Below are 72,089 nucleotides of genomic sequence, written 5' to 3' on the forward strand. Positions count from 1 at the left end.
GCCCGAAGGAGAAGCAGAGAAAGGGTCGGGACCCCGCTGCGTCTAGCAGGCCCCCGACCGACAATCGGGTCTCACCCCCACGACGGGACCAGAGGTCACCCCGCCGGTGGAGCCCAAGGCCGACATGCCCCAGGTACGATTCCTACACTCCCCTCTCTGCTCCTCGTGCGCAGATTTTGATGAAAATCGAAGGGGAAGAGTACCTGCGACGGCCTCCGCCTCTGAAGGCAAAGGACCTCGACCGACGGAAGTATTGCCGATTCCACCGGGGCCATGCCACAATACCGAGCAATGCATCTAGCTTAAGGATGAGATTGAAGCTCTCATCCGTCGAGGGTATCTCGATAAATTTCAGAGGAACCCACCGACTCAATCAGTTGCCGATCGACGACCCCAGCTTACTGAGGAAGCGACGACTAATCAGCCAACGGTCGGAGTCATCAATATGATTTCCAAACGACTTGGCCCGGGGACGTCTGCTGGAGGGGAGCCGACGAAGAGGCCGTGCCCGGATGACGTAATTACCTTCACGGAAGAAGATGTTCGGGGCATCCAAACTCCCCACGACGACGCTGTTGTTGTCTCGGCAACAATAGCGAACTATGATGTAAAAAGAATTTTTGTAGATAATGGAAGTTCAACGAATGTTTTGTTTTACTCGACCTTCTCCCGGATGCGACTATCGACAGACCGACTCAAGAGGGTCTCTACGCCCCTGATAGGCTTCGCTGGAGACGCAGTCACAACGGAAGGAGAAGTCACTCTGCCCGTGACGGTCGGTACCGAATCACGACAAAGCACAGTCCATTTGACTTTTACGGCCGTCCAGGTGCCTTCGGCCTACAACGCCATACTTGGAAGACCCAGACTAAACGTCCTCAAGGCGATTGTCTTGACGTACCATCTCTTGGTCTGGTTTTCCGATCAAAAATGGAGTCGGGGAGATGCGCGGAGACCAACACTCGCTCGCCGATGCTTTCAAATCTCCGCTCAAAGCGACGAGTTGAAGGGCTCCCTGACGATCGACAAATTAGACCAACGGAAGGAGGAAGAACGGGGCTCGCCGGCTGAACAGCTCATGTTAATCCCGATAGCGGAGAGCCCCGACTGAAAGGTATGGGTCGGGTCTCAACTGCCCGACCCAGAACGACGACGGTTGACGGAGCTGCTGAAGGCCAACACCGACATATTTGCTTGGTCGGCAGCAGATATGTCGGGCATCCCTCCGGAGACAATAACGCACCGACTCAACATCGACCCGACGGTGAGGCTGGTGAAACAGAAGAAAAGGTCTTTTGCTCCTGAAAGGCAGAAGGCCATCGACGAAGAAGTGGACAAGCTATTCAAGGCGGGCTTCATCAGAGAAACTACGTACCCCGATTGGCTCGCCAATGTTGTCATGGTCAAAAAAGCCAACGGAAAGTGGAGGATTTGCATCGACTACACCGACCTGAATCGGGCCTGTCCGAAGGACAGCTTTTCACTTCCAAAGATCGACCAGCTGGTGGATGCGACGTCCGGTTATCGGCTGCTCAGCTTCATGAACGCCTTCGCCGAGTACAACCAGATCCGGATGGCGCCCGAGGATGAGGAGCACACTGCCTTCGTGACCCCCAAGGGCCTCTACTGCTACCGAGTAATGCCCTTCGGGCTGAAGAATGCCGGCGCCACCTATCAACGACTTGTCAACAGGGTCTTTAAAAACCAGATCGGACACAACATGGAAGTATATGTCGACGACATGCTGGTAAAAAGTGCGCAGATTTCGGATCATGTCCGGGATCTCGAAGAAGCCTTCCGCACTCTACGACGACACCGGATGAAGCTGAACCCGACTAAGTGTGCCTTCGGAGTAACCTCGGGGAAGTTCCTCAGGTTCCTCATCTCGCAACGGAGAATCGAGGCCAACCCCGAGAAAATCAAGGCCATTATCGACGTGCGCCACCCGAACACCAAGAAGGAAGTCCAGCAGTTGAATGGAAAAATCATCGCTCTCAGCCGGTTCATCTCTCGATCGGCTGAAAGGTGCCTCCCGTTCTTTAAAACTCTGAGGCAGGCGAAGGGCTTCTCTTGGTCGGATGAGTGCCGACGGGCCTTCGAGGATCTGAAGAGTTACTTGGCTTCCTCATCGTTGCTTGTGAAGCCGGAGGTCGGGGAGACATTATGTCTCTATTTGGCCACTTCCCCCGAGGCGGTCAGTTCGGTGCTCATCAGAGAAAATGAGAGCCGGACCCATCAACCTATCTACTATACCAGCAAAGTGCTCCACGGCGCTGAAGCCCGGTATTCGGAGACAGAAAAGATGATCTTTGCCTTGACCGTCTCCGCACAGCGACTCCGCCCATACTTCCAGGCGCACGCTATTGTGGTTCTCACCAACCAGCCCTGAGGGCGATACTGCGCCGACCTGATACATCGGGATGACTAGCAAAGTAGGCGATGAAGCTCAGCGAGTTCGACATACAGTACCGACCGTGACCTGCCTTAAAGGCCCAGGTCCTGGCCGACTTCATCGCAGAATGCCCGACGACCGACCAAGGGTTGGAAGACGTGGACCCCGGACGAGACGCGGTCTCCGAGCCTGACCCGGTCTCCACCTAGTACTGCACATCGACGGAGCTTCAAACGCTCAAGGGAGCGGGGCTGGGTTCCTGCTCACCAACTCGGATGGGGTGGTCACCGAGTACGCCCTACGATTCGACTTCAAAGCCTCCAATAACCAAGCCGAGTATGAAGCGCTCCTCGCCAGCTTGAGGATGGCAAGGGAACTTGGGATCGATAGCCTCAGGGCATTCTTCGATTCTCAGCTGATCGTGGGGCAGGTCAAAGGTGAATTCGAGGTGCGAGATCCAGCCATGGCAAAATATCTCCAGAAAGTGAAGGATCTTGTGACGCACCTCGGATATTTTGAAATCTCCCACATCCCCAGGTCGGAGAACGCCCGGGCCGACGCACTCTCCAGGCTGGCGACCTCGCTTTCGACTCTTTGGGCCGGACGTTCATGGAGAATCTCGAGCAGTCGAGTATCGACAAGGTAGAAGAGGTGCTACAACTGACGACGAACCAAGCTGGATGGATCCGATCGTTCGGTACCTGACCGACGGGATCAGCCCTGAAGATCCCGCGGAGGCCAGGCGGCTCCGATGGTCGGCCTCCCAATATGTGATCATGGATGGCCGACTCTACAAAAGATCGTTCTCCCTTCCCTTGCTCAGGTGCTTGGGACCGACCGACGCAGATTACGCGCTCAGAGAAGTGCATGAAGGAATCTGCAGGAGTCACTTGGGGGGCAAATCCTTAGCCTACAAGGTCCTGCGGTAGGTTACTATTGGCCCACCATGAGAAGGACGGGCTGAGTTGGTCCGAAAGTGCGAGCCATGCCAGAAGTATGCCAATGTTCAACACCGACCGGCTAGCCAAATCACTCCTATTGTCGCCCCATGGCCCTTTGCTCAGTGGGGGGTCGATATCCTCGTCCCTTCCCTCTGGCATCGGGCCAAAGGAAGTTCATAGTCATCGCCATCGACTACTTCACCAAGTGGGTGGAGGCCGAGCCCCTGGCGTAGATTACCGAACGGAAGATGGAGGACTTCGTCCAAAAGTCCATCATCTTCAGGGTCGGATTGCCGCATCCATTATCACCGACAACGGGCGACAGTTCGACAACCAGGACTTCAGAGACTTCTGTGCGAGGTTTCACATCGCGCACCGACTGACTTCGGTCGGGCACCCACAGTCCAATGGCGAAGTCGAGGTGACCAACCGGACCATATTACACGGGCTTAAAACCCGACTGAATGAAGCCAAAGGCCTCTAGGTCGACGAGCTGGGCTCCGTTCTGTGGGCTTACCGAACATCCCCGCATCCCGACCGGGGAGTCGCCTTTCAGTTTGGCCTATGGGACGGAGGCGATGATACCACTCGAGATTGGGCTGCCATCTACCAGGGTCGAGCGGTATCAAGAGCCGGACAACTCTGATTGCCGGAGAGCCAACCTAGACCTCCTCTCCGAACTACGGAACGAGGCTCAACTTCGCATGGCTTCATACCGACAGAGGGTAGCTCGATATTGTAACGTCAAGGTCAAACCAAAGCTCTTCAGGCCCGGGACCTAGTCCTAAGAAAGGCAGAGGTCTCGAAGCCTCTGGACCAAGGAAAGCTAGCTTCGAACTGGGAAGGGCCCTATATGGTAGCAGATACCTATGGGCGAGGGCTTACCGACTGGAAACTCTGGAAGAAAATCCATTCCCCGGACCTGGAATGTTGACAACCTGAAGTTGTATCACCAATGAATACAAATCCAGTTTCAAAATTCAGAGTTTTAACTCTTCGACTGATGATCGGCGCTCGCCAAGAGGGACGAGTCCCGACGCCCCGACTCGGACTTAGTGTCCACATGGGACTATCGGCTCGGCCGCCGACGGTATATCGGACGTTCACAAGGGCCGAACCGTCCCCGGCAAGGGAGTTAACACTCCTTCTACGGTCGAACTTTCGAGCCAAACGATCGGCTAACTTGCCGAATGAGCCTCGACCAAAGAAAGGCTTGACGCCTGCGCGACCACCGTCGCGACTCACCGACCGAGCTACAGCCGGCCGGAAGATATTCGGCTTACCACCGTCTATCACACGAAGCGACCACTGTCGCGTTCATGACTCACCGACCGAGCTACAGCCAGCCGGGAGATATTCGGCTTACCACCATCTATCACACGAAGCGACCACTGTCGCGTTCATGACTCACCGACCAAGCTACAGCCGACCGGAAGATATTCGACTTACCACCGTATATCACGCCGCGCAGTGTAAGTACCCGACACAAGGGTATCGAGATCTGACTTATCATCGTTTCCCCACTAAATGCGCCAGACGACATCTGACTGAATGTGTCGAAAGAGATCCGACTGCCAATCTTACCCGGCGGTCGGTCAGCTTTTGACTCGATAAGTACGCCCGACTCACAACCGGGCGAAGGACGCCCGACTTAAGCCCTCGACCATCGGAAGGCCGATCCAAAGTCGGAACTTGCTCTGCCTTCATAACGGCACGCATTACCAAACGTCCTAACTGATCTATTGGGCTAGCAACTTATGCGTTCAAATGCATTCCACAACACACGAAAAGAGAAAGACATGCGGAGGAAAAAAGTTCAAGTCCAAAACTTCGATTTCATTAAAGATCAAGACAAGTTTACAAACTCGACCGAAGCCCGACTTCAAGTATGACCGGCCGAAGCAAAAGCAAAAATAAAAAACCGACTAATCCTCAGAGTCGGCCTCCTCCACTAGATGACGGCCGGGGACGGTCAGCGAACCCGCTCTGGCTTCGGCAGTCGGGGCCGCTTGATCTTCGGTGGCTTGCTCTGCATCTTCTTCGGCTTCCGCCCTGGTGGTGAGGCCTTCCGATGTTGGGTCGGCCGTCTCCTCCGCAGCTAGGGCCTCCGACTCCGGCAGAACAATGCTGCTGAGATCAAGCTCCGGGTACAGGCTTCGAACGACCTCCAGAGCATCCTCGTACCCGACCCGGTATGAAACGAAGTCGCTCTCCAGAAGCTCTTCTCGGTACTCTTCCAAGTCACGGAAGTCTTCGACGACCCGACCCATGGCCTCCTTCGCCGACTCTGCTTCTGCCCTCGCGATGTCTGCATCGGCCTGGGCAACGGATAGACCTTCCTCGGCCTTAGCGAGATTTCGAGGCTTACTCAGAGCTGCTCGCGGTCGGCCTCCAGCTCCTTGGCGAAGTTGTCCTGCTCGTGCCGAAGCCGACGGACAGTCCGGGACTTCTTCTTCGCGTCGTCCCGGGTCGACTGCAGCTCCGACTCCGATGTCGCCAAGGTGCCCTTGAGTCGGGAGACCTCCTCCGTAAGTCGGGAGACCTCCCCCTCAAGTCGGCCCTCCCGATCGACCGACTGTTGCAGCTGGTCGATTAGGATGACCTTGTCGACTTCAGCGGCCGCGACCTTATCTCTCCAAGCCACGCGCATGTCGCCGAACTTCCGGTATCCGGCTTCTAGCTCGGATATGTTGTAAACCAGCTGCACAAAACAAAACCGACCGTCAGGAGACCGAGCTTACGAAACTACGTTGAAAGCAAAGGAGAGAGGAACTTACCCGGATTATCATCGGATAGAACGAAGACAGCATGTCGGAGACACGCTGGTTCTTCATCGCATCGATGTCAGCGGGAAGGAGGAGCGCCTGGCACAGCCTCCTGGCCAAGTCATGATTGGCCAGGCCCGATGCACCTTCGAGGAGTGGGAAGTCGGTCGATCCTCCACCGTCGGCCGACCACCTTCATCGCTTGACGCCATGGGGGCCTTCCCTCGGCCGGACACCCAGGCCCTGATGTTGGAGATGGACGGCAAACTCGAGCCCGACCGAGTCTCGACCATCGACGCGGCAGCAGCTGGCGTGGGTCGCTCGGGCTCATGCACCTCCTCCCGATCCTCCTCTGTCGGCTGAGCAGCCGGTGCGCCATCGACCGACTCATCGGCCGCCCTTCTTTCGGACGAAGCAGCGCCCTCGCCCGACGGTCCCTCGAACGGGACTTCGACGAGCACTGTCGGCGCCGACAGTGTGATGACGGGCTCCACCCCCGATCTAGTCGGTTCGCTCGGCGGAGCTAGTGGGGCCTCTTGGGAGGCCGCGACGGCCCGGCCCCTTGTGCCGGCCTCTTTCGAACGGCGTACTGACGTACGTCGGCTGCCGTCAGTCTTGATCTCGGCGGAATATCTGCAAACAATGACAAACGGTCAGCACCATAAAGGAAAAACAAAAAGAAGAAGAAGGGGAAGAAAAACGAAAGACCGACCTAAGCGAGGGACCGGACTGAGGCCGGCGTCGTACAAGGCCTGCTCGGTGACGAGCTCCCTCTGCTTCGGCACCGAGATGTCCTTCAGCGGTGGAAGTCTTCCCGATCCTCAGCTTCCACCCGACTGTTCTCGTTCGGCTCGATTCGGGGATTCCCCCAATGGACAGGGAACCCCCAAGGAGTGGAAGAGGATGCGAAGAAGAACTGGTTCTTCCATCCGTGAATAGACGACGGAAGACCAGTAATGAAAGAAAGCCCCTTCCAAAGATTGAAGTACCACCACCCTCGGGCTTTAGGGTGGGGTCGGAGGATGAAGAAAGCTCGAAGAGGGAGATTCGAGGGTCAGTCGGCAAAAGCCGACACAGAAGAGCAAAACTGACTATTAACCGAACTGAGTTCGGCGCGAGTTGCGTCGGGCACAGCCCGTAATAGTCTAGCACATTTCGAACGAACTCGAGACCGAGAATCGAAGGCCGGCCCGGAGGTCCTCAACGTAGAAGGCCACCTGCCCTCAGGCGGGCTGTTAACCCGACCATTGGCACCAGGGTGGATAGCCGAAACTGCTCCGGGATGCAATATTGCTCCCGGAGCCGATCGACGTTCGGCCCCGATAGTGAAGAGATCTCCACCTCCGGGGTCGATCGAGGGTCGTCAGTCGGCTCTCCCGACCGACTGCCTCATGGAGATGTTCTAGCCATGGACTGGAACAAAAGACGAGGAAATGAAGAAGAAGGCAGGGAGGGAGACGGTCGAGATGCAGGCCCTTAGAAGAAAACTGAAAGGAAGGAAGGCAGAGTACCTGGGACTACGCGCGCAGAGTTTCGACAGCAAAGTGGGGGGGAGGTAAAAACTGAATATGGGCGACCCTGTATATATAGTACCCCCGACGGTCGAGATGAAGGCGCAACCAACGAGGAATCCTCAGATCTCACCACGTGGCATCATCGGGCCGTCCGTCGGCCCGACGGTTCGACGCACCCATCCTCAGATCGAGCCACGTTACCTCAATTCGCTCCAACGGACCCGTCCCAATGGCCACATGCCACGTGGCGCAGAGGCCGTGAGTTTCATATCCCCGAAGGGGCGGGGAACGACGGTTTCCCTTCTCGATGGGACGAAATGTCTGACACTGACAGGACATCCGACACCGACGGGACACCTGACACCACAGGACGTCCGACACCGATGGGACACCTGACACCGACAGGACGTCTGACACCGACGAGACGTCTGACACCGACGGACATCTGGCACCGGCAAATGTCCGGCATTCATGAGACGCCTGACATCATATCAACCCACGGTACGGTCGGAACTTGGCACACAGAGGATCCACTCCTTCTCGCCCGACGCTACTGCCCCAAACGAAGACATCGGCCAGCGCGCCGTCTGACTCAGGAGTGGAGGGGGGCAACTGTTGGGGAATACCGACCGACCCCGCTCATGCCGACTTATAATCGGGCATGCACGACCGACCGATCGACCGACCGACCGATCGATCGATGGCTGTCGACCGACCAAGGATATGTCGGTCGGGCAGGCCCTTTCTGCCCTCCCGATCGATTGCACCGGGGGGTCCGATGCCCGACTCCCGCGACGTGCCCGACTGACCGTCAGAGGGGTCCGAATCTCTACCCGACGCCCCTCAGCTGGCCACCGACCTAAGGTCGGTCGACTCCTCCAAATGCCGTACTACTGTCAGGGACTGTCGGTCCTGACAACAGCATGCGGCACTGCCCCCTAGGGGCATTATTCCGCCTATGGCATTGTCAACCCTAGTGATTTGACGGTCCCACGGCGATTTGACATCTTTTGGCGACTCTGACAGTCTACAGTGAATTGACAATTCTTCAATTGTCCGTGCCATTAATGACGGCGCCATACCACGCTCCACTATATATATCGGGGAAGGCAACAGTGCTAGAGGCCTTTCCGAAAACTCTCAGGCTTGCTCTCTCTCTCTCCCTCTCTCGCTGAGCTCTTGTTTTCTTCTCACTGTTGTCTAGTCTCCTCTCTGACTTGACCGTCGGAGGGTCCCCGCCGGAGCCCCCTCCGGTCAGTGTGGACTTTCTTTCGCAGGCGCTCATTCCCGACGACCAGGCGACGAGGGGATTGGCCGCAACAGTCATATATTATCTATATATATTATATATATATATATATATATATATATATATATATATATATATATATATATATATATATATATATATATTATACTATCTGAAGGGTTGTAATGTTTTGTGATTTAACTAAAACCATCTGAAATGGTGCATATCAATTATTGAATGCCGGTAACGTCTCGTCTTCCTGCAATTGATAGCCATCCTTAGACTCATATGCAATTCCAAATGCTAGTAAAAATAAAATTACAAGGGTACATGTCCCTCATCTCCTTTTTCATAAAATTCATGATAGAAATTGTATGTTATAGATCCTTCTCCGCCCAAAAGAGCAATGCCGAAAGTTGAAAGCTTACAAGAAGGAAATACAACTAAAATGATGACCATAGAAACTATTGATAGAACAAAACATGGTGAAAAAGGATTCCTCCATGGATGAGCTCAAACTAAATATATCACATCACCACATCGATAAAATTGGTTAGGAACCATCCAATTCTCGAGCAGCCATAGAGCAATGTTTATTTGTTCGGAAGCACCAATAGAGGTCCATTCGTTATATGGGAAGAAAGGATCAGCACGAATCTTGGTAGCTGATAAAAGTTCGTTTTCATGGTCGGTTGATAGCTCCAGTGAAGAAATTAAGCTCCCAACGTTTGGACCACAATCCTACACAGGTGGTGGAGAAAGGCTTTGCTGACCTTTGCTTTGTGATTGTTGTTTTGAGTAGCTCAGCTGCTCTTATATCGGTAGCATTTCGACCAGGAAAAGTCCAACGGTAGGACCATGCTTAAAGTCCAAGGTAAAGAGATGTGGATAAGAGATCAACTTTAGATGCAAGATAATATGTGGAGTTGAATTAAAGGAAGGCTTTTCAGCACTCTTAGGAGAACATTTTTGTGGTACTTCTGATATGTGGAGACAATTTCCTCACATCAAGGAGAATAACATCCTTTTCCATCTCCCGAGTACAAGACAATTTGTATATTTCTATTTGCTACAAAAAAACTTGGCCATTTGTTAGCATCACATTTAGAAGAAATGGATTCGAACTTTTTATCCAACTTTTTAGCCTACACAGCATGCATCTATGAGTGTGCTTATGAAGTGGTGCAGCAAGGAAATAAAAAGAGGGAAATGCCTACACAACAAAGATCAAGATTAGTCTAGTGGGAATGAAATATTGGTGTAGTTGGAAGAATCAATAGAGAGTATGGTTAGGGTTTTAAGGATTCAAAAGATTTCTCCACTTTCTTAAGCATGCATAGAAAATCAGATAATAATATTGATTTTACCAAATTGACTCCTATGCTAAGAGAATTTCTAATGGCAACATTCTCTAAACATAAACATGAACACATTCCACTATTAGCTTTGCATTAGCATGTCCGCCAACATTAATGATTGGTTGTGAAATAGAGATCTAGATTCAAATCCTTGCACCAGTTAAGGGGGTCAGGATTGTTTGAAGGAGGGCTATCCTTATTGTGTTGCTCTTATACTTACCAAGTTGATATTAAAAAGAATAGATATGAAGGATTCTTTTGTCAAATTTTATAGATGGAAATAGCTCACATCAAGTTAGAAAAATAGCATATAATTCCAATATTTATCTAATTTGCTAGCTTGACACTGGATTGAGTCTGTTGGTCTCATATTTTTCTAGGGATAACCTATTTGATCCAACTAATAAACTTGATTGACCAATAATGTACACATCTTTCAACCTTTAAGTTACTGGACCTAATTGACTCTTAATGAATATCACCTAGCATGACCCAATCATAGAATAACCTGACCCAACACAATCCTTATCACTTTTAATAATTGGGCTTAGCATAACTCTTACCTATAGCCAACATCTGGCTACTCTTAACACGATCCTATATAGGTAAAATAACATTATCTATAACCAACATTTTTGAAGTGTAGGTCAAAAAAATTGAGTCAAATCTAATCAAAATGTGATAAAAAAACCTAACCCATTCCTGACCAAAGTAGGGACAAGTTTACCACCCCCATGGGGGCTATTTTTAGCGAGGATACATGGATGCCATGACTTTGTTATGGTGTAGTATCAGTAGACCCCTTTCTTTTCTCCAAGAAGGACAATGCTACTGGCACTCTCATATTTTTTGCTAAAAAGAAAAAAAATCCCTGTTGTATTTATCAGTTCTGGTCCTGAGAAAATAAGGAGCAACCGATCCAAACATTTTGTGCCAATGCACTTGAAATTACAATGACTCATAAATTAAATATTATCAATATTTTGCTTTTTTTTTTTTTTGAACTCCTTCACATGGTGCAACAAGTGCTTATGCTTTAGGAATCTTCAACACTAATTCCACTACTTGTCTAAGACATTAATTTTGCTTGAAGTTGCCATAGATACATTTTCTTAGATCTTCCTTCGGTTTGAATAGCTATAGGTTTTAAGATTGCAAGAAAACATCCCTCCTCCCCTATGTGCATCTCTTGTTTCAAACGCGCGCGCACACAAAAAAAAAAGGACCAAGTGTTGTGTATGACTTGGGAAGTGGACATGATTTTTTTGCCACACTTGGTTAATTAAGTGGCATGAGCTCATCATAAAAAATATAAGCAAGGCTATGGTAACTCTCAGGTATCTTCCTTGTTCATTTTGCTTGCTTAAATGGAACATTTTGTTGATAAATAAATTTAATTATATTATTATTATTTTTGAAAGTCTAAGAGTTTTGGGAGTTTAAAAGTCATATAGAAACTCCCATTATCTAGAAGATGCATGAGTAATTATGTATTAATCTCGGAATATATTTGTGACCCTTAGGATGAAGCATTATAAATACTTATTTAGTGATGTATTGTGTCCAGTAAGTTCTCCTAGTAGCTATAAATATTCATGGGGTCATTTTACAATGGAATAATGAGCATTTTGAGCCTGAGTACCTTCAAAAAATATAATATTATTTTATTTTGAGCTCATCATTCTTTCATTGACAACTTCAAAGTGGTATCAGAGCCAACAATATCCATCAATAGTCTCCTACAACCCTCCTTTCCTCATCTCATCAAAATAAATTATGAAAATTGATGCTTGCAAATGAAGGCTCTACTTGGGTCTCAAGATCTTTGAGATCTAGTAGAAGAAGACTATCAAAAGCCAAGAGAAGGAGAGGCTCTCACCAATCAACAAAAGGAGTCTCGAAAGAAAGATAAAAAAGTCTTATATTTCAACTATCAATCTATAGATGAATTAGCTTTTAAAAAAATTGCGATAGCAACTACCTCAAAGCAAGCATGGGAGATTCTCTAAAATTTTTATAAAGGAGTCGAGAAGGTGAAGAAAGTTCACCTTTAAACTCTTCAAGGTGAATTTTAAGCCCTACAAATGAAGAAATCTGAATATGTTTCAGATTATTTCACAAGAGTCTTAGCCATTGTCAATCAATTAAGAAAGAATGGTGAAACTATGGATGACACCAGAGTAGTAGAGAAAATTCTATGTTCATTAGATGTTAAATTCGACTATATCGTGGTTGCTATCGAGGAGTCAAAGAATTTGAAAAAGATGACTATGGACGAGCTTATGGGTTCCTTACAAACTCATGAAGAAAGATTCAATAAGAGGAAGCAAGAGTTTTTGGAGCAAATTCTTCAATCCAAGATTTTTTTGAAGGAGAACAAAGAAGACTCAAGGAGCGAGTCAAGACAAGGCCAAAGAGAACAAGACTGTGGCTCTTGGAGAGGCCATGGTCGTGGACGAAGAAGGCCCAATAGATATGAAAAGAGAAGTTGAAGCCCAAAAAGAGGAAGACAAGGAGACTCATTAAGAAGCCAAAGGTATGGCAAATCTAAAGTTCGGTGTTACATGCGCAAGAAGATTGGACATTATGCTTCAGAATGTTGGTATAATGATTCTAATCAAGTACAAGAGAAGACCTACATTGCAAAGAAACAAGAGGAGGAAGGAGATTTGGTTCTTCTATTGGCACACAAGAGAGATGACATCAACAAGTAAAGTTTATGGTATATAGACACTAGAGCAAGCAATCATATATGTGGATACAAAGACATGTTTGAAGGAAAAAATGGATAGTTCAAAGCATATATTTTTAAAATTTTATAGTAGAATAATAAAAGATTAAATATTTTAATCTTCTACATATATCTTAGATCATATCTAAACTATCATTATGGATCTATGACATAAAAAAATTATATATAAAATCTGAAATAAAATAGAAAACTGCATCGATCACATCGATGCCTTGAATTTGATCTAACCTTTAGATTATGTCGGTAGAGTTCAGAACTCATCATCTTTTTGCGAGTTGATGATCTCCGCTGCTGATAAGCATGGTATGAAGCTCTCGCTGATGTCGAGCAACCGCACAAGTATCCGACCTCTACGGATGGTCCACACGAAACTCCTCGGACCGATCAGCCCTCAGCGGGAGTGCTAGCTCGTGCAATCGGCTTCTGATGGCAGATCTGATTTGATCTCTTTCTTCGATCATTTCGAATCTTTTCAATATCGAAGATGGATCAAAGAACGATACTGGATGGTGGAAAAAATTTAGATGAAGACTCTCTTCTCTTTGGTCTTTCTCTCACCCAAAAATTTAGAACAGTTCTAGGTCTTTTACCCAAGAGGAGAACAGTCTCCTCTTTTGTTCATGCCAAGGAAGAAGGAAACCCACCCAATCCTCACATCTCAAAGAAGTATTTTTGACCATATTTCTCTCTGATATCTCATGGTAAAAAGCTCTCTTTTTTTGACACACAAAATTATGATCTTTTTATGGTTGTCGTACAAACCAGATAAAATAGGATAAGGACTGGAGTTTGTTACAATTCAAACTCTTTTGAATTTTAATTTGACTCCAACTTTTTCTCACCCTTATCTAACTTAAAGAGAAACTTATCAGAGAAAATTGAGGATAAAAATCAGTTAGAAAGACCTCCTTTTCTCATACACAATAGACCCTTTCAAAAGTAGCTAACGTGTGGAAGGATATGGATAAGGTTTTAAGTTAAAATTCCAACTAATTTGAATTCAAATCACAACCAATCAATTTCTATCCTTAATGAGCAACAAAATAAAAATTATTTTCTGATTTTCTTACATACAAACTGATTTTGTGTGGTGAGAAAAGACGTGAGACAATTTAGGTGGCGCAAGGGATAAAATCCTACTCATTTGGGACTTTGGGTTTAACCAATTAGATTTCTTTCAAATCCAATCCAATTAGACCCAAATAAAATATGATGAACCTAATCTAATTAGGCTCTTATAATTTTAATTAAATTTGATCAAATCAATAAATTAATTGAACCATAGATCCGATCAAATCAGGATCATTTCTCCTTTACCGATTAGGTCATCCATAACCTAATCAGACTTGACCTGATTGAATCAAATTCAATCAGACGATCCAGACTTTAATGCTCAATCAAATTGAGATAATTAGTAATTAATCACTAATTAATCCTTCATTAATGATAGAGTCCAAGTCTAGTGGGACTCTTCTCTAGAGTCTCCGTCCAGTGGGACTCTTCAGTAGAGTCTCCGTCAAGTGGGACTCTTCACCAGAGTCTCCATTGACTGGGACTCTTCAAATTAGCCAAGTGACTGGAGAGGAACTTCTAATATGTGTGACCCCATAGGTTCGAACTTAAGTCGGTAGTATAGGAACTGATTTCTGTACCAATCGGAGTAACCATCTAGCAATGGTACTCGACGTCCGGATAGGCCGAATGTATGCTAAGCAACACTCAAGAACCTATTTGAATATAGTAACCGTATAATTCATCTCTTTGATCCAAATGCTCAAGGTGATCTAGGGTTTAACTGCCAACCCTGATATGTTCATCTACATTGTATTTCAATTTTCAAAATCCATCACATGGATTACCCCGATCAAGATTTTACTAAATTGAAACACACTGATACATTGACTCCTACTTATTCGAAAGGGTCAACTCCATTTTGACTCACACACTGACTTCATAAGTACTTGACTATGTCCAGAAATTTTTCATCGCTGAATTAAAAATTCAGATAGTCCGGCACCAAAACATAGTGAGTTGCTTGCAAGTCACTGTGGTGATCTCAGATCAAAGGGACACTTATACCTATATCCCTTCGGAGTGACTCTTGACAGCATAGTGCTCCGAAGTTAGTCACATTTAGTGAAATGTACTCCTATATTTCACCTGCATGCCATACCAGCATCTCCACGCTCCTTAGTTAAGAGAACAACCAACCTATATGACACACAATGATCTACACTTGATATGTCTATCGTCCTATTAATAGCATATCATTTGGTCGCGAACTCATTTAAGGACTAAACGATATATCCTCCTATATCGAATCAAATAGTCTTAAAGACTTCATCACATAACAGGAGTTCAAAATGAGATGTACACAGTGATGAAAAATTAAATAATATTTATTAATTCAATAATTCATATACAATTACAATGATAAGCACAACCATCAACAGGCTGACGATTGATTTTGGGATACAATTTTTAACAACTTTCACTTGAACAAAAGTCAATTGGTGTAGTATCGTATACCCATCTTTGATTTGTAGTCTTTGAACTTCTTGATGCCGAGGGCTTTAGTAAATGGGTCAGTCAGGTTCTCCTTTCCGTCGATCTTCTAAAATTTGACGTCACCTTGATCTACGATCTCTCGGACTAGGTGGTAGCGGTGCAGAATGTGCTTGGTCTGCTAATGTGACTTCGGTTACTTCGCTTGAGCAATGGCACCAGTACTGTCGTAGTACAACAAGATGGGGTCATCAAGGGAGGGTGCCACTCCGAGCTCGTTGATGAACTTTCATAGCCACACAATTTTTTTCGCAGCACCGGATGCCGCGATATATTCTACTTCACAAGTAGAGTCGGCCACAGTGTATTGCTTGAAACTTTTTCAACAGATTGCTCCACCGTTCAGGATATAAATATATCCTGACACGCTTTTACTGTCGTCATGATCCGACTGAAAATTAGAGTCTATAAACTCCACATGTTTTAAGTCAGATTCTCCATAGATAAGCCACTGATCCTTAGTATTTCTCAAATACTTAAAGATGACCTTTACAACCTTCCAGTGATTCTCATCTGGATTGGACTGGTATCTGCTCACTACTCCTAATGAGTATGCCACATCCAGTCGCGTATATGTCATGGCGTATATAATAGATCTCACTATCGAAGCATATGAAATTCTACTCATACGCTCTCTCTCTTGAGGAGTTGTCGGACAATCACTCTTCGAGAGAGAATTTTTTTGGCCTATCAGAAGATAGCCTTTCTTGAAATTCTTCGTACTAAATCTTTTCAACACAGTATCAATGTACGTCAACTGGGATAATTCAAGTAACCTTGTAGATCTATCTCTATAGATCTTCATCCCAAAGATGAAGGATGCTTCTCCCAAATCTTTCATGGAGAACTGTGATGACAACCAAACTTTTATTCCCTGTAATGCAAGGATGTCATTTCTGATTAAGAGAATGTCATCGACATACAAAATAAGAAATACTGCTACAGAGTTATTAACCCATTTGTATATGCAGGATTCTTCTTCATTCTTAATGAAGCCATACGTTCTGATCACTTTATCAAAACGTATGTTCCAACTCCGAGATGTCTGCTTAAGACCATAGATGGACCTTTGAAGCTTGTACATCTTAGACTCATCCGTGGATATAAAATTTTCAAGTTGTATCATATACACCTCTTCTTCTAACTCTCTATTTAGGAATGCTGTTTTCATATCTATTTGCTAGATTTCATAATCCAGATGTACTGCTATCGCAAGCATAATCTGAATAACTTGAGCATTGCCACAGGAGAAAATGTCTCGTTCAGAGAATACCATAATGCTGATGATAACCCTTAGCAACTAGATGAATTTTATAAATCTCCACTTTTTCGTCTGTGCCCCTCTTCTTTTTGAAGATCCACTTACACCCTATGAATTTTATCCCTTCAGGTGGGTGAACCAATGTCCATATATTATTGATTTTTATGGATTCCATTTCGGATTTCATGGCTTCCAGCCATTTATCGGAGTCAGACCTCTGCATCGCATCCATATAGATAATCAGATTCTCATTGTTCTCATCGAGTTCAACTGGATTTCCATCCTGGACTAAGAAATCATAGTATCTATTCGGTTGATGCGGTACTCTACCGGATCTCCTTAAAAATATTTCTATAATAGGTTCTGGATTTGATCTAATCAAGTCCGACTCTATGGGTTTACTAGATTATGTCGATTCTTCTACCAATCGAACTTCATCAGGTTCAATCTTTGAGACATTAGTTCCTTCATCAAGAAATTCTTTTTCTAAAAAGATAGCCCTATTGCTGACGAACACCTTCTGTTCGTCAGCAAGGTAGAAGTAATATCTCTTGATCTCTTTTGGATACCATACAAATAGATATTTATCAGACTTAGGTCCAAGCTTGTCAATTTTTAAATATTTGACATAAGCCGGACATCCCCAAACCCTCAGATGAGAGAGTGCTAGCTTATGTCCTGTCCATATCTCATGTGGTATTTTACTTACAGACTTACTCGAAACTTTATTTAAAATATAATAAGTCAACTCGAGTGCATATCCTCAAAAAAAATCGACAGACTTACAAAGTCCATCATGGACCAAACCATGTCTAACTGGATTCGATTCCTCTTTTCTGATACACCATTATACTGTGGTGTTCCAGAAGGGATCCATTGTGAGAGAATCTCATTCTCTTCTAAGTATGTCAGAAACTCACTAGAGAGATATTCTCCTCCTCTGTCGGATCGAAGAATTTTAATACTCTTTTCAGTTTGTTTCTCTACTTCATTACGGAATCGTTTGAACATTTCAAATGATTCTGACTTACGTGTCATTAAGTAGACATGCCCATACCTCGATAGATCGTCTGTAAATATAATGAAATAACAATATCCACCTTTGGCACTAGTGTTCATAGGTCCACATACATCAGTATGTATCAGACTTAGAACTTCACTGGCTCGCTCACTTTTTTCAATAAAAAGTGATTTGATTATTTTTCTAAGAAGACAGGACTCATAGTTTGGGAGTAATTCACAATCACTGACTTCGAAATTTTCTCTTGTGTCAACCTGTTTATTCTGTTCTTGTTAACATGGCCTAACCTACAATGCCAAAGGTAGATATCGAATGCATTACTAATTCTAGAGCATTTGTTGGATGTGTATATTACACTAACAAGTTGTGATAATATATAAATACCATTGTTCAGTTATCCATTCATCACATTAATACCATTCATAATGATATTAAAATTATTTTTTTTATTAAAATTTTATAACTGTACATGGCTAAAAGGCTATAGAAATAATATTTAATAAAAAAGAAGGACAAAAGTGGCATTCACTTAGAACAATTACATTAGACTTGAATACAAATTTAATAGTCCCTAATGCTAGAACTGAAACTGATCTTCCATCTCCAATATTAAGGAATCTTTCATGTTCTTCAAATCTTCTACTGACCTGCAGATCCTGCAATGAATTATAAATATTAAAAAGACTTCCAGTATCTAATACCCAGGTAGTGAAATCATAAATTGAGAAATTATAAGATGTTATCATATAATTATCTTGTCCAGCAACAACTTGCTTCTTTTTCAATCTGTTCGGATCCAGAAAGGCACTGTATTGAGGACAATTTCTTTTTCAGTGCCCCTACTTCTTGCAGTAGAAGCATTCCGCCTGACTCTGATCGAACTTGGGTTTCTTGGTCTGACTGAGCTTGGGTACCCCAGCACTTTGCATATTTTTCTTGTTCTTCTTGTTCTTCTTTCTTTTCTAAAAGGATCGACATCCAAAAAAAAATCCTCCCACAACATTCACCGACTCCTTTTGGAGTTGGTGATCCTTCTCAAAGTTTTGCAGTAATCCCAGCAAACTGTGGTAGTTAACTGTAAGTTTTGTCATTCGAAAATGAGTAAGGAAAGGAAGGTAGGACTTAGGCAGAGAGTTCAGAATAGCATCTTTTTCTAACTACTTATGCAGGAGAAAGCCGAGCCTGCTTAGGCGCTCAATCATCTCAATCATGTACAATACATGATCAGTGACTGATGCTTCTTTCCTCATTCGAGCGTTGAAGATGGCACAACTAATCTTGTGCCTCTCAATATCATCGGGTGTGCTAAACGACTCATTCAACATTTGCAATATGTCCTGTGACTGAGCATTCTCGAAATGATGGCTAAACTCATCATTCATCACCGCCAGCATAATATAACGAACCGTAGTTCGATCGTTGAGCCACTTCTGATAAGTGTCTCTAACCGAGCTACACGCATTCGGAGCTGGCTCCTTGGGTGCCGGATCTATTAATACATATAAGATCCATTCATACTCTAAGACTATTTTGAGCTTTCGATACCAGCTATCAAAATTTGATCCCATTAATTTATCACTATCTAATAGTGATCGGAGTGACAAGATGGTGGCCATAACTGCAAAAAAAAAATCAGAACCTAATTAGTATATGAATTGATTAAGTCTAAAGATATGAATTTTATTCTAAAGATTCTCTCACTATTTTATTCGAATTGATAGCCTCTACCTTCAACTCGAGAAATTACACTAATTCCTTAGTGGATACTAGAATCCACATGGACTGCACATGGATTCGAGTGTGGCTCGATCAATCCTTATGTATCTACGAATCGGTTCTTAACCAATTATTTCACTAAATAATTTTTAGTATTCAATTTTACCCCAGACACCTCTTCAACAGGTGTGTGGTGCCTCCACTGAAGGTTTTAGTTATGTCCAACCATTAACATGCCAGAATTTAGTTATCTAACAAATGAGTGACCTGACCCGAGTATGGTTCGGCCAATCTGACCATCATCAGAAAGACAATTAAAACAACATATTATGAATGATAATTCGATAGTCAGATGAGCACCAGGCGTGTGGCATCTCCAATGATCATCTAAACCATTGGACTTATTATCACCCAACTTAATAGGAGCCTATGATCTAGTTATCGTCATAACTATTTCATTTTAGGGACCTAATAATTTTAAAAAATTTAATTAATTGAATTGAGAGATGAGATGAGACTTGATCAGTTAATCTTAATCCTCCCACTGACTTCATCAAGTCAGATTTAGAAAAATCAGGCATAAGCTGGTCCAGCCAATCAGTCATGAATCATCCTATTAGCTTCATCGAGTCATAAGGAGGACTCAAAATAAGTTGAACTAGGGACACCTAAATCAGTCATACTGATTTTCTAGTTAGCATGGGTCAACTCCAATCATTAAGTGATCTAATCAAAATATGATTCACCACATTGGTCAGGTAAGTGAGATCGATGGGAGAGATATGCCATTAACTCGATATAGACTCAATCTATGAGAGTAGCTTCTAATTAATGACCATCGATCAAAGCTGCCATACTTACCTTGGACACCAACTGGTTAGTCATTTTCAATTTGATCAACTTATAGACTTGGATTCGACTACGGAGCTACGATCAAAGTCCATATTGGTCTAATCAAAGATATGAACTTGACCAACTACAACTATTAAAATTGATCAAGAGAAGAAATTAACCCAATCAGAATTAACTTTTAATTAGATTTGATCAATTACTAACATGGTCCATTATCAATGATTTCTAACCCTAGGTCTAACCTAGTTAAATGAACTTGACTCGAGCTAACCCATTAACCCATGAGTTATGAAATTAATGCCTTAGATCTTTGATTCTCAAATCTAGATCGCTTAATTCTCAATTAAGTTTTGGATTGATATGGGTTCGGGTTCGGTGTTTGAAAATAATTTTTAATTTTATAAAATATTTTTATAATCAATCATCTAATAATCAAAATTTTAATTTTAGATCTAATATACATTATTTCAGATCTAAAATAAAATTTTAAAATTTTTTTCATTGTTCATCATCATGAAAAAAATCATGCAGCACCCCTACACGCCATAGAAGATCCCATCGAATAGATAAATAGGATAGTAAAATCTTGATTTCTCCTATGACCAAATGGCTATGAGGATCTATCCAATCAGATTACTATACTACTCAAATTCAAAATTAACTATTTAAATCTAATCTAAATAATTAAAATCAAATTATATGTAAAAAATTTATGTCATAAGAAACTTGGCTCTAATACCATATGAAGGAAAAAATGGGTAGTTCAAAGCATGTATTTTTAAAATTTTACAGTGAAATAATAAAAGATTAAATATTTTAATCTTCTAAATATATTTTATATCAGATCTAAACTATCATTAAGGATCTATGACATAAAAAATTTATATAAAAAATTTAAAATAAAATAAAAAACTGCATCGATCACATCGATGTCTTAAATTTGATCTAACCTTTAGATTATATCGGTAGAGTTCAAAACTCATCACCTTTTTATGGGTTGATGATTTTCACTGCTGGTAAGTATGGTATGAAGCTCTCACTGATATCGAACAGTCACACAAGCATTCGGTCTCTACAGATAGTCCACACAAAGTCCCTTAGACCGATCAGCCCTCTATGGAAGTGCTAGCTCATACAGTCGGCTTTTAATGGTAGATCTAACTTGATCACCTTCTTCGATCACCTCGAACCTTTTCAATATCGAAGATGGATCAGAGAAGTATGCTGGATGGTAGAGAAAATTTAGATGAAGACTCTCTTCTCTTTGGTTTTTTTCTCACCCAAAAACCTAGAACAGTTCCAGGTCTCTCACCCAAGAGGAGAATGGTCTCCTCTTTTGTTCATGCCAAGGAGGAAGGAAATCCATCCAATCCTCATATCTCAAAGAAGTATTTTTGACCTTATTTCTCTCTGATATCTCATGGTGAAGAGCTCTCTTTTTTGGCACACAAAATTATGGCCTTTTTATGGTTGTTGCACAAACCAGATAAAATAAGATAAGGGCTGGAGTTTGTTGTAATTCAAACTCTTTTGAATTTCAATTTGACTCTAACTTTTTCTCACCTTTATCTAACTTAAAGAGGGACTTACCAGAAAAAATTGGATATGAAAATCAGTTAGAAAGACCTCTTTTTCTCGTACACAATAGACCCCTTCAAAAGCAGCCAACGTGTGGAAGGATATGGATAAGATTTTAAGTTGAAATTCAAACTAATTTGAATTCAAATCAAAATCGATCAATTTCTATCCTTAATGAGCGATAAAAGAAGAATTATTTTTTGATTTTCTCATGTACAAACTGATTTTGTGCAGTAAGAAAAGATGTGAGACAATTTAGATGGCAGAAAAAACAATTTAGATGGCGCAAGGAATAGAGTCCTACTCATTTGGGACTCTAGGATTTAACCAATTAGATTTCTTTCAATCTCATCTAATTAGATCCAAATAAAATATAATGAACCTAATCTAATTAGACTCTTATAATCTCAATTAAATTTGATCAAATTAATAAATTAATTGAGCCATATATCTGATCAAATCAAGATCATTTCTTCCTTACTGATTAGGTCATCTCATAACCTAATCAGACTTGACCTGATTGAATCAAATTCAATCAGACTTGATCTAGACTTTAATGCTCAATCAAATTGAGTTAATTTGTAATCTAATCACTAATTAATCTTTCATTAATGATAGAGTCAAAATCTAGTGGGACTCTTCTCTAGAGTCTCCATCCAGTGGGACTCTTCAGTAGAGTCTCCGTCAAGTGGGACTCTTCATCAAAGTCTCCATTGACTGGGACTCTTCAGATTAGCTAAGTGATGGAGAGAAACTTCTAATGTATGTGACTTCATAGGTTCAAACCTAAGCCACTAGCACAGAAACTGATTCTTGTACCAATTGGAGTAACCATCTAGCAATGGTACCCATATTCGGATAGACCGAATTTATGCTCAGCAACACTCAAGAACCTATTTGAATATAGTTACCGTATAATTCATTCTTTTAACCCAAATGCTCAAGGTGATTTAAGATTTAACCGCCAATTCTGATATGGTCATCCACATTGTATTTCAATTTTTAAAATTCATCACATGGATTATCCCGATCAAGATTTTACTGAATTAAAATACACTAATACATTAACTCCTACTTATTCGGAGGGATCAATTCTATCTTGACTCACACATCAACTTCACAAGTACTTGACTATGCTCAAAAATCTTTCATCGCTGAATTAGAAATTCAGGTAGTCCGATATCAAAGCATAGTGAGTTACTTACAAGTCACCGTAGTGATCTCAGGTTGCAGGGACACTTATACTTATATTCTTTTAGAGTGACTCTTGACAGCAGAGTACTCCGAAGTTGGTCACGTTCAGTAAAATTACTCCTATATTTCACCTATATGCCATACCAGCGTCTCCACGCTCCTTGATTAAGAGGACAACCAACCTATATGACACACAATGATCTACACTTGATATGTCTATCGTCCTAGTAATAGCATATCTTTTGATCACGAACTGATTTAAGGACTAAATGATATATTCTCCTATATCGAATCAAATAGTCCTAAGAACTTCATCACATAACAGGAGTTTAAAATAAGATGTACACAGTGATGAAAAATTAAATAATATTTATTAATTCAATAATTCATATACAACTACAATGATAAGCACAATCATCAATAGACTGACGATTGGCTTTGGGACACAAGTTCCAACAATGTTTGTGGAGCTAGATGAATCCGTGGATGGTCATGTCTCTTTTGGAGATTCTTCTAAAGTATCGATGAAAGGCAAAGGTAAAATTTTTATTCAATTAAAAGATAAAAGTCATCAATTCATTTCTGAAGTTTATTATGTGCCAAGTATGATAAGTAATATTTTAAGTATGGGACAACTTTTGGAGAAGGGCTATACTACATACATGAAAGATAGAAGTCACTTCTTGAGAAATCAAAACAATAAGTTGCTTGCTCATATTCGAATGACCAATAATAGAATGTCCTTATTGAATATCAAGCATGTTCCTTCTAAATGTTTAAATGCTTGTGTGAAAGATCTTTTATGGCTATGGCATTTGAGATATGAACATCTTCATTTTGGTGGTCTCAAACAACTCTCTACAAAGAACATGATGAAAGGCTTGCCTCATATTGATTCTCCCAATCAATTTTGTGAAGGATGTGTTCTTAGCAAACAATCAAGGAGTTTTTCTAAAGAGGCATCATACTATGCAAAGAAGCCTCTTGAGCTCATCCACACCAATATTTATGGGCCAATCACTCCAATATTATTTGGAGATAATCGTTATTTTCTAACATTGATTGATAGTTATAGCAAGAAGACATGGATTTATTTCCTGAAGGAGAAATCCAATGCATTTGAAGTCTTCAAAAAGTTCAAAAATATGGTAAAAAATCAAAATGGCTATCACATCAAGGTACTTCGATCAGATCATGGTAAAGAATTCACATCTAAAGCCTTTGAAAATTATTGTAGTGAGCATAGCATTCGGCAGCTATTGATGGCACCATATTCATCTCAACAAAATGGTGTGGTGAAGAAAAAAATCGGACTATTCTTGAAATAGTTCGCAGCATGTTGAAGAGTAAAAATCTACCTAAGGAGTTTTGGGCAGAAGCCATGGACTACGCTATTTATTTACTCAATAGATGTCCAATAAAGAGCTTGAAAGATATGACTCCACAAGAAGCATTGAGTGGTAGGAGGCCAAATGTTTCACACTTAAAAGTCTTCAGCTGTCTTGCCTATGTGCATGTACCAGATCAAAGGAGGATGAAGTTAGGAGATAAGAGTGCCAAATATGTTTTTATTGGCTATGATGCAAGATCAAAAGCTTACAAGCTTCTAGATCCAACAACCAAGAACCTAATTATAAGTCGAGATGTGGAGTTCCATGAAGAAGGAGCTTGGAATTGGGAAGAAAATCAAGAAATGTATATTCATGAAGAAGAAGAAGAGCAAGAGAAGATCACCTCGCCACCATCATCTCTTACAATATTAACAACTTCCCCCTTCAAGGAAGTTTTTCCAAGAATACAAAAGACAAGATCCATTAAACAGCTCTATGAGGTAACGGATGAGCTTAATCTTATTTGTCTACTTGCTAATCAAGAAACTATTTCTTATAAAGAAGCAAAAGAGGATGAAAGATGGAGGAAAGCTATGGATGAAGAGATCAAAGCCATAGAAAAGAATGACACATGGGAATATGTCAATCTTCTTAAAGGACATGAACCCGTTGGTGTGAAGTGGGTTTACAAAATTAAGAAGAATGCTTAAAGAGAAGTGAAAAAATACAAAGCAAGATTGGTGGCTAAAGGATACAAGTAATAAGCCGGCATCGACTATGACAAGTATTTGTACCTGTTGCTCATATGGAGACTATTAGATTGCTATTTTCTATTACTATTCAAAATCAATGGCAAATATATTAAATGGATGTCAAATTGGCTTTTTTGAATGAATTTCTTGATGAAAAAGTTTATGTAGAGCAACCTATGGGTTATGTGAAGAAGGGGTACGAAAGAAAAGTCTTAAAATTAAAGAAAGAATTATATGGCTTGAAACAAGCTCCAAAAGCTTGGAATAGCCACATTGATGCTTACTTTAAGGTTAATGATTTTGTGTAATGTCCTTTTGAGCATGCCTTATATGTAAAAGAAAAAAATGGAGATATTTTGTTTGTTGCTTTGTATGTGGATGATCTTATTTTTACAGAAAATAATCCATAAATATTTGAGAAATTCAAACTAACCATATTTCGGGAGTTTGAGATGATGGACATGAGGCTTATGACCTACTTCCTTGGCTTGAAAATAAAGCAAATAAAAAAAGGCATCTTTGTGTCATAAAAAGCTTATGTAAAGAAGCTTTTAAAGAAATTCAAGATGGAAGATTGCAAGTTAATAAGCACTCCCGTTGATTATAGAGTGAAGTTATCTAAATATGATGAAGGCAAAGTGGTGGATCCTACTCTTTACAAAAGCTTGGTTGGAAGTTTGAGATACTTGACTTGTACAAGACCAAACATTCTTTATAGAATTGGATTGGTTAGTAGATACATGAAAGAACCAAAATCTACATATTGGAAAGCCACTAAGAGAATTCTTTGCTATATTCGAGGTATCATCTCTCATGGTCTATTATATTCATCTTCTAACAATTTTCAACTTTATGATTTTTCTAATAGCGATTTGGGAGAAGACTTTGATGATAGAAAAAGTACTACTAGATTTATTTTTTATATGGGTGATACGGCATTCACTTGGATTTTCAAAAAGCAGTTAATTGTTACTCTCTCTATATGTGAAGCTGAGCATATTGCGGCACCATTTTGTGTGTTATGCAATTTGACTAAGAAATTTACTTAAGGAGATACACTTTCCACAAGTTGAAGCTACACAAATTGGTGTTGATAGCAAATCTGTAATTAGTTTGGCTATAAATCCAATACTTCACGAAAAGAGCAAGCAAATTGACATCTGGCACCATTTTATTCGAAATCATGTGAAGAAGAAGGATGTAAAGCTAATTTATGTAAGTCTCAAAATTAAGTGGTGGATATCTTCACCAAACCATTTGCAGCATTATTTCACAACTCAAGAATTTACTTGGCATGAAGGATGGAATACAATTAAATTTAAGGAGGTGTTAGTAAGTAAACTTAATTATATTATTATTATTATTATTGAAAGTCTAAAAATTTTGGAAGTCTAAGAGTCATATAGAAACTTTCATTATCTAGAAGGTGCATGAGTAATTATGTATTAATTTCAGAATATATTTATGGTTCTTGGGAAGAAGTGTTATAAATGCTTATTTAGTGATGTATTGTATCCAGTAAATTTTTCTAGTGACTATAAATACCCATAAAATCATTGTGCAGTGGAATAATTAACATTTTAAATCTCTAAATATTTTCAAAAAATATAATATTATTTTATTTTGAGCCCATCGATCTTCCGTTGTCAACTTCACATCTCACCGTACCAATTCAAAGGGAGCACTGAGAATTTAATGCTGGTTGAATGACTTTTTAAGTGATATTTGTGAGTCATTAAAGCATTTTTCTTAAGATATATTAGATACATGGATTCTCATCTTGCTAAAGTCAGTATCAATGTCATACTGGTATGATGGAACTGATCAGCAGAACAAAGTTGGCCTAGCTTGCTTGCCAAGCATGGTTTTCAGAAAGGGGAAATTGATACCCGGACCTTAGCCATAATTTCCATATGACCACCTTGTGTCCTCCAGTTGAAGTGTTATAACGAATGTAAGTTTGTATTAGCTGTTCCCTGCTAAGCCAAACCATCTTGTTGTGCTATGTTAAAACTATGATGCCACTCCCATATAGCAAAGGCTATTAATAGCTTAGAGCAACAACATCATTTATTTTTCTATATTAATAGAAAAATACAATAGCTTTACAGATATCATATCTTTTGATAACTATATGATATGTTGGCATATCATATAGTAAAATAATCTCTACAAATTAATTTGAGATATGCATCAATGTTATTGTTGATTTGTCAAAGAAAACCTAGTATAAAAATCTAATATTTATATCTTCATATACTAAATTTTTGAATAGCAACGCATGTGTCATCAAAAATTAAAGAAATAAGAGAGCTGCGCATCGGGACAAGGGTGCCAACTAAATGAACCAAGCCTCATTAGTTTGGTAATATTGTGTATCTAATATAGATATTCATTTTTAATATATTTTTGTGTTGTGTTAAAGATGACAAAACATGGTTATAGCAATAGTAATGTGATTTTTAATTAAGTTAATACTATTAAGTGAACTACGTAATCTAAATTCTCCAAAATCATCATTATTGCATAATTGTAGACTGTTGCTCTATGTGGCCAACTATGCTTGTTAACAAAGAGTTGCTCTCCAAAAATATCTTATAACATATATAACCTAATAGTTCGCATGGTAATACCGTCCCCCAAAGTATCATAAACATGGCATCATAATTAAGCAACATATGATGCCCTCTCATCAATAGTACAAAAAGGATATGTTAGAATAAAAAATTTTAGAGTCCTTGGTTTGAGGTTAATAACTTATCAATACGCAGTACTTTGATTTCTTGGTCAATCAAGAAGTGGCAATTAATTACCCACCAAAAGCCATTTCCCTCAAAAGATGGTACCATAGGAGATTTCTTTTTCCTTTCTTAGTCCAAAGGGAGTACCCACGGTTTCTCCCCCAACGTTCGTGCCTTGCACGCGATGGTACTGAATCCCATGGTAGTGGACTTAGATTGGGTCCAAGTTATATATTAGTATGGCTAGCTACGTCACGCACTATAATGGCATCGGCCAATTTAAGGAATTATTCCATGTCATAATTACTTGGTAGATATTATTGTATGCGGATTCAAGATACACTCTGAAAACCGAAGGGAACTAGAGCAAGCAAAAATCCAAAAAAAAAAAAAACATAGGAAAAAACAAGCTCAGTAGATGGAAGACCAATCAGGAAAAGAGTTGTGAAAGCCTAAAGGTTCGCTGGCATTGGAGAAGATGGTGATCTGGAGGCCACGGCAACAAGGGCCAAGGGCAACTAGAATTTGTCTATGCAAATAGAAAAAGAGACGGCAAAAAAAAAGCCTATTTATACTATACATTGATGGTTTAGATTAAGTTTTTGTGCTGCTTGATTATTGCCATGTGGTATGCATCAAAATCATCGGATCATGCGGCTCTTCACCACACCTCCTCTATATTAGACCATATAAGTCGATCCATGACAGGCAATATAAGACCTATCAATGATTGACACATGGTGAGTCATGATAAGTCTAAAAATAATTGTCGGCTCTTTCTTCAAATCATTATGTCATAGCACTTCGAACCGCTCATATCTTATAATTGTAGCAAGACTCACGAAGTGGCGCATTAACGAGATTCTAAAATTTCCTACGCTGAATAATAAGAATTAAATAATTTGGTTTTAAAGTTGAATCAAAGATCGAGGTTAAGTCCTGTAATCAGCTACTTTCTTTGCGGAAGTAATTTTATTATTTCGAACTTGGAAGTGAGGGCAAGTATTTTAGAAAGAATTTACCACATTTATTATTTCGGGCTTGGAAGTGAGGGCAAGTATTATAGAGAGAATTTACCATCTGACCTCAACCTTTCTCCATCGAGTTATAACCGAACACATTTCTCGGACTTAATACCGACAACTTTTAAGATGGCCAAAGGACCCTCTTAGAGATTGAAATAAAAGACTAGATAATCGACTCAATATCGGCCATCATCCAATCTTCAACTCAGACTTTTATTGATCTCCTGATGTCGGAACTATGCCCATAACAAGAGATGAAATCCTGAGTTAGTCGGATGTTATAGAAATAAAGATTGCCCCAAGAAATCTCCAAAAATCTCTGGCAATTTCTTTTAATTATGGATATGTAAGCTAATTTTATGTAAATAATGCATGTAACCCACTATCCACGAGTAGGTATTGATTTTCCGCTTCCATTATCCAATTTGGAGGTAATGCATGATTATCCTCCTATATATAAAAAGGGGCATAGGAATTCTTAGATAATTTTTTTTTTTGAAAGAGAATGGATCTATTTTTTCACTTCGAATTTTTTTCCTCTATTGTTCTTAAACTTCATCTCACTTAACTATCAAAAGATTTCTACCGAAAAATTTTTGGGGAGCGAGGAGAGTGAACTTTCTTTTCAAATTTCTCAAGGAGCCCAAGCCCTCAAATAGATGTTAACCTCCATGTCGAAAGGACTAACCACATCCATTCACCTTGGATCGGAGTCTTCTAGCAGTAGATCTTTATCAATAAATAGTGTTGGGATATACCGATCTTTCCTCCCACGCCGACTAACTATTGGACCCGCCTGACCAGCACCCAACTCTGCCGATCGACGACTGCCGACGCCGCCCGACCGAACCTATGTCGGTCGGGCCGACTCTCTCTCCCCCGACTAGCCGAACTGGGGAGCCCAATATCCGACTCTTGTAAGGCACCCGACTGACCGTCGGAGGGTCCCTAAGTGTCTGCCCGACTGACCATCGGAGGATCCCTGGGGGTTCGCCCGACTTCCTCAACCAGGCACGACATACAGTCGGTCGGCTCCTTCAAACGCCGTACGACTACTGAAGACTGTCGATCCTAGCAACGGCATGCAGCACAGCCGCCTTGGGGCATTATCCCACCTAAGGCATGGGTCAATCCTAGCGATTTGACAGCCCCACGATGATTTGACAACCTCACGGTGACTCTGACAGTCCTCGATAATTTGATAATTCTTCCATTATCTGCACCATTAATGACGGTGCCATGCCGCGCTCCACTATAAATCGGAGAAGGCAACATTGCTGAGGAGGTCTTTTCGAAATCTTTGAACTCTTCCTCTCTAGCTCTCGCTCTCACCCTCTCTCGTTGAGCTCCTTGATTCTTTTCTACTGTTGCCTAGTCTCCTCTCTGACTTGACCGTCGGAGGGTCCCCGCCGGAGTTACCTCCGGTCAGTGCGGACTTCTTTTGCAGGCGCTCGTTCCCGGCGACCAGGCGATGAGGGGATTGGCCGCAACAGATTTTGGCACACCAGGAAGGGGAAGCGGACAGCACCAGGGATTACAACCCCCACGGAACTCGAAACATCTGTCGAGATGACAAGAACAAGAGCTCAACGGTTGAGGGTCACCGGATCGACGAGGTACTCTTTCCGTCGGGAAGAGGCCTCTCCTCCACCCTCCATGGCGGAACCTAGCTCTCCGCATCCTGCGGTGACCACGGAGGCACAGATCGGATGATCGTGCGGCAGATGACCATGTTGACGGACGCGGTCAAGGGCCTTCAACAACAACCGATCCGGTTGCCACCCTCGTCGGTGGGGCAACCGACGGTACACCCGATGCCCTCCAGGAGCAGCCACCGGTGCCCCGTCAGTCTCCGTCACCTCCTCGGGAGCACCTATCACAGCGCTCCCACCGAGAGGAGGAGAGGCGGCCACGGCATGATGCCCGTCAGTCCCGACGATCGTCTACTTCCACCTGGAACGAGCAAGGAAGGAGAAGCGGCCGCGAACACCGTCTGCCTCCCTCTCGTATTCATCAGGAGACTCCACCCCCGGGGTCTCTCAGCATCGACGGGTCGACGACTACGAACGTAGGTTCGAAAAAATCGACCGTCGGCTTGCCAAGCTGCAGGTGGACGGACAGAAATCCTCGAACGACATTGACTTCCAGACCGCCCAACCTCTCTCCCGACTCATCCTCGACGAACCGATCTCCAGTCGGTTCAAGATGCCACATGTGGAGCCTTACGATGGCTCCACCGACCCAGTCGACCACTTGGAGAGCTACAAGGCTCTCATGACGATCCAAGGGGCGACCGATGCTCTTCTTTGCATCGGCTTCCCCGCACGCTTCGCAAAGCTGCCAGGGCCTGGTACTCCGATCTTCGATCAGAAGTATCCACTCCTTTGGGCAGCTCGAGCACTCTTTCGTGGCCCACTTTAGCACCAGTCGGAAGCCACCACGAACCTCGGACAGCCTCTTCTCCCTCAAATAGGGAGAAAATGAGATGCTCCGACACTTCGTGGCGTGATTTAACGCGGCCACGCTTGAGGTCCGGGATCTCAATGAAGACATGGCCATCTCGACCATGAAGCGGGGGTTGAGGGCATCCCGATTCACATACTCCTTGGACAAGACCCTCCCCCGAACGTACGTTGAACTGCTGGAGCATGCGTACAAGTACATGCGCACAGACGAAGGAGCTTCCGACCGACGCCTGACTGAGTTCAAGGGCCCGAAGGACAAGCGAAAGAAGGGTCGGGCCCCTGCTGAGCCTAGCAGGCCCCCGACCGACAGTCGGGCCTCACCCCCGCGACGGAACCAGAGGTCGCCTCGACGGCGGAGTCCGAGGCCGACGCACCCCAGGTATGACTCCTATACTCCTCTCTCTGCTCCTCGTGCGCAGATTTTGATGGAGATCGAAGGGGAAGAATATCTATGACGGCCTCCGCCTCTGAAGGCAAAGGGCCTCGACCGACGAAAGTACTGTTGATTTCATCGGGGCCATGGTCACAACACCGAGCAGTGCATCCAACTCAAGGATGAGATCGAGGCCCTCATACGCCGGAGATATCTCGGCAAATTTTGGAGGAACCCGCCGACCCGGCCCGTCACTGATCGAGACCCCAGCCGACTAAAGAAGTAACGACTAACCAACCTACGATCGGGGTCATCAATATGATCTCCAAACGACTGGGCCCGGGGACGTCTGCTGGAGGGGAGCCGACGAAGAAGCTACGCCCAGATGGCGAAATTACCTTTACAGATAAGATGTTCGGGGTATACAAACTCCCATGACGATGCTGTTGTTGTCTCGGCAATAATAGTAAATTATGATGTAAAAAAATCTTTGTAGATAATGAAAGTTCAACGAACATTTTATTTTACTCGACTTTCTCCCGGATGCGACTGTCGCCGATCGGCTCAAAAGAGTCTCTACACCCCTAATAGGCTTTGCTGGAGATGCTGTCATGGTGGAAGGGGAAGTTACTTTGCCCGTAACGGCTGGAACCAAATCCCGACAGAGTACAGTCCACTTGATCTTCGCGGTCGTCCAAGTGCCTTCGGCCTACAATGCCATACTTGGAAGATCCGGACTAAACGCCCTCAGGGCAATAGTTTCGATGTATCATCTCCTGGTCTGGTTTCCGACCAAAAATGGAGTCGGAGAGATGCGCGGGGATCAACAGCTTGCTCGGCGATGCTTCCAGATCTCCGCTCAAAGCAACGAGTTGAAGGGCTCCCTGACAGTCGACAAGTTGGACCAACGGGAAGAGGAAAACGAGGTGAACCGGCCAAACAGCTTGTTCCCATCCCGATAACGGGGAATCCAGAACGAATGGTATGGGTCGGATCTCAATTACCCAACCCGAGCGACGACAGTTGGTGGAGCTACTGAAGGCCAATGTCGACGTATTCGCTTGGTCGGCAGCGGATATGTCGGGCATCCCTCCGGAGATAATAACACACCGACTCAACATCGACCCGGCGAGGAGCCGGTGAGGCAGAAGAAACGTCTTTTGCTCCTGAAAAATAGAAGGCCATCGACGAAGAAGTGGACAAGCTACTCGAGGCAGGCTTCATCAGAGAAACTACATATCCCGATTGGCTCGCCAATATCGTCATGGTGAAAAAGGCCAACGGAAGTTGGAGGATTTGCATCGACTATACCGACCTAAACCGCGCCTGTCCGAAGGACAGCTTTCCACTCCTAAAAATCGACCAACTGGTAGACGCGACGTCCGGCCACCGACTACTCAGCTTCATGGACGCTTTTGTCGGATATAATCAGATCCGGATGGCGCCCGAGGATGAGGAGTACACCGCCTTCGTGATCGCAAAGGGCCTCTACTGCTACAGAGTAATGCCCTTCGGACTGAAGAACGCCGGAGCCACCTACCAGCGACTCGTCAATAAGATCTTCAAAGACCAGATTGGGCACAATATGGAAGTGTATGTGGACGACATGCTGGTAAAGAGCGCGCAGACTACAGATCATGTTCAAGATCTTGAGGAAGCTTTTCTCACTCTACGACAACACCGATGAAGCTGAATCCGATTAAGTGCGCCTTCGGAGAGACTTCGGAGAAGTTTCTCGGGTTTCTCATTTCTCAACGTGGAATCGAGGCCAATCCTGAGAAAATAAAGGCAATCATCGACATGCGGCACCTAGACACCAAGAAGGAGGTCTAGCAGCTAAACAAAAAAATCATCGCCCTCAGCCGATTCATCTCTCGATCGGCTGAAAGATGCCTCCCGTTCTTCAAAACCTGAGGCAGGTGAGGGGCTTCTCTTGGTCGGATGAGTGCCAACAGGCCTTCGAGGACCTGAAAAAGTACCTAGCTTTCCCGCTGCTGCTTGTGAAGCCGGAAGTCAGAGAGACGCTGTATCTCTATTTGGCCACTTCTCCCGAGGTGGTTAGCTCGGTGCTCGTCCGAGAGAACGAGAGCCAAATTCATCAACCTATATACTACACCAGCAAAGTGCTCCGCGGTGCTGAAGCTCGGTACATGGAGACGGAGAAGATGATATTCGCCCTGACCGTGTCTGCACAACGACTCCGTCCATACTTCCAAGCGCATGCCATTGTGGTCCTCACCAACCAGCCCTTGAGGCGATATTGCACCGACCCGACACATCGGGACAACTGGCGAAATGGGCGATGAAGCTCAGCAAGTTTGACATACAGTACCGACCACGACCCGCCCTGAAGGCCCAGGTCTTGGCCGACTTTATTGCGGAGTGCCCGACAACCGACCAAGGGTCGGAAGGCGGAAACCCCGGAGGAGCTGCGATCTCCGAGCCCGACCCGGGGTCCACCTGGGTACTGCACATCGACGGAGCTTCAAATGCTCGGGGGAGCGGGGTCGGACTCCTGCTCACCAACTCAGAAGGGATGGTCACTGAGTACGCCCTCCGATTCGACTTTAAAGCTTCCAACAATCAAGCCGAGTATGAAGCACTCCTCGCGGCTTGAGGATGGCGAAGGAGCTTGGGATCGACAGCCTCCGGGTCTTCTCCGATTCTCAGCTGATCGTGGGCCAAGTCAAGGGCGAATTCGAGGTGCGAGACCCGACTATGGCAAAATATCTCCAGAAGGTGAAAGACCTTGCGGCACGCCTTGGATATTTTGAGATCTCTCACATCCCTAGGTCGGAGAATGCTCGGGCCGATGCACTCTCCAGACTGACGACTTCAGCTCACGATGCTTTGGGCCGGACGTTCGTGGAGAGTCTCGAGCAGTCGAGCATCGACAAGGCCGAGGAGGTGCTGCAACTGGCACCGAACCAAGCTGGATGGATCCGATTGCTCGGTACCTGACCGACGGGATTAGCCCTGAAGATCCCACGGAGGCCAGACGACTCCGATGGTCGGCCTCCCAATACGTGATAATGGATGGCCGACTCTATAAAAGGTCGTTCTCCCTTCTCTTGCTCAGATGCTTGGGACCGACCGACGCGGATTATGCGCTCAGAGAAGTACACGAGGGGATCTGCGGAAATCATCTGGGAGGCAAATCTTTGGCCTACAAAGTCCTGCGGCAGGGTTACTACTGGCCCACTATGAGGAAGGATGCAGCTGAGTTGGTTCGGAAGTGTGAGGCATGTCAGAGGTACACCAACATACAACACTGACCTGCCAGCCAAATCATCCTATCGTCGCCCCGTGGCCCTTCGCCCAGTGAGGGGTCGACATATTCGGTCCCTTCCTTCCGACATCTGCCAAAGAAAGTTCATAGTCATCGCCATCGACTACTTCACTAAGTGAGTGGAAGCCGAGCCCCTAGCACAAATTACCGAACGAAAATGAAAGATTTCGTCCAAAAATTCATCATCTTCGGATTCGAATTGGTCGCAATAAATAAAAATCGTAAATCCGGCAAATCTTGCTCAATCCTCGTTCAACTTACAGATTTTTTCTTTAAAATTTTTTGTCATCGTATCCCAAATATAGTGAATCGTATCAGTTGGTATAATTGGTGAAATTGATGGACGTCGTCTTGAGTCAAAATTTAGTCCCCAATCTTCTAAAAGGAGGGGCCCAGTCCAAGTTGTACCTTCTCCGACCGAAGGGAGAAATCGGGAAGTCAACCTACATCGATCATCCGCCGCCTCCTTCCCAGCTCGATATCTCTCTCTCGCCCCAAGTGAGCAAGAGAATGGCGTCCATCTCCCTGAGCTCTCCGAAACCCAGCCCGGAGCTCCGAGGTCTTCTATTCTCGCCCGGTCCCGCCGTCCTACCTCGTTCCCTCTTCAACTCGAGGGGAACTCGCACCCGATCATTCCGAAAGATCCGTTCTCTCGAGGTCCGGCGTCCCCGATCCGTCACTCCGGTGTCGCTGCAGCGATCCGAGCACGACGTGGTGGTGGTCGGCGCCGGGATTATCGGACTGACGATCGCGCGGCAGCTGCTTCTCTCCTCGAGCCTCTCCGTCGCCGTGGTGGACGCTGGCGTGCCCTGCTCCGGCGCCACTGGTGCTGGTGAGCTAGGGTTTTGGCTTCCTTAAAGAACCTTAGCTTTCTCGATCTTTCTATATATTGTGATGTCTATAGTTTGATTGTTCTTGATGTCATCAGGGCAAGGGTATATTTGGTTGGCAAACAAGACTCCGGGTAGTGATACATGGGAGCTCGGGATGAGAAGCAAACAGCTGTGGGAGGAGCTGGCTGATAGTATGAAGCGCCAGGGAATGGATCCACTAGATGTTATGGGTTGGAAGAAAACAGGTTTTTTATCGTAAAGTTGTGATTTTTATTGGGTTTCTTTCAATGAAACTTCCAAGTTCAGCACAGGAGTGTTATTCTTGGGAATGGCTATCTGTTCCTGCATTCTTGAGCTCTGTTTTTGCTTAACCTATGAATCATAAGAAATGCAAGTTACTGTCACTGCGAGTAAGATCTCTTTTAGAACAACGCTGCCCATGTATATACCATCTATGTGACGTTCCAAAATCAGAATTTTAGGGAGCCTGTGAGGGGTGGGGGTCCTGGGGGATCACTGTGTGCTTAATCATTGAAAGGCTACCAGTGAACTACATATTTCACTGATAGGTGGGGAATGTTGGTTCACATATAGTGAGGGCAAAAGCAACACCTATGGCCTTCACACAAAGATGATGTATGGAACAATGTAACCAGAAGTTTCGTGTGTTATATTGTTTTTATGGTCACTTACCTGTGATAATGGTGCTTACCTATGACAAAGACATAGTGCTCCACATCTTCATTGTCACAACAAATAGAACTATGTCCTCTTCTACCGAAAGTTATTTCAAGATGAGGAATGCCTCTCATTGGTGGGGGTGTATCTTTCATGCAAAGAAGGACTCACCTTTCTTTGCACGAGTGAACCATTAGATCATCCACTGGTCACTTTGAGAACTGTGCAGGTGGCTGAATGGCAAAATTCAGAGCACTTTGAGATCTTTGTGGTGGGTGATCAACAGTGGATTCATGCGAAGGAAGGTGGGTCCTTCGTTCGTCTGAAAGATACAACCTCAATCCGACTCTCACTGGATCAGATCTCAGTTTGTGTAAGATGTCTCCCTCAGTCAATCCCTTAAATGGATGAGGGTTTTACTACCACATATAGTCTACAGCAATACACCTTGATTCCTTGTGTGAAGATCTAACCATAATGTCACATCTGGTTGAATCAACAGCAATGTAATCATAAGATGTGCTGTTTTATGATCATCTACACTTTTAAGACCATTTTGTAGCAATCCACTGTTATCAGCATGAGAAGCCTGCACAGAATTAATCTAATAGGAATATCTTGGAACCAATCAAATATCAATTAAAGGACAAAGAATCATTATGAGAACCTGGGATGGAAAGGTTCTTGATCAACATGTCTTCCCTTTTCTACTATATAATTCAACAGTCTACTTTCTCCTTGTAATCTCAGTTGTCGATCGTTACTTGAGTTAGAAAATCGAACTACTGACCCTGATTGCCTATGCACTTGATTATTGGGTGTGAGTAGCAATCTGCTTCATCCATCAATCCTTGATGAAACAAACATACCTAGAGTCAATATCATCTTAAGATTTGTAATTGGGTTGTGGCAGCACTTTTTGGAAGCCTTACGATTATATTGTTAAGTTCTTTTAATTTTTTCCTGTTGAGCTATCATAATTATTAAAAGTCTTTGTTTCTATAAAAGATAACGTATTGTCATAATTTTTTTAATCGGTAGGAAGCTTATTGATTGGTAAAACATCAAGCGAGTTAGCCATGCTGGAGCTAAGGGTCAACCTTTTTAACAGAGCTGGGTTGAGGGCTGAATATTTGTCTTCCTCTTCTCTGCACTCAAAGGAACCAGCACTTGAGGTTGGAGAGGAAAGTGGAGCTGCATTTTTTCCAGAGGACTGCCAGCTGGATGCTTTCCAGGCAGTTGCTTTCATAGAAAAGGTGCCTCTGCTGCCAAATTCTTAATCTTTTGTTTCAAACTTCGACCACATTCACTATGACCTGCATGATTGGTTGATGAAAATTTCCTTAATGTAGTAGGGTAATAAGTATTTTTCTCCAGAAGGCAGATATGCAGAGTTTTATAATAATCCTGCCATTCGGTTATTAAGGTATGTTATTTTCTTTCCTTATGTTCAGGCTCAGATATTTTGCCTCTATGTCTTGATTTCTTTTGACTGAATATTTATACATGTCTACATGTTTGCTTTCTTGAAATGATATCTTGCAGATCTGAGAGAACTGGAGCAGTTGAAGGCATCCAAACTTCCCAGAACATCCTGTATGGTAAGAAGGCTGTTGTAGTGGCAGCAGGTGCCTGGAGTGGGTCCTTGATGAAAAGCTTTATAGAAAAACCAAATTCTGGTCTAAATGTGCCTGTGAAGCCTCGAAAGGTTTCTTTTCAGTATCTATACTGGCTTTTAGTTGTATAGAGCTACCATGCTTTTATCTGTGTGTATTACTTTGTTCTTAACCATTTTTCTTGTGTTATATCAAGCCCATTTAATTCTAAATTAAGTTTATAGATTAGTTTTACTTGTTGTATATGTTGACAGATGTCTCAACTGTGCTTTAAACAACAATAGTTTCCATCTGTTTCTTATAGTATTCATTCTGCTTGTTTTTTCCAAGTAGGCTCGCAGCATAATGTGGAATTTCATTTAGTTTTCTTAAATGGAATAGGATCATGATGCTTATATTCCTGCATTTAGGTGGTCTGTTGCATACTTTGCCCGAAGTTTAGGAGGATTGTTATTCTGTGGTCATCTCTGTTGAATTGTTGGTCATACTCCATCTTGGCAAGTAACCACTACTGGAGTAAGTATTTTGAGTGAATAGCGACCAGAAAAATGTTTTGCTGAGTGACAAAATGTTCAACCATTATTGCATCTATTCTTGTTGGCATTTTATGGCAGCAAATTTGCCCCTTCTGGCATAGGGGACAGTCGCAATGTTCTCTCTGTGACCTTTTTTCACATTCATTTGTTGCTTATTTGAAGCTTCTGTACCTTGGCTCAAAGTATAGGGAAAAGGGAGAACAGAAGAAGCTTAATATTGTTAACCTTGAAAAGTACTATTTAACACTTATTCTACAAGCATGGTATAGTAATGGCTAAGGGCATCCCATCCTCTTGCTTTATCAGGGCCATCTTCTTGTGTTGGAAAAATTCAATAAAATTCACTTGAACCATGGCCTGATGGAGGTAGGGTATATTGATCATCAAGCTGCTACTTTGCCTTACACATCCTTGGCTTCAGAAGCAGACGAAGATGCGCAGAAGTTGTCATCTATATCAATGACAGCTACTATGGATTCAAGGGAGAATCTTGTTTTGGGTATGTTATCCCCTTTGACTTATTTCTTTAAAAGACTACACATCATCGATCTACCTTTATGCAAAAATTGAATTTTCTATTTTAATAATTAAGTCCAAAACTACTGAGAGTAAAGCTGATGTTGCCAAAACTGGAACTTTCTTAGCCCGCTGAAACCAAAACTGGAACCAAGTTTTCGAGTCTTGGTGATTACCTGTCTTTTGAATTAACAGAGACTGCAATCTAGGTGACTGTGATGCCGATAGATGGTTCAGTTTATCCCACAGTGGTTCTTTTCATTTCCTTTATCATGGGACCTGAAATGGTTTTTTGTTTCAGATGGAATTTTCTGAAGCATCTAGCTGTGCCTCTTTAATTTCTTATATTTTTCCTTGTTTTGGCTGTGGTAAGGTTAATTTCATTAGCTATTGTTGATCACATATGTTGCTTTCTCATCTCTTTTCTAGTTTTGCATTTCAGGGAGTAGCCGCCAGTTCACTGGATTCAGTACTGAAGTAGATGAATCAATCATCAAGCAAATATTGAACCGGGCTGGAGAATTCTTTCCTGCTTTACGAGCTCTTTCTTGTGATGTCAGTCAAAACAGAAAGATAAGAATAGGACTCCGTCCTTATAGTATGCCTTATGCTCTCCAACTTACTGCATTGTGTGCTTCTGTCTATAGTGTTCCTCTGAGCTTGAATATCTTTTGCATGAAGATAGAGTTTAAGCAAAGAGCAATGACAACATTTTTGCTTATTCCAGTGCCTGATGGGAAGCCAGTCATTGGACCTGTTCCTAGTTTGCCAAATCTTTTACTTGCAACTGGACATGAAGGAAGTGGACTTTTAATGGTAACTCCAATATAACTTGTAAAAGTGATTTAATTTCAATTTATAAACAGTTATGTCATATTAGTTCTTCTCCAACATTCTTGTCGTGCCCTGCATATGCCATATCATTGGCCTTGTCTTAGATTTAGTTTTGTGATTTCAAGTTTGTGTTGTTCAGTTTCATAGAGAAACTGTCTATTTCTTGATATGTGAGCTAATAATCCATTGTCTACTCATTGCTGATACTAAGGAGTGCCTTTGGCTTATACTTTGCCAAAGGATGGTTCAAACAAACAGCTGCAGTTGTCCTTCATTAGGTACCATTAGGGCTTGGTCCTATTGTTATCTTAGTACCTTGCTGGGATTCTAAACCATGAGCTCCAAACTTGGGGCAGCTTTGACTGCATGGAGTCCCGGTTGGCATCAGGTCCTTTATTTACCATCTAACCAAAGGGTATATTTAGTGCTTTTATGCATCAACTGTTAAGTAGGCAGTTCGGTCTAAAAAGATAATCACATTTTCTAGGGCATTAGTCAAATTTGTTTTTCATCAAAAGACAGAAGCTTCTGGTCAAGATTGTGGATTCAAGAAAGAATGGGTATGGCATCTCAATAATAAATATCATAAATACATCCTGCCATAAATCAAGGAAAGTGAATATTATCCACCTAGAAAATGTTCATATTCCAAAATATGAATGGTATTTACACATAACAAGGGTTTAGTACTTTTAGGTTATATACGTATCATGAATGGTTAAATGGTGGAAAAACCCGGGTACAACATCTTATTTACAAATACTGGAAAGATGGCATGGATGCAAGGCCAGTAGTATCCATTGTCATCAACCTTTCTTTCTTGTGATCTTTTACCAAAGCAAGTTTTTGTCACTATTATTTATTTTAAAAGTGCTTGTTCACTATGTTGGTGGTGGTGCAACTTCATGGCACTTGAAGTGCTGATTAAAAATTTCATGTTATAGTCTATGCTTTTTACAGATCTGTGTTCCAAGAAGAATGCTTGTTGACTATTTTCCTTTACTGCCCTGGTTGCTTTTCTTCAGGCATTGGGTACTGCTGAAATGGTTACTGATATGATCCTTGGCAACTCTGACAAAGTAGATTGCACGCCATTCTCCATACAAGGTAGATTTTGCAGGTAATTTGTCGATAACTTTAAACACTTTCTCGGAATCAAGAAATAAGCGGATAACTGCAAATTGCATTCTTATGTTGACTGTAGTCTTGATTACAGTGAGGGATCGTGACCTTTTAGAAGAGTTGCTTCACCCTGCTCGTGGCTGTGGATGAAGTATTTTGGGTTCAAGCTGGAAAACTTCAGAACCAAGACATTTGATCCATTTCACAAAGTGCTTCACATTCACAACCAATTTAATTCTAATGGTAGAGTGCATCTCTGCCAACTATATTTTAAATATATTTTTCAATCTTGTGAACTTTATTTGGTACTTATGCACTCCTGCGATCATCAGTCATCACAGCTGAACTGATGACATATAAACATGCATTACCAGTGGTGAAGCATTTAGGCAAGAAAAGTAGTCTGTTATGAGTTTCCAGATTCTAGTGATGCCCTGGGGTTGTCTGACAGTTGTCATGGCACACTCCATGAGGTGCTTGCATCCCACTAGATGAAGAATGGAGATAGCTTGGCCTGTTTTCAACAACACCATATATATGCAAATTATGCTGATATAGTAACTCGCTTCTTGACAGGATAGATGTTAAGTTTTTTTTTTTTCTTTTTGCCAAAAAAAAAAAAAACAAAGGGGCAGAGCCTTAACCATGGATGGAAGAGTATAGTTGACATCGAACTCACAAAAGCAGGTCGCTATAAAGTATTGGTCTTCTATTAGCCTCTGCTATAACACTGGTACTCCCAAATTAAGGCCCTGCTAATGACTGTTGGAATCGCCACTGTTGGTTGTTATAATAAAAAGTGCAGATCTGTTTACCGAACAGAGACTGAATAGAAAATGCTTCTTTAGCTGATGGGGAAATTTGATTTTAGAAAAATTATTCTACAAAGGTGACAGAGTACAGTGTTTGCTTAAAAAGCCTGTTACATGTACAAAACCTTAAAAAGTGCCCAAAACCATTACAAGGGCTGTCAATTTTATAAATAAAAGCGGTTTTTCGTAAACATCGTGAGCTGCTTTCAATCTTGCACTGAAACAACTAGGAAACAGCTGAAATTCTGAAAAATTAGCATATTTGCATTTGATTAACCTGAGTACTAGAGTCTTCCGATGAGCAAAGATATGATCGCACTTTTGCTTCAGGAGTGTCTTATATACCTCCCGAAACAAACGTGGTTTTCAAATTTGGCTTAAGCCACATTTTATTTGACTAGAACATTGCGTTTATCACAAGCCAGGAGAACAAGATCTACTGCAGTACCCTCTCTTCAGCACACGGGAGGTTTACATTGAGCGGAGCAGTGATCCTGAGGGATAATCTCTACCATTTTTTTTTTTTTCCCCTAAAGCCATCGCCTTTTTCATTTAAAAAGAAAAAATTTAGTGCAGCTTTAGTTTACTTTTAAATTGTCACTGGAAACTTTCTCCTTCATCCCAAGGCAAGATTGTTCCCCACTTTGGAGGGATTCCATCACAATTATTATTACTATTATTATTATTATTATTTTTACAGCGAACATCCCTATAATCCTAAATTTACATCTGAATCTCTAACAAAATCAATAAACAGAGTAAAAATAGAAGCTCTCCACATGCATCTATCCATCATCGACGGACACTCACGTGCCAAGACAGCACCAGGAAACCCGGGCGTCTTCCCCGTGCGGGAGCCCTGCTTCTTCGCCGCCGGAGGAGCGATCGACGCGAAGGCTCTTCGGATCAGGAAGGACAAGCAACAGGGTAGGGAAGCAGCAGCAGCAGTACGGGAGGAGAAGCGACGCCGCCCTGCTCCCCATCGCCTCTACCACCAACACCACCACATACACCATCCCCACCGCCACTATCCCCATCGCAAGCCATGCCTCCTCCTCCCCCGCCATTATTATACTCCCCATCCCCATCCAAGAGAGGCTAAGAATAAAAGACGAGAGAGAGAGAGAGAGAGCAGGGCGTGGCACTGTGAAGCTGGTTTGGTAGCTCTTCTTGTGCCTTTAGATGGATAAGACTATAAGTGGCCGGTCTGTTTAAATAGAAAGGAGGAGATAGGATAGCTCTAAACGACAAAGGAAGGTGGGCCCATTTGGTCTGAGGAATCTGTCTAATTGCTGGCTGGAGGGGGGCGGACGGATAGGGGGGATGGTATAGATTACCAGTTGGCAGGGTTCGATGAATGAGTCCAGTCCATTATCAGCAGTGATTCTTAGAACCAAGTATATGGAGCTTGGTGCGAGCAAAAAGCTTTGTCAAAACTTGTCAAAACCACCACTCGTACATGCACCGGACCTGGGAACGAGGGGGAATGATCGTGGCAAGAAAGTGCCAGTCCATGTGTTGTGATCTTTAGTTGGATTCTTGGAATTTGGTATCGGAAACAGCATAGGCATTAGGGCCGTCCCATCATTCTGCTTGCAACGATTATCATTTCCTCCCTGCGATGTCCATTGATATATATTAATAGATTAATAAAATATATTAGAATAAATTATAAAAATTCTTATTTAGATTTATGTTTATCATATTTATATTCAATAATTTAAAAGATTTATACCTATATTCAGTTAAATTAACAATATAAGTAAATTATTCACGTTATGTAAAAGATCAAAATCATCTCACTCTGCCTCCTATATACCTCTAACATTTTCATCATTCTCTCCCTTCCTCTATCTCTCCTCCTCTTTTTTCTTCTCTTTACTTAACTTATGCTTCATCAACAACGACATCTTCAACAACATCATCATCATTGGTGGTGGGCCTCCCTAAATATATCTAGCATCCTCCGGCACCACTGCTTCTCTTTCTCTATCCCCTCTTCTCTTCTTCTCTTCATCTTATCTTTTATCAACCTTATCACGATGATTTATCCGAAAACAATGTCACCATCAGCAACAATATCATTGAAAAAGCTACCAATGACTTTTGCATCTAAGAGATGCTCCAATGATGCTGCCAAAGGAAAAGCTTTCTCCCTACCATTCGAGGCCAACGACCGGCAAACCAATTCATGGATTTCCCATGACCGAAGGGCATGATGGAGATGTTCCCTCGTAGTAATCAGGTGATGGAGGATTTATGGTCGTACGCTCGCTGCTTGGACCTCCTTAAACACATTAAGTTTAAGGCAAGGATGGTGGGGATTGAGTACGTGGGAGCATCCGAGGAGGAGACCATGGCGTGGGAGCTGTGAACTAAAAATGGGGTGTTTGGTGATGGTGAGAAAAGGGGAGTAGCAACTTAAAGTGCATGGTGGAAAGCAAGATAAAAAACAGAAGTGAAAATTGCTATAACTTTGATCACTTAAGATTCCTTTTGTCATTTTATAATTTTTTTTATCTGATATGATATTTTGATCTAATGGTTTGACTAATATTTTGTTAAATCATGAATTAAAATTTTGATAAAAATATATCTCAGGAAGATAAAAATGTATATTTTGTGAATTAGTCGGTATAAATAAAATTTAGTCTTAATCTCATGGAGGTTTTTATAATTTACTTAAAGTATTAATATAGTATATCCAAATCCAAAAACAATAATACAGTCATATTAGTATATCCAAATCCATAGACAATAATACATCCATATTAATATACTAAATATTAGTGCTATCTTGAAATAAAACAATATAAATTAAAATTGAAAGGGCAAACATGTCTAATTTTAAAAATCACTTTTTTCCAGCAATTATACTGAGATAGTGTCCAAACAAAACTTTCTCATCCATGGATAAAATTCAAACAAAATTATGACAAAATTATGACCATTAATTGGGATAATGACATCCATCTGAACGAATACAAAATTCTATTCCAATTAAATCCATGTAGAATTAAACCCATCTAATACAAAGCCAAGTGTCAAAGCGAAGGACCTCTATCCTGTCTTTTGCACCTTTTTCTTCAAGAAGATGAACCTAGACAAGAAAAAATTCAGAAAAAATCAAGATATGGATGGGGCCTAGAAACCAAGTCTTAGCAGAAAGAACTGTAAATTTTACCAAACATACCAGGTAGCACCTCTTTTACAAAGAAATTTCTGACCAGTTGAGCCAAGTCAGCCCCTGCTGAGGATAGACAAACAAGAATACATCAGCTAAAAATATAAATATAGTATTTTATTTTATTTTCTATAAAAGAAGGAAAAGATCCACCCAAACTATAATTAAATACTTAAGAAGATACCATCCAAGACTTAAATCCACCATCTTTACTTGCCATGATGCAAAAAGCTGTAACCACTGGAGAAGGCAGTTCCAGTTCTCATTTTTAACAAATTTGTTTTAATTCATTATAGAGTTGCTACATAGGTAGGGAAACATAAGCAACGTACGTAATTTTTACACTTATTTAAGTCTGCTTTAAAAAACTTGATTTTGGTCAGCCCAAGGTCAGACCGTTTGCCCTTTCTCAGCTACTCTTAGAGGGGTAGCCTGCGGTAAATAGTGACAATGCCACGAATTTATAGCCCAATGCAGCTTGCTGTGACAAAACTTTCTAATGGATCAAAATAGCTTCAATATGAGCTCCCAGTAATTGAGGTCACATACAGAAAACTGCCATTAGATGAAGCTCACGCTGGACAAAATGGAAGGAGATAAACCAGCAAATGGGTGACTGAGGACTTTTGCAAGGGAAGCACCACAGTTGCCTTGCAGGCTTGCAGTTCCAAAGGGCCGGAGCCTGGAAGAACCACCGGTCGTACCATCCCCACAGTATCACAAAAAAAGGGTGAAGTAGATGGAGGCAAAACAACAGACTCCATGAAACATGCATGCAAAACTTACAACAGTACAGTGCAAAGAAAAATGGTAAAGTTGTAGCCAGGGGAAAAAAACATCTTGATCCAGCAAAGAGATTCACAAACACCATTAAATATCCTTACACAAGTATTGATATTTTGTAGATGCTGTCACAGTGATATTTTGCAGAACAGCACAGAAGAAAGCAAATTCACTTACATGCAAGTAAGTTCGCCATCTACATCGTCTTTGAGCTTGAGCTCAAATGTCTCATCTACACATGAGTACCAGTCAAGCTCAGGTTCCAGAAGAAGATCCTCTAATTTGTCATTATCTGGAAATAGCAGCTATTAAGAAAGCTGAAACTTACCATGGATTTGTGATAATTGAGAATTATGTGATCAGATAATGCAATGACAAGTGTGATTGCGAGAATCAAGGGCACATAGTTGTGAGAGAAACTATTATATGGGTAAAAAGTCTATCTGAATTTCCTCTCTGTTGGGTGTGGGGGAGAGAGAGAGAGAGAGAGAGAGAAGGACCTGAATTCAAGTGAGATCTGGCCCTGAGAGGAAGCATCTCTGGCTCTAACTTCATGATGTCTTCAGTAGTATCAGCAGCATCCTAAACAGAAGTATTGCAAAATTGAAGGCTGGTTCTAGAATGAACCAAGAATCTATTCCTACAACAATAAACTAGGCCAGCAGTTACTGATATGTGCGCCTACTACACATAGTTAATGACATCCTAAAATTATATAATAAAGGGGTCACCCCAAATAATAAGAACCAACAGCTAACCTGAAAAATATAGTCCATTAATGGTATGAGCAAAACATACCCTTGTATATTTCTGTGATTTATAACATGTCAATAAAAAACCAAATGCCGAAACAAAATAAAAACTAGAGTGAAGAACTAGAAAATTCATAGACTGGGCAATAAAGCTTGATGCAGGGAGACAACTTGCGTGCTCATATAAGTGCCTTCCCAGGTCCTGGGCCAACAATAGCAGCATAAAGATAGATGAGCAACATGGGATCCAAGCAAAGGCATTAGGTGAAGAAGGTTTGAGCTTCAGCTTAAGTCATGAGAACTGCCCAGGGGATGAAAACAAGGGATTGGCTATAAGAAAGAGAAAATAACCAGAATTACAAAATAATGAAGACATAAATGGGACTAACAAGGTGTTGCATTCATGCACCATAGACCTAGGAACCGAACAAAAGAATCATAAGAGCTTGCTAGTTATGCTAGTAAAATGACATAGCAAGCATGGTATCAAAGATGAGGTCCAAATGGGGCAACATCACATACTTGCTTTGGTTCCATTCTGTATTATAAGTTAAACAAGATAGTCTACCTTTTCTGCTGATATGCAGCAGGTTCATATTTATCATTTCTCCAGTAGTTTATTTTTACTCTTTAAATCAAGTGCCAAACTGAGGTGATCTCTATTATTTGACACTAACATCTCACACTATTTCAACATGTTCAAATGAGCAAGTGATTCAGAAACAGCTTAGAAAAAAGTAATAATTAAAATCTAGAATTCAATTTCAGAAGCTGAACCGGTACAGGGTCAGTTTAGCATGCTGACACTCTGTACACCCTCTGCACCGACCATAGGTTTTGTACCGATATGGTACAATACACTAGATAAGGGGTGGTATGCACTGGTACAGGAAAACTTTGATTATACTTACAGACTTCAACTTCAGAACTCTTGCAGCAAATAAAAATACAAAAGGATAGATTTAAAGAATTTGACTAGGTAACCATATCATAACACTAATTAACAGTGTTTCAACCCAGTCCTTGAGCCCAAACAACTCAGTGTCTAACAGTATCACTTCAAAAGGTTGATGAAGTCTACTTTGGCCTTGCACCAGGGGATCTAACAGATACACATCCAAAAGCAGAAACGCGGGCATCACATGACAACACTTGGCATATCTAAATAAAGGGCAATAGTTTTTACACATAAAACAGAGCATTATGTGATCTTACATTGACTTTAAGCATTACTTTCAGAATGTCTCTTCTGATCATGTCCATTTTAACCTAGCCCTAACTCCTGCTAAGAGGCTTATAATTGCATCACTATACTATTATGCATTAGAAGTAATTTTCTAAGTTCCACAGGCTATTTTCATCTTACAGCAAAAGATTGACAATTATCACAGGAGATACTGGCAAACTAAAAGCTTTACACAGACTGATACCAGACAATGAACAATTGCTCCACTAAATTATTTTCTTCTTTAGCGTTAATTGTCCTTGAAGAAGAATAACAGTAATGAATTCATGAATTTGAATACGTGACAATCAGATGGGGAAATAACTGCAACTTTCTTACCTCAACATATATTCTAAACTCCGGTTCAAGTAATTCAAGGATTCTACTATTTTTATGTAGCTTAGTGTTTGCCAAAGTTCCAAGAAAAGTTTGAGAGATATGGGATTCTACATCAGAAACCTGCATTGCACACAGCAGCAACCAATGTGTATTCAGAAAAAAATGGAAATGATCCTAGGACAACAATTGGCATACTTTACAATCAACAGCTAAAACCACAACATTCGTAAGCCTATTTCTAAAGGCCCCTTACGACTACAATAATATACATGAATATATTAGAATCCAAAGTTGAGTGAGCATTGAATGTCTGCAGATGAACTACTAGATCTGCCAAGTGTCAGGGTTTATTTGTGGAAGTTCAATTGACATCTGCTGAAAAAAGATAGCTGATCTCCCTTGCCAGCTGATGCGCAACACCAATAAAACTTCAAACCAGTATAGCATCCACAACAATATAATACATAGGTTTTGCTATCCTAGACTACCACATATATATCGCTTCTCCTTTTGTTATTATTAGATAAAAATCAGTTTACGAATGTCCTCAAGATCCTATGAGTCTTTTCAGTCATAAAATTTCAGATTACCATCATGGGATGTATCACATTTTTTTTAGGTCATGCAAGATCACTAAATGGCATGGTGAAGGAGGTGGGTCCTACTCCAAAGTCTAATAAGATAAAATTCTGAATGGTTTAAAACTTTGCAAGAAAATTAATTTAAAGTGAGGATTACGGATTCTCATCCACACACAAGTGAGGATCTTCAAAACATGTCACCTACATAGAAAGAAAAAGTTTATTATAATGTTATACATATTAATGTTAATGATCTAATCAAATATTAAAATAAATATCACCAGATTGACATAAATATTTTGATTGTTAAGGAAGGAAATAAGGAGAAATGCTCAATTATGTGAAGTACTCAGTCTACCATGTACTTGTGAAGGATGCATTTGTTCCAGTCCTAACACATAAAAATGGTTCTAGTCCATTCCCCACTCATGCCCCCTTAAGTTACATGAAGATGCATGAAAAGAAGAGAGCCTAACAGGCATGATTTTATATATTATTGCTGCTTTGATATAACAAAAGGGCAAGAACATTTGCATACGGCCACATACCACCACTAGCAATCCAAAATTATAGGCCATGTCAGTCCATTCACGAAGTGCAGACATTACTTTATCCACTTTCTTTCTCACACCGGAGTTAGACAGACATGAAAAGATACAATTGTAACCATATAAAATGTAAAAGAATAGAAAAATACACAAATTAGATACGAAAATGGAGCTGATGAGAACCATGCAAAGAAAAACTCAAAGAGAAGCATTTACGTTCTTCATCCTTTTCTCTCTGTGGTTTTCGCTGCTCAGTTCCTGTAAAATGGGCATGCTCAATTCCCTCCTTGGCCCACTCATGACATTTCCTTATTTCCTCGGCAGTCAGAAAACTATTCTTCGAGGCATTCTTGGGGTTCTCATGACCACGAACTGCAGCCTTATCCTTCAAAGTATAACCCTTTTGTGCACCCACTGGCAGAAGCTTTCCAGCTTTCGAAAGATCTTGCAAAGCTTTCCGTTCATGACGTGCTGGCTTTGCAGGCTTGGGCACATCAGCCTTTATACTATCGACACCTTTGCCCGATATTAGAACAAGAATCATGTTCCTCCGATTCCCAAAAATAAAATAAAATAAAATAAAATAAAAATCCAAACACAAATGCATACCAGAAAGTTACATTAGAAATTAAAGTACCAATAGATAGTACCTCTATGGAAGGGCAAATTTTCATCTAGAACAAAGATTGGAGTTTGGGAGGCCATGTGAACCTGCTCGAATCAACCTTTCGAAGCCCAAAAAAAAGCAACATGATACACCCAAGATAAGGTGCGAGAACTCAGAGAGCGCTTATCCTAATCAAATATATAGAAATAACTAGAAAAACCAGTGCAGAAACGGCATCAAAAAGCAGCCATAAAAGTTATACGGTTCAATTTTCACCATTTGTCTTCGGTGAACTGGGACATTTACCATTCAAAGATTATAGGACTTGCACATTTGATCAAAACACATGTCCACAACTCGCCGATTAAGAAAATAACCCACCAAGGCAGGCAGATGCATATATTAACTTTAAGGGACTTTAAATCCAAACAGCACCTCCGAAAAAAATCACACGCACTGATTTAAACCCTTGAAACAAAAATAAGGTTCTGGTATCCTCTTTTATGCAAGTCTTGAGAGATCCCAAAAAAAAATAAAACCTTTGTATGAATTCAAAAAAAAAAAAAAGAAAAGAAAACATGATCGTCTCCAAAAAATGGAATAGGAACGAGAGACCTCATCTCCAAAAAATGGGAAAGGAACGAGAGTCCTTCCGAGAGATGGATTTGCGTCTGGTAGAAGAAAAAGAAACCCTATTCGATGAGATTTGAGCGTTGTCTTCCGTCAAAAATCCTGGTAGGAGCGTTCTCTCTTTCTCAGCGATAGCGGAGAAGAAAGTATTGCCGAGCGAGTCGGAAGTGAGGGAGGGAGAGGAACATTCGGATACAAGGCAGAAAGACTAAAATGCCCCTAGTCCTCTCAAGGACCACGATCGTCCGTGTTGATGCCTTCTGTTCTTCCAACGGGTACCATCGTCCCAATCGAATTTCCGCAGCGACCCTTTTTGGTAATTAGAAGAATCTGAGGAAACCGGCAAGGGACTTATTTATTCTTTCTCCATTTTCTTTTATCTGTTTCTCTATTCTATTTATTTATTTTTAGAGTAGGCTAGCATGGCGCTTGTGTTGCATATTAATATTTGGATATATTTTTAAAATAAATTTATATTATATATTATATTTTTTTATAATTATATGTTCTGATGATTAGTATAAGTTTTAAGATAGAGAAAATAGATTAAATTTTGAAAAAGAGATTGGAGAAGGAAGTTTAGATATCGAATATTTGCAATTGTAAATTTGAGATAGAGAAGTTCAGATTGTATCTTTTGCATATAGAATAATTGGTCTTCTTTCCAACTTTAACTATTGGATCGTGTTTTGTATAACTTTTGACAAAGTGATTTCTTTCATCTACAATATAGATTATAAAGTTAACAATATATTTAAAAAACTGTATAAAATACAATCCAATATCTATGTATGCTTCTCTTTCCAAAAAATTAATATGTTATTTATTTTTTGCTTAATAAAATTTTACTTGCAAAATAAATAAAATTTCATTATGAGATAAATTTGGCAGATCCAGCAGACCTATTTTTTTTATTTTATTTTTTTATTTATTTTTCGAGATAATTTAAGGGACCTTTTTTGACTGCCAGCTATCCATCCATGTGGTATCCATATAATGAGCTAAGGTGACATCTACTTAATTGGGTATGCGGACTAGAGCTTCCATAAATAGAGTATTGACCTCCTCGAAGGGCCAACAAAGATGCCTCGCAGCTAACTTTCAACAATTATGCACGATTAGCGAACTTAGCTCGCCTTTGTGATGAGCATGCATGGCATGGCCAACCAAGCCAGCTTGCGCATGCAAATGTGGTGTTTCACTCAAAATCCACAAGCTCAACTAAATCTTCTTCTTCTTCTAATTGCTTGTCTAAACAATTTCGTTCAAAATAAGTTGGTGCAATACTTGTCATATTGCTCGGAAGTAGAAACATTCCTATGATGTGGGTGACTGGTGGGTATAATTTATGGATTTCCCATAGATTGTGGATTGGCCAGGCTTAAACAATCAGAGTAGTAACATTGAGTCCATATAAAGTTGTAATGAACTAACCTGAGCAAGCTTTGTATTGCTAACGCTTGGTTTGTTATTATCAAAAAGAGCAATCAAACTCGATTTGAACTTATCTAGAAACGCTCCAACTTGATCTGTTTCCTGATTGAAAGAAATAATTGCCAAGTTGAGCTCAAGTCACCATCTATTTTATGAGGCAAGCTTTGAATTAAATATTTCTGAGCCTATCAATGAATTTGAGCTGGACCCATTCCCGACAGTTTGGTTTGGCTTGAACTTAACTTGCTTCCCAGTTCAAAGCTCGCAATTGAGATCACCATCTAATTGCAGCCCAAATTATAGATGCATTGAGACCATGACTGTGCCATGAGTGTGGAAGTGCATCTCGCCTCATTAGGGAGTGCAGAGGACTTGCTTCGAACTCGAGTTATCAATCCTCAAGCAAACAATGCAGAGACCACCTCAGCTACATTCTCTGGCTCTTATGGAAGCACAGAAATGGCTCCAAGCCTGCTGTTATTCTCCATCAAGCGAAAAGCCCTTGCTTCTAGATTCATAGACTTGGTGAAGTTTCACACTTGCCATCCTCTCGAACCATTGTGGCTCATCCAAACAACCTCTCAAATTTATCTCAATTTTATTTACATCCTTTCAAATTTAAAACGTCTCAATAGACCTTTCAAATTATCGAAGTGTATCAATGTACCCTCCATCCATCTTCGTTAACGAAATATTATCACATGACCCTCACATGATGTCCTACTTTTTCAAAATGATAAAATTATCCTTGATTTCCATTCCCAGTTGAGTGTTAGCCAAAGCGTCAAAAGGTAAAATCACGTGCCTCACGTGACCCGTTGTTTTAGATCCCTAAATATAGAGGGAGAAAAATGAGCGAGTCTACGTCCTTGATGGAGAGATCTTCGATCAAGCCAGCCATAGGTAGAGAAGAAGGAGTCGCCATATACACCGCAGGTGGAGAAGAAGAAATTCGTAGAAAAAAGGAAGATTATCGATAGAGAAAGAGGCAATGGAGGGTTCCCAATCGAGCTCTTCTAGTTACACATCCTTCGAAGTATCGATTTTTGCTATTGTGGAACCAGATCGCCACTGAGGACTCTTGGACCACCGTAAATCTGATCGATGTTTCTTTGGATGCAGGATGTATGAGGTACGCAGTCATTTTTATTATTTTTTATCACAATGTCCATTTAACTTCAAATTACTCAAATTTATCTCAATTTTATTTACATCCTCTCTTAAAAGTCTCAATTAACCTTTCAAATTATCGAAGTGTATCAATGTATCCCTCCGTCCATCTCCGTTAAGAAATGTTGTCACATGACCCTCACATGATGTCTACTTTTTCAAAATGATAAAATTACCCTTGATTTCCATTCCCAATCGAGTGTTAGCCAAAGCATTAAAAGGTAAAATCACGTGCCTCACATGATCCATTGTTTTAGATGCCCTAAATATAAAGGGAGAAAAATGAGCGAGTCTACGGTCCTTGCTGAGAGAGATCTTCGATCAAGCCAGCCATAGGTAGAGAGGAGTCGCCATATACACCACGGGTGGAGAAGAAGAAATTCGTAGAAGAAAGGAAGATTATCATTAGAGAAAGAGGCAATGGAGGGTTCCCAATCGAGCTCTTCCAGTTACACGTCCTTCCGAAGTATCGATTTTAGCCATTGTGGAATCAGATCACCACTGAGGACCTTTGGACCACCGTAAATCCTAGCCGACTTTCTTTGGATGCAGGATGTATGAGGTACAGTAGTCATTTTCATTATTTTTTATACAATGTCCATTTAACTTCAAATGATTTATCAGGTAAATGAGGGCTGTGGGTACTTTCGTTGGCATGATCCCCATTCAAATGCTAGGGAAAGGATATTATAAACAAACTTTTGCAACAGAATAAAAAGCTTGAGGCCAAATGCTAAGCTATAAAAGAAGGGCTACCTGGGCTATTTGGTATATGCTAGCATGCTGGATTGCTATGTTTTTTTATGTAACTGGTTTTTCATTTTAAATGTACTGATTGTTCTAGGTTGAATGTTTTAATTTTGTTCCAGAAGTCTTGTACTTTGTTTTTGGGACATTTCGAATAGGTTGTTATATTTTGTAATCCTTTATGAAATAAAAATTTTTTCTTAAGTTGTTAGCAGTGATGGTTGTTATAAGTCTACATTGTTAATAGTACAGCATATTACAAGTTGAACGTGTAATGGTTTGAATTACTTAAAGAATCATAAGTATCTCCCTGAACTTCTCTGAGAGTCGCAATCTTATCCCCTGTTATATTAAAAGTTTCGATGAACACCCCTAATATTTGACTACTATTATGCTTAAACCTCCTAAACTATCAAAGTGTTGAATATACACCCCTCTTTTCAGAAAAAAACAAACAGAGGCACATTATCTTATGCAGTTTTAAGGTACCTATAAGAACTTTTTTAATCACATGCCTCAAAATATCGCAACTTTTAATAAAATTTCACAGAAAATATATAAAATATAGCTGACAAATCACAATGTATTACATGTATTCAAAATATATCAAATTGTTTCATAATGTTTCACAAAGCAAGATAAAGTATCAATGCATAGACAAAACAACCCAAATACATCCAAGTGGATTTAGAAATATATACAAAATACAATGAAGTCCCTAATACATCCAAAATGACCTTGATACAATCAAAATAGCCTTGATACAACCAAAATGACCCTGATACATGTCATGGTTGAGATGAATGGGATGCTGCTATCTGAGATAAATGACTTGCTGCTGGCTGGGAGGGAGCATGAGTAGGTTGAGATGTAGTAGCTTTTGGCTGGGAGGATAGAGGCTGGGAGGGAGCTGACTGGAAGGAAGTAGCTCCTGGTTGGGAGGGAGCTGGCTGAGAGGAAGTAGCTCCTAGCTGTGAGGATAGAGACTGGGAGGAAGCTAGCTGGGAGGATGTACCTATTGAAGTTGATGTCTTCTTCTTTCTTCCACTGTCTTTAGCTTATAAAAAAAGTACAGAAAGATAGGTAGATATTTGTTAATTTCAATATTGATTGTAAATGTACCCGTGATCTCTCTCTTTTTCTACTAATTTGACTCTCAGTTTGATTAGATGCAGTGGTATCTTGTTTCTTCTTTGCCTTGTCCTTCTTAGGGCCTTTGCAAGTCCTAGAGTTATGGCCCCACTATTGACAATTCTTGCACCTTAAGGATGTACCCCTCCTTCTATATCTTCTAAAATCTTGCCTTCTTGGATCTACCTGGAGGAGCCCTTAGGGGAGTGAGGGATACAATGGGATATTCTGTCCTTGACCAATATTTCGTGCTTGGTACCGGCTCAATGATACGTTCATAGGCCATTGCCCATGTTGCTTTAGTGTACCATACACTAACAAAATATTCTGCTTCCTTCCTAATATACATAATAGCTGCTGTAGTATAGCAGTATAGGATACCAGTTAAATCCCATGTCCTACATCCACATATACTATTCTCTAAATCAATAACAAATCTATCATTGTGATGCTTAACTTTAAATCTGTGGCTTCCTCCCCATATGCAGTGGCAGTCCATGGCCCCAACTTTGCTTTCTTCAATTTTCTTTGAATCTTAGGACATAGGGATCCTATAAGTTTTTGGAAGTATTCTCTTTTAGATTGAAACTGTTACATCAATAGCCTCCGAATAATCTTCAACAAGGTGATGATAGACTTATCTCGAGCATCAATGATATACTTGTTGAATGACTCATATATATTGTTCAAGAGCATATTAGACTTGCTTCTAAAGTTGAAAGCATGCCTCGACCATAGCTCTGATAGATGTTGTCGAAGCCACTGCCATACTATCTCATTGAACTGTCGCAGCTCCTCCATGGTAGCCTCAAAGTCTGAAAGTGTGTTTGCCCTGACATACTTCTAAAAGGCATCTCTATAGTTTTTGCCCTTAAATCCAGCAGTTTTAAACTTAGCGTGTAAGTGTCGCATGCAAAATCTATGATCAGCAATAGGAATAATACTTTGAAAATCTCCACAAGACCCTATAAAAAATTAAAAATAAATAAATTACATACAAAATCAAGTGTATTAAAAGATAAATACAAAATTGAATAAGTTTTTTAACAAGACAAATAAATCTTGTGCCTGTCAGATATAAAGGTCCATCCATGCTCTTCTAATTGACCAATATCTTGTAGTAAGCAAGTTAAAAACTAACTCCAACTATTTTTCATCTCGACCTTTACAACGGGCCATACAATAAAAAAAAATATTTTCATTTCCATTTTTTCTCATTGTAGCTAGGAGCTGTCCTCTAAAAGAGCCCTTCAAGTGGCAACCATTCAAACCAATGATAGGTCTGCAGTGTTTGATGAAGCCTTCTACTTGCATGCTGCAAGACAATAGTATAACCATCTAAAAATAGGCTAGCTACTCGCATCGACCTCCTAACATCCAATAACATCGTGCTCCCAAGATTAGTTTGTCTGATTATCCGACAGTATTCCTACAAATGGGCATACTGCTCCTGTGGCTACTCTGAATAATCTCCAATGCTCTGCTTTTGACCCTATAGCACTGCGCCCTTGAAACAAAAATCTTCACATCCCTCCTAACTTGCTCTCAAAAGTCCTTGACATTCTATTTTGTGTCACTTCTAATCTCATCAAGATACTTCTCTGCTACAAAGGTGGATGTGATATTGTGATTCTCAAATTGCCATTCACAGTTATGTATAGATTGGAATGTCTTTATTTGATAGGTGAACTCCCTATGTACAAGAGAAGAATGAATCCTCCACCCACATGCGAGCTTGCATACAGTAGTTATCCGACTGGTCTCGTTCTTCTTGTACATATAATCAAAATCTTCTGTATGCTATAAAGCCGCAATACTTTCTTAAACTATGCAGCATTCCTAAAAGTTATTCCAACTGAAAGTTTAATATTTTTCTTAACATCTGTGGGTTAATTGAATTTAAGATATTCAGAACCTTGAATACCAGCATCTGAATCAGTGTCATTGCTTAAGCTGTGGAAATGGAAGCTGCTACTATTATCTGATTCCCTATCAGTAGGTTGCTCCTCTCCAAAAAAATCAGCTCACCATGAGGTGGAGAATAATGTGCCCAAGATCTCAACTCCTCCTCAAGTACATCTTTATCTACATAATCATCGAAAAGATCGTCATCATCATCATCCGAATCACTTAGCTGACTAAGTGATTCATTACTGTCGCTTTCACTAGCAATTGAAGCCTTTGAAATGGCAGCTTCAATCCCTTTCAATTTCTCATCAAGTTTAAACCTAAAGCCACCTAGTCTTTTCATTGCCAATCTCTTTATCCAGATTCTTAGTGTTGATGCAGTTGTATCTTTTGAGTGGGCATCTCCTCCCCTATGATTGGGATACACACCAAATGACTTTGTTTGCTTGTTTCAGATGAAGGAACATTACCTGCATCTGCTTGATGCTCAATATATACCTCAACCATGTTAGCACCTCGTATTGAATCCAACATCTCTAATATGTCGGCATCACATCCTAATTCCCTCAAACCATTTTGTAATGTCTGTCCTAACATTAGGTAATAAAAGTGGGTATAATTTGTGTATCCTAACTGGCTCATCATGTCTTCTATCTCTATGATACTAAATCTATCTTTATCACAATTATCAAAGTATCAACTATTGCTCTGACTGTAATGGTAGGTTGGATGGTATTTGAAGATCCATCATAGTAGATTTATACAATAAATAAGTTAAAGTCTATCCCTGCATAACGAACAAGATACACAGAACACTAAAAAATGACTTAAGTGAAATATCTGATGGATGTTACTTAATAGAGTTTAGACTATAAATTTTTGCATACTACTAGGAGTCAAAATAGATGCTTGCTCGAGGAATTGATATAATAGAGTTCTGCCAATTGCAATAAGCTGAAGGTAACTTGCCCAACTGCAAGCATATATAGACAATGAATGCTTTACTATGAAAAATATAGGAGCACAGCATATACAGATTATGTAATGCTTTCAAAGATTAAAGATTTTTTCATGCATCATTTCTTCAAAAATCAGGTAAAAATTATTCTCTAACATAACCTGAAGTCAAACTAAAACTTAAATTGAGTATCAATATGACTCCTACCTAAAGGTGAGATAACTACGAGAGGTATGCTGTACGAGAATCTGATCTTTTCCTTGATAATTAGATTAATCTAATATAATAGTCACATAGATATGTACAAAAGAGGACACTAAAAAATATTAAAAAATACTAGGTTAATCAGAGTCTATCCTGTACAATGAACAAGAGACACAAAATACTAAAAAACATTGCTTGGCTAAACTGAAATATTTTTGAAAAGAAAATGGCATTTGACTATGGAAGGCTTCTTTGGATCCCATTTGTCATGCTCACACATATCAAAAATAGAACTACAAAATATACGAGACAGAGGGACCACAAAAATCAGAAAAAAAAAACTCTAAAAGTATTGGTTTATGATCATAAAACTCTAAAACTATCAGTCGGCCACTATAGAGAATACATTAATAGAATAATCACTATAATCATGATTTTATATATAAAATAAATTGTTAAATATGCATTACCGGCAAAAAAAGACGTCGGGCTCACTCACGAATGAAATAAGGTAATCAAGAGGCTATCACACTGTGCATGAGGGAGGAGCTCTGCTCGATCGAAACGGAGAGTGGGATGAAGGTCGTCACCAGAATCTCGTCGGAAACAATCACCAAAAGTAAGAGATACAAAATGACGGATGTTGAAATAGGAGGGTCGGCATCTAACAAATTTTGAAGGGAGGATGGGCATTTTCATCTTTTCGAAAGACAATATAATGCGTTATCACTTAAATGGACGGAAGGAGCACATTGATACACTTCGATAATTTGAAAGTTTTAATTGAGACATTTTAAACTTGAGGAGTGTCGTGAAATTGAGGTAAACTTAAGGGGGTGTTCATTTAATTTTCTCTTTTTTAATAAAAGGATTCATCTTCCTTTGCATAGATCTGCAACTGAATCGTACAATGATTGCTTCAAGATCCATATAGATGAATGAATGGAGGAGTATGAAGTGCTTGGAGATCTATGTAAAGTGCAATCCAATGATTGATATCGCAAAAGAGGATTAATTTTTCTTTCATGCAAAAGATATAACTTAGACCCAGTTCTCCTTCATCTTTCTCTTGTTGTTAGCTCAAGCCAAACCAAACTATTGCAAAAAAAACTCGGCACATAATAATAATAATAATAATAATAATAATAATAATAATAATAATAATAATAATAATAATATAAAGATAATCTCCAAACTGTTGCAAAGATAACTGTTGTAAAGATATGACCAGTTCCCAGTTCTCCTCATGGCTGGAAGCTTTCCTCCACACTGTGTCCAAATAATAATAATAATAATAAATAATTTAAACCTAAGATCTGGTTTATCAACACTCTTCATGTAATTTAATTTATCAAATGATTTCACGTAAATAAATCAAGCCGTTGCTCGACCGACTAAGGCGATGAACAAACTCGGCCCAGCATCTTGATAAACAACAATAATGCCATTGCGTCGATTTCCGAGTACGCGGCGCCGCCGTTTCCTTCTTCCGAGGCGGGAATCACGTTTCACCACCAGATCGGGTGGAGGGGTATTTTGGATATTATCCAGAAAACCCGGGGTCACCTCTAGAACTTCGGAGGCTTGGGTTTGCAGTAAGCATTCATCAACCTTCTTCCTCCTCTCTGTTCCTACTTACTCTCCACTTTGACCTCGGGCTCCAGTCGCGGGCTTTGTAGGTCCAACTCAGGGTTAGGATAAGGTTTAGGTTTCTTTGAGCTCTTTTGCGTTACCAATTGGATTCGAAGGATCTCCCTTTGACAGCATTGCCTATTGAGAGGTAGCGCTCTTTCCTCAGATCTTCTCGAGATTTCAGTACCGCATGCATCTTTAGCTGTTTATTGATGGTTTCAGTTATATTTTTGCCACTGGTAGCTAAAAAACTCGTGTTTTATTGAAGAATTTAGTTCAATTTCTCTCGGAAGGACCTTGCTTTGGAGATTTCCCTAGCTTTTTTTTGTTACTTGTGAATTTGGAAGCTGGTTTTTGTTAATTTATTAGTTGACTTTTGTATTTGTGATTTCTGGATCAAGATTTTATTTTGTGCACTCCAATTTGTGATTCATGATGGAATTCCTAGGATTTATCTGACTATTGTGAAAAAGAGCAGCATTTACTTATTGATAAATTGAATTGACCTTTCTTAGGGTATCCTTCAGAATATGATTTTTTCCAATGGAATCAACAATCATTTTTTTTTTTGGATGCGTCTTAATTATCAAATGCTTCTTGACTTGTCTCTGGGATTAAGGTAGGAAAACTGAAGAATCTCATCCAATTTAGATGAAATCTATCTCTTATTGGGCATTTGTGCTCATAAACTTTGTTAGAGGTTGTTTTATGCCTTGAATCTTGTCAGCATTTGCATGCATGATTTACTTCAAGTTGGTGATGTTGGCAGGTTAGCTTCTAATTGTAAGAAGATTGAAGAAAAGCAATGCGGGCACCATCAATCCTAGCACAGTGCTGGTCAGGGTTGTTACTACATGATAGGGAAGGCCATGGTGCTCATCTAATTTCTGAAAGAGACATACTTCTTCCTTCTCCGGCAGTTGAGATTCTTCCTTCAAAGGTATCTTTCCCTTTGGTGAATATGTTTCGATGGTTTCTGTTGTCTATCTTGCCACTTTATCATTGTTGTTTCCATTTGCAGTTAATCTGAACCTATAATTGGTGCAAAAGGATATATGATGGTAAAAAGATAGAGTTCAATTTCCATGATAGACGTGCTAGCTTCTGAATTCTTCTCAACCGCAAAACACTGTTAATTACAGTTATGCAAATAACGTTTGGTTGAAATAGAGAAGAAATAATGATTGACTTTAAATTTGAAGAAATATAACTGGGGCTTTTGGTCCTTTCTTTTGTTTTATGAATCATTAATTTAGTGCAGGCTGTCATTGGCAAGTGCTATCAAAGTATCAATTGATATTTAGGTATCTTCGGTTTATTTGCATTTCATACATACCATTTGTGGTTCCAAACTTAATAAAGCATAATTAAGCCGGGTAAGTACAACTCCATTTATTTCTCCTTGCAATTGAGTAAATACTTTTCATTTGCTATCACACAGCATGCTCACCCCTACAAGTATGCTGGAGAGAATGTTGATTTGCAAGGCCTCAATGTCTTCAAGGTATGCCACATGCCTCAAATTTAGTCTCTTATCTTTCTAGGCATGTTTATCAAAAATCCTATTTTGCTGATATCTGCCAATGAGGATCAAGTTCTGTATCATGAAAGTCTCCCATCCTGGTTAGACAGAGTATGTTAACTTATGGTAATACATGACTCAACTGAATGTGATTTAATTGTCATTAAGAATTGCCATACTGAAAAAATTCCACTGTACCGTTTGTTAACAAATTAAACTGATACTACAAGTTTACATCAAATCTATGCCTAATAGGAGTTTATGATGAAAGTTGAATGTGTTTCAGGGCAGAGTTAGTGTGCCTGATATTTTAGGACTCTCTAGTTCTGAGACATTATCTTCAAAAACTGAAGGTGAGCGTACTGGTTCTGGTGATCAGAATTACAGAACATTTAGTTATTTATTAATTATAATGAAATGATACTTAGTTGGGCTGGCAGTAGATGTGATTTCCCCTATGTTAATTCTGTTGTTGCAGGGTCTCTGAAATCCTGGGAGAGTTCGATTGATCTTGTAAATATTCTCAAGCATGAGATTCGTGATGGGCAATTAAGCTTTAGAGGCAAACGTATTCTAGAGGTATGCCTTTACAATGTCTTAATCAGTCATTCCATTAAATTTTTCTCATTCAAGGACCTTGCTATCTTTGCATGGTTCAGTTTATTGTTGCTTTGGAGAAGAACGAGATATTGCATGGGTAATTGAATACTCAAACCTCAGATCAAATTTACAGTTTTTCTACAATCAGCAGACTTATACAGTTGCTTGTTAATTCAGTTTTGTCATGTTTACTGTTTATTAGGTTACTGTGATGATGCTAAAAGGATGAGCTAAGTTGATTAGTAAAGTGGCCATGGTATCATATTTCTCATGTATATGATGTGGGTGGATTTTGCGAAATTTAATTCATAATTTTCTCTTACAAAAGGGAAAAAATCCTATGGATAGAAGCATTTTCAAATCATCCATCTTCATGTACCAAACTTGTAGAGCTGTGATACAATTTAAACTAGAATATAAAACCAATACTAACTATAAGTTCCTTGAGCTGATGTAATGCAGCTGACACTGACATATAAACATGATCTAGATCCTAAACCATTCACCAGTAAAGAAATATTTCTATTCTGTTATGTAATGCACCAGTTATAAGGCTCTTGTTTTTACATGTTCTCAGCTTACCATGTCCTCACTTGCTATTTGCCCAAGTATAGTGTTATTTGGGCAAATATGTTTTACTCTTCTATGGTGTTCTTTGTGACATAACACCATAGAAGACCCTAGTTCTCATAAATATGGTGATCATCGCCTAGGAAGTGCAAAAGAATCCTTTACTCAGACCAACAGCACCGATTATCCATCTACTGATAAGGTCTTTTTACTCCACTAAATTGCCATTATTCTGTGGACTGAATAACTCTCTCCCTCCCTCCCTCCCTCCTCTCTCTCTCTCTCTCTCTCACACACACACACACACACACGTGTGTGTGTGTGTGTGTGTGAACCTGAGCATTCCCAAATAGTTTTTTTTAGGGCATGGGGTTGATCTGGGGAAATGTGGGTGACCCCTTCACAAATTTAGGTTTTAGTACGGTAAGGTTGCATGGTCGTGGTTGCCACATAGAAAGCATATTCATAAAACCAGTGATAAAGAAAGCTATGGTTTCAACCTAAATCACAGTGTACGATTATCATCTAAGACTTTTAGTGATGTTGGTGCTCCCCATCACCACACCCCTTCTTTTCCTTCACGTTTAGCTGACTTTTATCTGCAAGGTACAATTTTTTGGAGTGTAGTAAAATTAAAACTTAGGTGAACAGTTCATGTCCAGATTTGGTCTAGTTGTAACTGAAATGTCTGTACTAACTGTCACTCTAGGTTTAAGTGAAGGCATATTCTGACTGATCCATACCTAAGATGGAAACCATTGGGCCCACTTTTGGACATAGATGTGATCTATTGAGTGTTGTATGATAGAGGGTCAAGTTTCAATAGGATTCAGATCAAGTAGCCACTGGAACCCTTACCTCTGGTTTCATTGACTAATGTGTTTTTATGCTTCAAAATTTTGATCCCTAATAGAATATTTGCATCTGCCTACTTATCCTTTCAGCACTCTATATATGTGTTGACTTGGGCATCCTGAAGAGCAAGAGCCAGCTTATATAAATTTGATAGTGTGAGCCTGTGAGGTGAAGCTCTACTACAAGAACAGCAACTTGAAAGCAAGCTAGTCTCAAATACCACTTGCTTATAGTCTGGTATGCAGGACTTTCTGAAACTCATCCATTCATATCCGGTAAACTTCTATCACCTCCTCCTGTTTAATAGGAGAGCTGGATCCAAAGCTTGTATAGTTGCCTTAATGAAAAACAATCTCAGTGATTGGCCTTCCTAATGTAAATCCAAATTGGTTAGGTATAACTAAGTCCTTTCCATTTTCCTTAATTCTGAACAAATTCTCAGTCTTTACTCCACCATTTCCTTCCATAACTTTAGTATAGCTCATAAATTATTTCTGGGATAGGTGTTGCATTGTTGTACAGATATAACTACTTGCCTGTTTGGTATAGTAAGAATTGTTCCCATTAGCGTGTTTGTTGTAGTAAGAATTCTTCCTATTTTCCCGTTTGGTGCAGTAAGACTTGTTCCTGTAACTATAGAGAACAAACTTCCCTTCATTTCAGGTGGGCAACGAATTTCCCCCTCAATTGTTTTCTTCTTTTGCTTACGCAAAAATCTTGTGAAGCTTTTATCAACTGAATGCTCGTCATGGGAATAAATGAGTCATCGGACCATTATCCAAAGATGGATCAACCTCAGAAGTCTCCTTGCAAGGGCCAGTGATATAGTCACCAATCTACAATACTAAACGAGTTAATTATTGACTTAATTGAGAAAGAAGAGTATTGATATTTGATCTATCACTGAAAAGCTCCAGTCAAAATCAAAACTAAATACATTGTGACCCTCTTATTTCTTAATGAAAGAACATGATGCAGAATGTTCTTCTGTTGCGTATGATATTTGTGAACTTTTAGATTATCAATTTTGTCGGGCACATTGTATCTAAAATTTATTACTGGTTTTTTGCTGCAGCTTGGTTGTGGTTATGGGCTTCCTGGGACTTTTGCTTGCCTGAAGGTATCTTTTCACCCTGCTTGACTTAAGCATAGTTCCCTCTTCAAGTTGTTGAACTATATGCTTGTTTGACCTAATTCTGCAGACAACTAGGTGAAAGGTGAACTAAACATCCATGCAATATGTCCTGCACTGATGCCCAAGTGGCATGTGGCTTCCACATATTTGTTAGGCTGGACTGTACAGTTTAAGCAGTTATGATAGGCATCATTTAGGACAAGTCTTGCTTCCATGGCAAAAATACCTTCCGTTTGATGTCATAACACTGTGATATTGTATGTGACATCCAGTATCTGAAGTTTCTTCTTTTTAACTATTTCAGGGTGCTTCCACAGTGCATTTTCAAGATCCTAGTGCTGAAACCATAAGATGCAAAACCATACCCAATGTCCTTGCAAATCTTGAGCAGGCAAAGGATAGGCAGAGCCGCCAACCAGAAAGCCCCCTTACTCCATCTCGGCAACAGTTGGCTCATGATGTTCATTTCTATGCTGGGGATTGGGAAGAGCTCCACACAGTCCTATCAGTGGTGCAGGGTGATGGGTTTGAGCTGGCACCTGGAATGGGCCTTGGTTTCTCCGAGGATGATTTCATGGAAGGGTGTAGCAGTCAGGATGGGAGCATCATTGGTCATGAAACCTCCTCTAGGAGGTCAAGGAAACTCTCTGGAAGCCGTGCATGGGAGAGGGCAAATGAGACTGACCCTGGTGATGGTGGATATGACATTATATTAATTACTGATATCCCTTACTCGGCAAGCTCTTTGCGGAAGCTATATGCTCTCATAAAAAGGGTTAGTTTCTCTTTATGTTTCATCTCATTCCAGTTCTCAGGCTTGCTTTAGTCTTTCTGCTGACATGAAATGAATGAAATGGGGATTTTTGGATATGGTTCCTGAATTGAGCAGAAACCATGATGGCCATTGGTTGAAATTTTAATTAATTGACTCACCAGTGTTATGTACCAATTGATCAGCATAATAGATTCTGATCAGTCGCAGCATGGTCTGTGGATGTTGAATGTTATTAATTAGATCAACCATCTTTTCTGATGGTTATGACTAACATTTTACTGATTCTTGGGAGGGAGCAACTAATTGTTTAATTTCATCTTACTGTGTCAATATTAGCCAGATGCCTTCAGACATTTTTGCTGAAGCAAAACAGAAGGAAAATTTGTTATAGACCCTCATATGGCTAAATTATCTCTAGCCAGTCATCTAGAGACCAAATTAGGTATGCTTTCTTATTAAGATGTGAGAGCAGGTAGGGGAAGCAATACCTTCTGTATCCTATTTGCTTGAATTTTTTTCATCCGGGGGGGGGGGCGGCGGCAACAAGCGGGGCCATCACCAATCATTTCTTGAATTTTTTTCATCGGGGGGTGGGGCCGGGGGAAAAACAGCGGGGGCATCACCAATCATTTCTTAAAAAGACCATATGAGAAAATTACCCATGTTAAACACTGGAGAAACACCTCCGGGGCTGAACCTCTCCAAATGAAGAAGGGGTGCAAGTGCAACTGCTGGGCCATCCTGAACTCTTGTCTCTTGAAATTTGGAAAGCATTTTATGGTATATCATGCATGGAGTCATAATTTGACATCACAACACTTGTTCATATATCTTATTGATACAGTGCCTGCGGCCACCATATGGAGTGTTGTACTTGGCTGCAAAGAAGAACTATATTGGTTCGAGTGGTGGAGCTCGGCAGCTGAAAGCCCTAGTGGATGAGGAAGGTGATTTTGGTATCCATGTTGTTGCTGAACCTTCAGAAAGAGAAATCTGGAAATTCTTTTTCAAGTAATTCGGGGTGCAAAGAAGGTGGAATTACACTCCTAGCTTTGCAATTCTGCTGTTACCTACGGAGAACCAAGTCTGTATATATAGTGTCAGCAAAACATTTTTGTTTGCTTTAATGATTTCCTGGATCATATGATCCATGGGCATGCAGATTTGTGTCACTGCCAATGTTTCGTTAATCCTGTCATTATATATATATATATATATATATATATATATATAATGATATGTGCACCAGAATTATATTCTTGTAGAATCTTCATTGTAGAATTGCCCATCTCCAATGCATCCACAGCACCATATAGTTTTTCGGTTGTACTAGCTGATGCATCCAGTTATAAGGAAGTTGGATTCTGATTTAATACTCGCGTGATTTATTGCATCATTAAATATAACCCTGTAAAGTTCTCATGTTGTTTGTTTCCATTGCATCATTAAATATAACCTTGTAAAGTTCTCATGTTGTTTGTTTATATTGCTGTATCCTGGGAAAGCCACTTTGTATCAAGGTGTTTTGTTGGGGGGGTCGTTGGGTTTGTCAAAGGTTAGGTCTGTTTCTGCCCCTCCTAGGATCTTGGGTTGTTGGGACTATATCCAGGGGATTTTTTATAAAATATTTTTTTAAAAAACTTATTTTTCAATCTACCTCCGAATCTAATTTATTTTCGAAATTATCCTAGTTGTGGTGACTTGATAGTGATGCGGTGAAATCGCATGTTGAGGATGCAATTTCAGACTTGAAATCGCATAAAAACTTCAACATGTGATTTCAAGTGTGATGGCACCCATAAAAATATAAAATAAAATCGTACGTAGAAAATATGATTTCAGGTGAAATTGCATCTTTAATATGTGATTTTTTTTACTCTTTTTTTCTCTTTTTTGTGCATCGTGCGGCCGACTTTTCTTTTTTTTTCCACTCATTCTATCGAAGAGCGCGAATGGAGAGGCACGGGTGGTTGTCGTTGCTCGCACAGAGTCGTGGATTCTCGAGTTCATTGGGATTGAGGGAGAGAAGGGGAGGGAATGGCAGTGGTGCGGGCAGGGGGCGGGTTGCGTAGGGTGCGGAAGGCACCTAGGGTTGGGGAGGAGAGGATGGTTGGTGGCGTTGGAGTCGAGGGACTTGGGTTCGTCGAGATCGGGTGAGGGGAGGGGGTGTGGTGGTCGCACAGAGTCGAGTGCGGTGGGGACGGCGAGTGCGGTGTAAATGACAGCGAGGTGGGGCTGCGGTTTGGGCCTCACGAGACGGCCGTGGATTGTAGAGGGCGCTTTGGGTGGGGGCTTGGGTGGCGGAAGGAAAGAAAGAAAAGGAAAAAATGAAAAAAAAAAAAAATATTTTGATGAGTGAAGAAAAAAAAAATAATATATTATTATTAATAATAATTTGAATAATATTAATAATAAAATATTATTATTTTTATTAATAGTAATAAAATGTTGTTATTATTTTTAATTTTTATTTTAATAAAATAATAATAAGATGTTATTATTATTTTTGCTCAAGAAATCAAAATTTTTTAGATATTCTTTTTTAAAAAATAATATTTTTATTAATAATTTAAAAATATTATTATATAATAACATATTATTTTTAAAAAAATATTTTAAAAAATTAATAATAAAATATTATTTAAAAAATATTATTTTCAAATAATAATAAAAATATTATTTTTTTAATAATAATAAATTAGTATTTTAAAAAATTTAAAAAAAATATTTAAAAAAATAAAAATAAGTGAGGAAGAAGAGACGAAAATAATAATTAAAAAATATTATTTTTTTTAAAAATAATATATAAAAATGATATTGTGTAAGTGAAGAATCAAGGGGTTTTTCTATCTCCCTCGGTTGAGGGGATGGTGGCGGGGTATCGTGGGTGAGCAAAAGAATGGGTGGTGGAACCAAGCAAATGAGGGAGCGCTAATAGTTGGCACGAGCATAGATGGAGGATGGGACATAGGAGGTGCAGGCAGGGGATGGAAGGGCATGGGTTCGCCAGGGTCGAGAGAGGCGAAGGGAAGAAAAAAATATTATTATTTTATTAATAATAATAACTTGAATAATAATAAATTATTATTATTTTATTAATAATAAAATATTTTTATTTTTGATTAATAATAAAATATTATTATTTGATTAATAATAAAATATTATTTATAATAATAATAAAATGTTACTATTTATTAATAAAATAATAACATTTTATTATTATTATTACTAAAATAATATTTTATGATTAATCAAACAATAATATTTTACTGTTAATAAAAAATAATAATATTTTATTATTAATAAAATAATAATATTTTATTATTATTCAAATTATTAATAATTATAATATAATAATTTTTTTTCATTTTTTTCCTTCCTTTTCTTCCTCCCGCCACCCCCCGCATCTCCGACGATCCGCGACCGCCTCGTGAGGCGTAGGATGCAGCTCTGCCCCATCATCATCCACACTGCACCTGTCGTCCCAGCTGTACCTGACTCCATACGACCACCAAATCCTCTCCTCCCCTCCCTAGCATCGGGCGCTTCCCGTGCCTCCTGCACTCCATGCGACCATCCCCCACACCCTTCGCGGCCCTACACTGTTGCCGTCCCCTCCCCTTCTCTCCCCCAGCCCCAATGAATCCGAGCTCTCACGGCTCCATACGAGCATCAGTGACTGCTAGTGCCCTCCGTTCGCGCTTCTCAGTAGGGCGAAGTAGGAAAAAAGAAAAAAGGAAGGAAGGCCGACCATGCGGGAGAAGGAAAAAAAAGCAGGAGAAATCTTATGTTGAAGATGCGGTTTTATCTAAAATCACATCTTCTGCATATGATTATATTTTTTATCTTATTTTACCTATGGGATGTCATTTCATCTGAACATGCGATTTTAAGTCCGAAATCGCATCTTCAATATACAATATTGCCACGTTACTGCCAACTAACCACAACCAGGATAATTTGAAAAATAAGTTGGATTTGGGGGTAGATTGAGAAATAAATTAAAAAAAATATATTTTAAAAAAAATCCATATATCTAGGTTAAATGTACTTGATTTTGCTGTCAGTGTGGCCCACTGGCTATGACCTTGGATCTTCTGTGGTGTATCATTTGCACTGCAGAGAGTGGTACATGCTTGGATCCCCGCCACATCGGCCATCTCGAAAATGAAAGGCTCTTGCACAATCTCTCTACCCAACATGTTTGGCAACTATTTTGCATGTTCAGCATCCTAACACGAAGCTCTCCATTTTTCTGATATAAGCAAGATCCTCCTCATCTCTTTGGCTCCTCCTTCCATTTCTTGAAGAAATTTGCCCTTATCCTCCTCCTAATGGCAATGCAAAGAGGATAGATATGAGGAAGAGTTGGAGTGTAGAGAAGAGGAAGAGTGGGGTCATGCTCTGAAAGGGGTGTAGAGCAGTTTCAATAGGGCGGTGCCGGCGATGGCCTGAAATATGGCTTGAGAAGGGGAGAGGATAAGGGAAAGTTGGAGGTCGGTGTCCAAAGAAGTGGGGTTGTACCCAAAATAAAATGGGTGGGGCTGCTGCTCCCATGAGTCTACTTTTTTCTTACATGTGTATCAAGATTCTAGAGTTGGATAACATTGGTCTGAGAGATAGGTCAAGCCGGATGTTTATTTATTTATTTTGGTACAATTTAGAAGGGGGAGCAAACTCTGAAATAGAAAAAGAAATGCAAAGCAATTAGTGAAATAACTAAGCTCTCGAGACAATAAAAGAAGTAGAAACTTCTGTTTATTAGCTTCTTATCCTACGGATGATGCATGCCACTAAACCATGAGGAAACAGAATGGCAGGGCAAAAGAATCCACGAGGATGTACAGAGATTGATCATAGAATGAAACATTGAAAGTGGCGTAGTGTGCAAAACTGACAACATTGGAATTTTTTTTTATATATAAAATTACCTTAAAATTTTGATAAAGAAAAGAATTATTTGGCAGAACAGATGTTATTAAGAAGCAACGGGGAGAGAGAATCGAGATATGCGTTGATTTTTTAAAGTAGATTTTGCATAAAAGATCTACTCGATTATGTATTTTATAAGAATATTTTTCTATGATAGGTACTTTGAGATCCTTGAGAATTCTGCCCATGAATCTAAGTACAAGATAGAGGTTAATCTAAATTAAACAACCATGTGTTGGATCCAAAGAAAAATATGTATATCGGGCATTTAGTAAATATACATTGGATGTTTGTTAAATTTGCGTAATTAGATTCTAAAGTAAAATTGTCCTCAGATCCCAAAATTCACTTTTACATCTTAATTTGAATTTTATTCTCCTCAACTAAAAGCTTTTGAGTATTTTAGATATCTAGATAACATATATTATATAAAATTTAGTGAATAAATCTATTATTTACTAATATGGATGAATTTAATAGATTGAAAAATAATCTTAACTCTTTTTTTTTTTTTTTTTGAGGATAAAAATTAATCTTAACTCATGCTTTTCAATATAGGATGCGTTAAGATTTTTCTAAATAAAAGAACAAACTTTTCTACCAAAAAATAATAAATTTAGCTGAATTTTGAGTCTCAAACAAAGCTTAGAAAATTTAGAAGATTAGAAATTGTTAAATGAAACATTAAGAGACATGGGAATTGCACTTTGAGATAGATTATATATATATATATATATAGTTTTGTAATAAGACGCAAATCCCACCCTTCAAAGCTAGCGTACCATATGTTTCCATTGCGAACCAGCTCGGGCCATGGCGCTAAGCTAATGGATTCACTAGAGATTTCAACGTGCCAGCCATCCAGATCAGAGAGATCGAATGAGGGTTGCTGCATGCCCTAAGAGGATGATCTGGCGATCGCTGCACTTGATTGGCAATGGTTCCAATATTGAGCGCCTTCAAGTTGGTGTTCGATGACAGAGGTATTGCTTTGGCTGGTATTTCAATGCTAGCTCTAACCTAAAATAGCCAAGACATCTCTCTGGAAATAGAAGAAAGCCTGAGAGGGCCAGAGAGGTAATGTATGAGAGTTAACAGAGAATTTATTTGAAGAATCCCCAAGAATGCAATATATAGGCATGGGCTAGCGCCTATCGTCCATAATTTGGGGCTATATGTTGGTCGATATAGTAATAAGTTGCATATCTTATCTGTGAATCACATCAGTGGGGATTTGCTCAAGTATCATATTTGTTAGGAAACAATTCATGATCACATCCAAAACTATTGCTAGCTGGAAAGGGAGTATGAAATAAAAAGGACTCTTTGTTCACCTTCTGAGTCAGCCATGTGCAAGCTTTGAATAGTCAACCTATGGCTAAGTAGTGAGTTTTTATTGATCGATTTATATGGTCAATTGAAGTCAATCCTTAGCAATATCATCAAATATGACACTACGTCCAAGAGAAAGCAACATTTGGACAATGATACAACTAGTGGTGTGAGTTAAGCATAATTAGCAAAGATTTGATCAAGTTTAGTTTGAAATTCATTTCAAGCTAGAAAATTGAGAACAAGTTTGCTTGTTTGTTATTTGATTAATGAAACTAAGCCGCCAATTCAAGCCTAATCGGTCAACTTGATAAAATTTATCAAGGTGGAATGAAATAAGCCCATACCGAGATTGAATCAAACTTAAATCGATCTCACTTCAAGCCTAATCTGATGGTTGATAATATGCTAATTGAACCAAATTCAGATATTTGATCATATCCATTGTTTGATC

At 40.4% G+C, this 72,089-nt stretch overlaps 3 protein-coding genes across 5 annotated transcripts; 2 read left to right on the plus strand and 1 right to left on the minus strand.

Annotated features, from left to right (window-relative positions):
• Positions 1–35,470: 35,470 nt before the first annotated feature.
• LOC105034286 (uncharacterized) lies at positions 35,471–41,565 on the plus strand. Of its 2 annotated transcripts, none has more exons than XM_010909370.4 (10): positions 35,471–35,966; positions 36,063–36,212; positions 37,687–37,901; positions 38,001–38,071; positions 38,191–38,353; positions 39,104–39,296; positions 39,756–39,911; positions 40,041–40,129; positions 41,173–41,267; positions 41,352–41,565. In XM_010909370.4, exons 1-10 carry the CDS (start codon positions 35,474–35,476, stop codon positions 41,374–41,376), a joined length of 1,650 nt encoding a protein of 549 aa, XP_010907672.2. In that variant the 5' UTR covers positions 35,471–35,473; the 3' UTR covers positions 41,377–41,565. The 2 variants fall into 2 exon arrangements, with proteins under 2 accessions (XP_010907672.2, XP_010907673.2); XM_010909371.4 differs by having other exon boundaries at positions 41,364–41,565.
• Positions 41,566–45,011: 3,446 nt separating this feature from the next.
• LOC105034287 (uncharacterized) lies at positions 45,012–50,871 on the minus strand. Its single transcript, XM_073242500.1, has 6 exons — positions 49,682–50,871; positions 49,494–49,569; positions 46,549–46,630; positions 46,226–46,340; positions 45,275–45,331; positions 45,012–45,181 (listed from the first exon to the last, which is right to left on the minus strand). The coding sequence occupies exons 1-5, from the start codon at positions 50,098–50,100 to the stop codon at positions 45,322–45,324; spliced, it is 702 nt and encodes a 233-aa protein (XP_073098601.1). The 5' UTR covers positions 50,101–50,871; the 3' UTR covers positions 45,012–45,181; positions 45,275–45,321.
• An 8,950-nt stretch (positions 50,872–59,821) lies between these two features.
• On the plus strand, positions 59,822–66,543 carry LOC105034288 (uncharacterized). 2 transcript variants are annotated; one of them, XM_010909373.4, is made up of 8 exons: positions 59,822–60,062; positions 60,684–60,854; positions 61,356–61,418; positions 61,708–61,789; positions 61,915–62,015; positions 64,537–64,581; positions 64,901–65,371; positions 66,216–66,543. In XM_010909373.4, exons 2-8 carry the CDS (start codon positions 60,720–60,722, stop codon positions 66,384–66,386), a joined length of 1,068 nt encoding a protein of 355 aa, XP_010907675.1. In that variant the 5' UTR covers positions 59,822–60,062; positions 60,684–60,719; the 3' UTR covers positions 66,387–66,543. The 2 variants fall into 2 exon arrangements, with proteins under 2 accessions (XP_010907675.1, XP_010907676.1); XM_010909374.4 differs by having other exon boundaries at positions 61,723–61,789.
• The last annotated feature ends 5,546 nt before the right edge of the window (positions 66,544–72,089 follow it).

The sequence above is a fragment of the Elaeis guineensis genome, chromosome 8 (assembly GCF_000442705.2).
Source record: "Elaeis guineensis isolate ETL-2024a chromosome 8, EG11, whole genome shotgun sequence".
NCBI lineage: Eukaryota > Viridiplantae > Streptophyta > Magnoliopsida > Arecales > Arecaceae > Elaeis > Elaeis guineensis.

What these genes read in the sequence shown, in the direction of transcription:
- LOC105034286 (XM_010909370.4), top strand. Translation starts at nt 35,474, where the DNA reads ATGGACGTCGTCTTGAGTCAAAATTTAGTCCCCAATCTTCTAAAAGGA. An exon ending in AAGGGAGAATCTTGTTTTGG is followed by an intron (nt 39,297 to 39,755) that starts GTATGTTATCCC and finishes TTTGCATTTCAG; the next exon opens with GGAGTAGCCGCCAGTTCACT. An exon ending in AATAGGACTCCGTCCTTATA is followed by an intron (nt 39,912 to 40,040) that starts GTATGCCTTATG and finishes TGCTTATTCCAG; the next exon opens with TGCCTGATGGGAAGCCAGTC.
- LOC105034287 (XM_073242500.1), bottom strand. Translation starts at nt 50,100, where the DNA reads ATGCATTTGTGTTTGGATTTTTATTTTATTTTATTTTATTTTATTTTT. An exon ending in TTCTCTTTGAGTTTTTCTTT is followed by an intron (nt 49,570 to 49,681) that starts GCATGGTTCTCA and finishes CTCCGGTGTGAG; the next exon opens with AAAGAAAGTGGATAAAGTAA. An exon ending in ATTTTGGATTGCTAGTGGTG is followed by an intron (nt 46,631 to 49,493) that starts GTATGTGGCCGT and finishes ACTTCTGTTTAG; the next exon opens with GATGCTGCTGATACTACTGA.
- LOC105034288 (XM_010909373.4), top strand. Translation starts at nt 60,720, where the DNA reads ATGCGGGCACCATCAATCCTAGCACAGTGCTGGTCAGGGTTGTTACTA. An exon ending in AAGGCCTCAATGTCTTCAAG is followed by an intron (nt 61,419 to 61,707) that starts GTATGCCACATG and finishes TTATGATGAAAG; the next exon opens with TTGAATGTGTTTCAGGGCAG. An exon ending in GGACTTTTGCTTGCCTGAAG is followed by an intron (nt 64,582 to 64,900) that starts GTATCTTTTCAC and finishes TAACTATTTCAG; the next exon opens with GGTGCTTCCACAGTGCATTT.